General features: G+C 44.5%; 2 protein-coding genes across 2 annotated transcripts in view; both read right to left on the bottom strand.

Moving 5' to 3' along the window:
* Positions 1-2,115, bottom strand: part of LOC142803989 (cathepsin B-like) — a 9,476-nt gene extending 7,361 nt beyond the window's left edge. Inside the window, exons 1-2 of the mRNA XM_075890437.1 lie at positions 1,978-2,115; positions 296-429 (exon numbers count right to left, since the gene is read on the bottom strand). Of these exons, the coding sequence (XP_075746552.1) occupies positions 296-424 (129 nt within the window). The 5' untranslated portion in view covers positions 425-429; positions 1,978-2,115. The remainder of the gene's footprint in view (positions 1-295; positions 430-1,977) is intronic.
* A 38,673-nt stretch (positions 2,116-40,788) lies between these two features.
* On the bottom strand, positions 40,789-50,136 carry LOC119167292 (vasopressin V1a receptor-like). The gene is made up of 2 exons (XM_075872174.1): positions 49,156-50,136; positions 40,789-41,702 (listed from the first exon to the last, which is right to left on the bottom strand). The coding sequence occupies exons 1-2, from the start codon at positions 49,942-49,944 to the stop codon at positions 41,307-41,309; spliced, it is 1,185 nt and encodes a 394-aa protein (XP_075728289.1). The 5' UTR covers positions 49,945-50,136; the 3' UTR covers positions 40,789-41,306.
* Between the last annotated feature and the right edge of the window lie 21,953 nt (positions 50,137-72,089).

Raw genomic sequence — 72,089 nt, 5'->3', positions numbered from 1 at the left:
GTGTGACAGCTACCACGCTACTAATTCCAGTGATATTCATTTACGAAGCATTAGCTTCGCAGGTTACTGCCATGTTGAAGTCTAGCATAGCAGTCAGTGCATGCTAATTTTGGCAATGCCAATGGTAAAGCATTGTTTAAAATTTTTTGAGTATTTACAGCGTTAAGCTTAACATTGCACCGCACTTTGAGGGATTTTGAATGTATCTAAAGGAACACGAAATCACTTCTCGCGGGGTTCGCAGAAACGTACCTAGCGTCCCTTTCTCAAGACGCAGATAAATTATCAGGTTTACCTTCCACGTAGTGTTGAGGTCGTTGATGAAGTTTATCATCTCCTCGGACAACGGTTCCACTGACGGTGGGACCATGGTGCGCCCTTGGGCCGCAACCACTAGTAGTGCACACACGACGAGAACCCTCATGCTGCCTGTATGAAGGTGTAACTGAATCAGAGCGAGAAAAAGTTCACAGCTCATTCACGGAGTGAATGAGGATGAGCAGAGCGAAACGTCCGCCTGCCTGCCTGCCTGCCTGCCTGCCTGCCTGCCTGTCTGTCTGCCTGCCTGCCTGCCTGCCTGCCTGCCTGCCTGCCTGCCTGCCTGCCTGCCTGTCTGTCTGTCTGTCTGTCTGTCTGTCTGTCTGTCTGTCTGTCTGTCTGTCTGTCTGTCTGTCTGTCTCTGCCTGTCTGTCTGTCTCTGTCTTTGTCTGTCTGTCTGTCTGTCTGTCTGTCTGTCTGTCTGTCTGTCTGTCTGTCTGTCTCTGTCTGTCTGTCTGTCTGTCTGTCTGTCTGTCTGTCTGTCTGTATGTATGTATGTCTGTCTGTCTGTCTGTCTGTCTGTCTGTCTGTCTGTCTGTCTGTCTGTCTGTCTGTCTGTCTGTCTTTGTCTGTCTTTGCCCATCGTCTGTCTGTCTGTCTGTCTGTCTGTCTGTCTGTCTGTCTGTATGTCTGTCTGTCTGTCTCTGTCTGTCTGTCTGTCTGTCTGTCTGTCTGTCTGTCTGTCTGTCTGTCTGTCTGTCTGTCTGTCTGTCTGTCTCTGTCTGTCTGTCTGTCTGTCTGTCTGTCTGTCTGTCTGTCTGTCTGTCTGTCTTTGCCCATCGTCTGTCTGTCTGTCTGTCTGTTTGTCTGTCTGGCTGTCTGTCTGTCTGTCTGTCTGTCTGTCTGTCTGTCTGTCTGTCTGTCTGTCTGTCTGTCTGTCTGTCTGTCTGTCTGTCTGTCAAACAGACAGACGGGCGGATCGATGAATAAACGGACGCTTCGCCCCACTCGTCATCATTCACTCAGTGGATAATCTGTGAGTTTCTCATTATACGAAAACCAGTAATGTCACTTAGTGATACTGTTTTCAAGGACATATACGCACAGCACCATCTGGTAAGCAATTTTTAAGACTATAGAAGTGGCTACTACTTCAACACACTTTTACAGAAAACGGGAACGACCCACACTATAAGCAGCTTCGGCGATAAAAAAATTGAAGCACTCATAACGAAGCTATTAACAGTAGTATATCCATGAGTGTGTTCCTGTAGGTGTCGCTGCTGCTGCCGTTATCTCTGCTGCGAACTCAAAACTTTTAGGTCTCGACGTAGGTACACACTTTTCAAGGGGACCCACGTAAGTGTGCGTAAGCAATAAAAAAGAATCATTTCTCTTGCACAGGAAGCGAATACTTGTCAGTGTGATCTTCCCATTTGTGTTATGTGTTAATGTATTATCACGAGAAGGCTTCATCTGTAATTTGTGGTTATAGAAAACACATAACTAAATCCATAAGCTCCAAACGTCAAGCTGCTACTTATAAAAAGTTTATTGGCACTGATAAAGAGCAATCGGAAAATGCAACAATGGCAATATATTGCCACACTATTCATACGTTGTGTTGGAGGTTACTATACGAATTCACTACTTGTGAACGGAAATATTTTATAGGTTTTATAAGCTATGTGTATGCGTAGGAGTAACCATACTCCTTACCTTCGTTTCAGCCAGTGGTGCCTCCACGTCGGTCAGACAGACAGGCAGTCAGACTTCCTTTATAGCCGATAGTAATTAATTGGACTGTCCCTCTCATCGTAGAAGTTGCCACGACATTACATGCACGTGATTGGAAATGATACGGTCATCTTATCGAGAAGCCACCCATTCATACAGACACCGATAAGTACTCGCGTAGAGCCAGGTATCACATGACAACCAGATTATCGCTTCCAGTGCACGGGACTGGAATGTAATCTTCAGAAACAAAAGCTGTTTTCACAACACATAGCAATCCGCCTACGTGCTTCACAGAGCATACAATTTAATCTGGAAAAGGGGAATGTCGCGTGAGTAGTTTTCGTGCAATAGACATTGTCCTTGCCATCAAATGACCCGTTGTAACACGGTACCTAGAGCATGTCCACGCGTGTGTTGGGCGCTCACTGCATGAGTTGTTTGCAGGACACTGTTTTCAAATGCAAACGCGTTTTAGATTGCATCCTTGGCCATTCTCAATGAACAGACTTTCTCAACTTGGTATAAGTGTATACAAAAATCTGGTGGACGACTTGTCGAGTAATACTGAAATTAGCACAAGTTGATTTTGATTAGAATTAATCTCATCAGCGTGACCGATATACGGGCAAAAAAAGACTAGCGGGCAAACGTGTGCATTTTTTAAATCTAGTTTGTCGTGGTTGGTTAAGTAAGTTATTGGGCTGTAAATGCATTGCCAAATGATTTTTAAGAACAGAGTATGACGAGAGGACATGGGCAAGGCATTAATTCAGTCGAAGTGGATATGGCTGGCTCACAAAAAGAATTAGCTTTTAGTTCTGTTGGTTTATTTTCGTGTAACTCACCTCTGGTGTTTGTTTGGTAAGGAGTTTTATTGCCGGCAGTATTTATATGTATAAATAGAAAAAAAAGATGTGAACTAAAATTTCGGTTCATGCTCAGTTGCCTAAATTAATGCCCAACATTATCAAGCATGCTTTATATCACATCTTCGATGAGTAAAACCATCTAATGCAGTTTATCTTCCCGTTCGTGCACACCTTATTGTGCTGGAGACATCGTTTGCTATGTTCTTTAACAATATCACCGATTCCTATATTGAACATTCGTATCAGTAGGCTTACATAATGTGGCTAGCAGATCACTTTGTGGGAGTAAACTCTATACCAAGATTAGAACACAATCCATTCTATATTTCCAGGTTAGGTACTAATGCTATGTTAATACCTTCAAAGAGCCTGGAGTACGAGTCGGAGCCAATTTAATTAAATTTGTATATTTTTATTCGGGTACTTGCGACGCTACAAAACAGAAAGACTGAACAAGCAAATCGATAAGCTTTCTGCTGCTGTCAAAAAATGAAGACAGAGAGCTGTGTGTCCAATTAACTTGTGTTGCAGTGATCCAAGATATGTCTCAGCGTAATTATGCGCAATAAGACATCAACAACAACGTCATGGCGTGAAGAATAATACACGAAGGGGGCGTACGGAAGAGCAACGTCCCAGTATTTGTGTCCTCTCAAAAATGCTTAGCTAGCACAACAGTAAGTGTTCTGTTTAGCCACCGTATAAGACCTTTTGTTTATGAATAATAAGACGTAGTTGTTGGAGACATAGTAGGGGTGCTACGGTCATATATGTCACTGGTGTTCTAGAAAAGATTTATTTGCGAATCACGCCCTTTATGTTCTGTCTTCAGTTTTTATTCCTCAGTGGTACGTGTCTTTGTATTTCAGTATTTCAGTTGTAAGGTGAAAAGCAACGTCCGTGATCCGACGGAAACTGCACACAGCGCTCGGTGGTGTCAGAGGGCGTTCTTTCAGAGGAAATTCGCGATGCTCCTTGTGCGACTGGGAGGCTAGACGCTTGAAAGCGCAACTGGTTTGTTGCCAATAGTTTGTGGTTAATGGAACGAGTCGTACGCGAAATGAAAGTCTGATAGGAATGTCGAAGGGTATCACAGGCTCAGGGGGAGCCATGAGAGTGAGGTTCTGGCGTTGCCTCCAGTCGCAAGCAGTAGCACACAGGCAAACAGGGCAAAGTGATCACGTGTCAGACGAAGCAGCGAATCACTTAGATTTCTCTTCGAGTTGCTACGAGATTGCCAGCGGCGGACGCATCGGGGATTTGTTGAATTACGTTTGCATAAGTACGGTATATAAACGGTGTTAAAGTACGGTGTTGAAGTACGGTATATAAACGCCCTATAGAGCGACCACACGTCGGTGAAGCAAAGAAGTGTGAAAATTTAAGGAATCGATGTTTTTTTGCTTTGACGCAGTATTATTGAAAACTAACAGACGATGATGCCAAGAGTAGTATAGATGGTGTTATTGGAAGTAATTGTGATGTAGGTGCGAATTATGACAAGTGGATTGAAAGACAACTTGCCATCGGCAGGGACCAAATCGGAGACCTTTGAATGACGCGTTCGACGCTCTACCACTGAGTTACTTCGGCGGTCATCTCTCCGTACACTTTAGAGGACGTATATTTGCATTTCAACGTGGAAGCGTCAGTCAGCGCCTCCTAACACGGCAGGACGATACTGACTGTACATTGGTGGTTCGAGCTGGCTGTGCACTTTTTATCGCTCGGCAGACACCACGCCTGCATTGGACGGAGCTTTGTGAGGTGTTTCTGAATATTCTAATCTGCTTGCGCTGACAAGTGGGATGGAGTACCTAGTGGAACTTACGCAAACGCCACTGATAGCGCTGAAATGCACAATGAAGCTTGTATGAATGTCGAGACGTTACATCTGCCCAGCAGATTATCCACAGCCGGCTGATGACCGCATTTGCCGCTATCAATTGTACTACCAGGGTTACTTCCTTTGTTGGCCACGGGTTCGCCCAGAAAAGAGTTCTCTTTTTTAGTTGATGCCAGGGAGGCTGACGTCTTCCCCATTACATCCATGTTACAATCTTTTAAAAAGAACGGAATGCTTTTTGAAAGTGTTGATTGGGCTTACGGGTCTATGCATTATCCTATACTCAAGTATTTACTTTTTTTCTGTGTCATGCGCGCAGTACACGGCAATGTGTGGCACCAAGATATTGTTATCGGGTGTCTCGAAACAAAACAAGAAAATAAGAAATGAATATTACTATTCAAAATGTCGCATAGTTATCAAGCCAAGTGTAGCAGTCATTTGTATGCGTGATATTTGTGACGTATGGGAAATAAACTAATTGGTAGTAATGTACAGTCATGTTTCGAAATGTTAACTGTTAGTGCATGTTTTCTGTATGTGGGTACTATGACTCTTATGGAGGTTGAAGATACCGTCGTAGTCTGGTAAAAGCAAAAGGCACCTGTTAAGGCAATGTATTTGGTAGCAATACTAGTAACGACCTCTAAAAACTGTTAGAGTTTTTTATAACAATGGTATCAGATGACTCGAAGGGGATAGTCACATTTATTTTTCAGGAGCGAAGCTCCTTAGGACGTCGGTCGACGTATGTCCCGTGTCATCATCGTCGTAGTAGCCACCTCTCGTTTTTTTCTCAGAATGTCCACTGGATGGCGGTACTTGTGTATGATGAATATATGAAGTAAAGATGCGAGATGGCGGTACTTGGAATGTTCACCAGATGGACGGACGGATGGATGGATGGATGGACAGACAAACAGACAGATGAACGGACAGAGAGACAGACAGAGAGACGCACGTACGGATGTATGGACAGACAAGACAGATGGACGGACACATGGACAGACGCACGGACGAATGGTCGGACGAATGGACGCACAGACGCATGGACGGATGCACGGATGCACGGACGGACGGACGCTTTGCCCCACTCATCATCATTCACTCTGTGGATATGCTGTTTTTTTTCATTTTCTTTTCAGTCGATTGCATTGGTTCTCCAGCGCTCAACAACTTTTCTGTGTAGCGTCGCTTTGCAGTACTTCTGGAATCGAATGTGTTGGAAGCTCTCGGCACGTCACACGCGCCTCCGGGATCGGTCTATGCTTCACACAGACATTATGTCATGTGATGACGTCATCATGTGTCATTACGTCACGTCACTACGACGTGAAAACATCACACAATTTAGCTATTTGTACTCCAGTAATGTCTTCATTAGGCAATGTCCTCACATAAATCTGATTCTTCACATCAATCTTTTTGACGCCGACTGCCACTTATTGTGTTTTTTGACTTAAATGCAAACAGAGCATACCTAAAACAAGCCGGACGAGTGATTTTCCCGTACAGGTCAAGCCAAACTCGGTCGAACAGGGAGCGAACAAGGGCGCTTCCGAGGAAGTGAAAAAATGAAGACTGCTACGCACGTGACGTTCGACATCGCCGAAGATCACGGAAGGGATGTGCCGCGAATCAAGACGGAGCTGGGAAAACAAGGTATGCCGAAGTTATAGACGTCATCACATATGCCGGTAATAATTAAGATATATACTGCAAAAAGTCATAACGACAATTAAAAATGAACTATTGGGTAGTTGTCACGTTCTCCACGCATGCGGCTGTTCACAATGTTCTCTCAGGACTGTGCCATGAGATTTGAAGCTTTACACGAAGAATTTGAACACTGTGGAATTGAATTTTCTAATAGAGACTTTGAGGTTTATTTTAATTTGTATGATAATGTCATTTTTATTATTTACAGCTCACGTTCATCATGCGGTATGTCTAAGGCTACTTAGGCAGTCCAGTGCCGACGTATCTTTCAATGCCTTTCTCGTTAGTTCCACGGCGAGTCTTGAAGTAACCTACAAGAGAAACTTACGTGTTTTGCCATAAGCTGTGTACAGCACAGCCCACATACTTTGTACGTCTGTTTGAAAGACGTAAAAAAAACGTTATTTTTGTTCAGCACAGCCAGGATGTTGCTTTATGTCAGAATTACACACAAATATTAGTATTTGTGCTCTTCTACCGAGACGCACGTGTACTTTTTCTCATCTCTCGAGAACGTTTTGCTTTCTAATATATAGTACTGATAGGTACACGGTAAGAAAATATTATATTTTGTGTAGATGACCTGAATATCATGAAACGTCTAGTTCATTATTTTTTATTTTCGTTTATTCACAAGAAAATAAAGGGGTTTGTTGCAGCTGCCCGCCGCATGAATAATGAAACAGTGTAGTGCCTCATTGTATGAAAGGCGTTCTAGACAGGTCGTCCCGGAGCTTCATTTGTTGGAAATCACGTACCGCGAATTAATCACAGAACAATGTTGTAAACACGAATATGATGCATCCTCGTATGGCCCGTGAACTATTTCTCACAAGATACAAAACAGAACGCCTTGTCAAAAGTGGATGAGGTGAGTCATTGGTATAATCATAAAGAAGAAACACGACAGAAGCGGTATGAAGTTGAGTGAATGAAATGGAAATGACGTGGAATGACATGGATAGCTGAAGTGGGAGGAGCGGTGGAAGTAGTACTTGGCGTAGCATTTAGTTGTGGGGGTAGTGAGTGGTGGGTGTGATGGGAGGAGTAGTGCGCGTAATATTGAGTATTGGGAGTAGTGTGCAGGGGAAGTAGAGGGAGGAGTAGTGCGACAATGGTGATTTATGGGAGTCGTGAGTAGTGGAAGAGGTGAGTTGCACAAGTGGTTAGCTGTGGGAGTGAAGGGGAGGAGTAGTGGCCGTAGTGGGGAGTTGTGCGAGTAGTAAGTAGCGTGAGTACTAGTGCGCATAGCGGCACTGAGTTTGAGGAGTTGTAAGCATAGTGGGAGGGGTTGGCATTGGGGCAGAACAGAGGCGTAGCCAGAAATTTTTTTTTGAGGGGGGGGGGAGGGGCTCACACCGATCCGACAGGGGGGGAGGGGCACAGGCATCAGCTTTCCTCTGTGACGTCACTATCGGCGGTAGAATAAACAGATGGTGTGCATGTATAACAAGCCATGAGAATCCCCTTCTCCCTACGCGTATAGATGTGAGAAGGGTAAGTAAAATTACTGTAAGAATGATTGATTTATATGTGGGCTTCAACGTCCTAAAACCACCAAATTATGCATTTATCTATAGGTGAGGACTACTTCGCAGGATGGGTGTAGCCTAATCTCCCCGAAATATTCATGACGTGCCACTAAGAAGGTGAAGGGGGAAGAGATCAAATAGTTGAAACAGCAAAAAGATAAAAAAATAGAAAGAACTGGATTCTTATTTTCCTGTACATAGTGTCCTCTAGACATTTCAAAAGAAGCACGCATGTGATTGCGGTTCAGTTTTTCGCCAACTTCACTGACCTCCTTTTGACCCCTGAATGCCAGAAGATGAAAACGGAACAAAACAAAGATAGGGCAGACTTTGCAGAACTTTGATATTTTGACGGGCACATTTCGGAAGACACACATGACAGGCCGTCGGCGCGTCTGTACATATATTGCGGCAGCGAGTTTCGGCGCATCAAGTGCCGCCGTCAGCTCGTTCGAATACGTCGGATGAAGGCGTGTCCCACGCCCGTTGGAGATGGGAACTGCAACGTCGCCGTGAACTCGCGTTCGCGGGTCTCACGTCTCCTTGTATACGAGAGGCACTCGCACAGCGTATGGGTTGCGCATATAGCCACGCCTGTCGCTTCAGAGTTTTCGAATTGCCTGTCGTTTCGATCACCGCACGCGCGCCACAGTTTCCCCGTTATAACCATCGCACTCGCACAGATCTCCAAGGGTTGCTTGAAAAGGTAGAGCCATGACTGACTGCTGATGCGTGTCGTTAAGGGACGGGATGATCAATGGGAAAAATAGGACTCTTGACGGAATCATTGAAGTGTAAGAACCTTAAATGAAAACGAGAAACTACGGAGGGTGGGAAACCACTGTGAAGCATCACGTCGTTGGTAACTGTGCAGTGCGTACTGCAGTAAATAAATAAATAAATAAATAAATAAATAAATAAATAAATAAATAAATAAATAAATAAATAAATAAATAAATAAATAAATGCAGACGCCATTGTACGCGCGCGTTCAGGGCAGATTTGGGACTAGTTAGTCACTACATGCGGTTGGTTTACGCCGGTAGTTCTTAGCCATGGATATTTCGGGACGCGTTGCAGATTGGTTGAAGTGATTGGGGGGCTTCTTCTCGGGAGAGGAAAAGATTTGATTGATTGATATGTGAGGTTTAACGTGCCAAACCCACCGTATGATTATGAAGCACGCCGTAGTGGAGGGCTCCGGAAATTTTGACCACCTGTGTGGGGTTCTTTAACGTGCACCCAAATCTGAGCACACGGGCCTACAGCAATTCCGCCTCCATCGGAAATGCAGCCACCTCAGCCGGGATTCGATCCCGCTACCTGCGGGTTAGTAGCCAAGTACCTTGGCCACTAGCCCGGCTAACAAATGATAGTACGAACATAAGCACGCGCATATGACATCATATAATTACTTTTCTATTTTTTCTCGCCAGACTCAGGGGCGGGTATGTGTCACTGGTGTGCGGGTATACTTATGTGCCACAGGTGATAGACATTCATGTCTACCTGGAAATGGCGAGAACATACACGGGTAATTTTGATGCCTAAGTGTTAAGAGAAACTGGCATCGGCTGCGTTGACCCGACGAATGTAAAGAAAAATTGTCTGGATCCCAGCTGGAACCAAACCCGAGAAGTCCGCGTGGTAACCAAGTATTCTATCACAGAGCAGCCCAGTTCTCGCAACTACTTTTCGAATAGACCATAATGTTCGTAAAGGATCAACTGGCGATGCAGTCACGACTATCTAAACGACGGAGAAACTAAAAGTGCCTCGTCAATAAGATCTCTACAGCTTGTCATTAAGTTGTGCGATCTGGAGCTACATTAAACTTGCTTCTAGCTACGTTTGCTCATTAAAGAGCGCGCAAGCCTGGACAAGGAAAACTTGCGTGCCAGTGTCATAGAAACTTGCAACAGAAGCTTTACAGCCTTCTCGTGGAGAAAGGGAATTATAAGAACTTGTTGGGCTAGTTGGTACAACATGTATAAAAGTTAATTCGAGCGCGAACGCACGACACGATCACTTACACACACACACACACACGCACACGCACGCACACACACACACACACACACACACACACACACACACACACACAGCGCTGTGTGTGTTTGATGCCTGGGTGTGTGCGTGTGTGAGTGATCGTGTTGCGTGTTCGCGCTCGAATTAACTTTTAGGAATTATAAGACACATCCGCCGCAATTTGAATACATTATGCGGTGAAGCATACCCAAAAATTACAGAAGGCTGCTGTGACGGGACAGTGAGCTTCCAATAAACTATTTTTTTATTGAACATGGGTTCAAAAAATGGCTTTGCGAAACCCCTGGGGTCCGTTGACCCACAACTGGGAGCCATTGGTTTAGGCAGAACTCTTTTATATGCAATTAGAATAAGGGACATTACTGGTAATCCATGAGAGACTATTAGACTGTTGCCTAATATGTTTGTAGCCGCATGTAAATTCGATGGGGGAGAGCCTATTGCTACCAGTGAGCCTGCTGGTGGCCAATTCTTGCCGAAAAACTGCAACGTTGGTATACAAGAACATATACAGCTCTTAAATAGTCACAATTGAAAATTGATTACCACAGATGGGCTTCTCAGCATAACAAACTGAGACCCTAAATATCAAAATATAACCGAACCTAACCTATAGATCTCAAAGTGGAGGTATCATATTTTCCGTCTTTATCTTCTCTTTTTAGCTTTCTCTTTTTGTATAGCGAGTTCCTACAAGAACATTGCGACTCTGCCCGAGACCGCGTACGGCTATGCCACGAAATCGAAGCCTCAGCGCGCGGCTTATTCGAAAACTAGAAGATCCGCCTAACAATAACTAAGCGAACGAAGACACCGCAGAACGTCTACGAGCTTATTTTTTTTACATCTAATCTTTAAGTAAGGCTTATTGTTTTGGTGCAAATATAGCTCTTTCGGCCCAGCTGCCTCTGACGTTTGTTACGGCCGCTACAGAGTGTCTCGTGAATGCCATATTTCCCCGCAGTGCATATGGATTATTGGTTACCCTTATAGAAATTACTCCTTCCGGGCCCCATGTGTGCAGTTCCGTGGAATGAGCACATCACTCTGTTCGTCATGAACGAAGACCTCGGCTTCAAATAACCAGTCGCAAGGAAGGCTTCGTTAAACAATGGGATTCATTATCAATACCCGAGAGATCAAGCACAATGTGTTCTATCTCGTTTCCTCGCTTCTTGATTGTTCATCTTCGATTGACCTCTGACTTCTACATTCAAGGGACTTACGACTTGTTTGGTGAACTTTATTAGCCGTCCTGTCAGCACTGCCTATCCATGCTGCCATGTTTCAATGATTGTGAGAAAACTGGTAAGTGAGGTGATCACGTGATGTTATAACATATAATAATTTATTAACCCACTGGGTTCTATCGCATGGGAAAAATGCTTTCTTTGTATTGATTCGTTGTGTTGAACGATCAAAAATAGGTACAAGGGACAATATCTTATACTATCTGAATATTTTTACCGTGTTACAGACTACAGCATTATTGATAATTATGATTTATATTGGGAATTGTGGAAACATAATTTCCTTTCGTTTCAGATTGATGTTGGTAATTATAGCGGGTGGATCAGCCGGTACCTTTGAAGGACATGGACAACGGGAATTTCTTGAATGGTAGTATTCTGGTCTAGCCGAAACCTCGACATATTTCTGAGCTAGGGGCCAATCATAATAACGCACCGCGTAAATACGATTGACAAAGAAACTTTGGCCTCAGTGAGGAGAGGGAGAGGTTTAGGAGAAAAAAATACGCTATTTACGCAGTCATATAGTTGTGACTCACTTGGTCTTAGTAACCGACTTCATCCTGTTTACGAGAAGAGCTTGCCTACTCTTTCTTTTTCTCTTTCTAACCTCCATTATCTTACCTCCAGGGTAGGATAGCAAACCTGGTGATCGTCTGGTCACCCTCCTTGCCGTTCTTCTTCAGCCTTTTTTTTTCTATTAAGACAGCTAGTAAGTAATCTGTATGAAGCACAGACTAGACGTTTCCATAAACATTTCACTAGAGTCACCAAGAGACATGACGCTTTCTTTTTTAGCCTTCCCTAGGCACTCACACGCAAACGCGCGATTCAGCGCACACGAAATTGCGTCTGTATTAACGTAAAATGTAAATGTGGTGCATTCGAACCCAGTCTAATCAGATAAAGGTTGTTCGATATCTGAAAACTGCTTGTGGCGTACAAACGCTAAATATACGGGATAAACTGATAATAAGAAAAAACGTACACATAAAGAAACTAAATTGTTTTGAAAAGGAAAAAAAACAGGGTTAAGATTCTATTATATATGCAATAAGAGAGATTAAGGCGGACGAGTGAGTATCTGAATAGAATTTACTTTGCAAAACCTTATCCTATTGAGCATGACAGCCTTCACGCACGCATGGTAATAGTCTTCTCGTTCGTGCACTTATAATCCTTCGCTGAATTATCTTTCACGTTGAGAAGTTCCACGAAGCCGATATTTAGCTCTTGATTACATAAAAAGCTCGGTACAACGAAATGAGACTTGACGTCGTTTTAAAGCTGCGATTAGAGTAGGGGAAGTAGCTACAATAAAATAGCAACCATTTGGAAAGATAGTCGATATAAGCTCCTCACCAATCTTCATAATGGGGGCACCGTTTAAGGGGTTCTGAAATCACAAGCTTACTGTACTTTTGGGTAGGAAGCTCAGTAACTTATACACGGAACACATGACGCAAGCGCCAAACTTCAACTAAAAGTTTATTGCAAACGTCAGAGTATATAAAAGGTGGTGAAAAAAAAGGTAAATGGCAGAACAACAAAAAGCACACGTGCAGTCCCGTACATTACTCATCCATTATTAGCAATCACACCACCCAAAAAACAGAGTTATTTCAACGTGAGCGAGATAGAAGGTGTGCTAACACACTCAAAGTCATCACGTGTAATTTCTGCTGCTTCTACGTTCAAACAGGTTGATAAATCTCTGTCCTGATATAAAACGCAAGTGTTATCAAAATACGGCGCACAACCGCTCTACTTACAGGGGATCGACAAGTGACCATCGGTACCCTTTTGCGCTTTATTATGGTGCTATTTTAACCTCTCATTTATGCATATCTCAGTATAGTTCCCACATAAGCACGGCCGCATGACAAGGGTTCTCTGTAAACAACTGACAGTGCACGCTCAACATATTTATTACGACGCTTAATTTGGCAACATTTCTTCATAAACAGGAGAAGTTTCGCGACATATTTTTGACAGCTGTCAGGAGCAGACATGACCACTCTGACACCAACCTTATTTCTAATCTTTTTTAAGATTGTGTGTCAAACCATGGATATAGGGGATAACAGTCGTTGCTGCTGCAGGGAAGTGTCATTGCGCTGCCGATTTTGTTTCTTTAGGTCCCTATATAGTGATTCCACGACGGCTATAACTAGTCGCTGTGGGTAACCTGGTGCCTTTAGTTGCAAGACCTGTTCCTCAATGCTCTTCTTCATGAGGTAGAAAACACGACTCCTTTATGGAATTAAAAAAGCACAATCGTGCGACAGACCTCTTGATTATTTTAGTATGTGCAAAAGAGAAAGAGAAAGACAACAGCTGCTTTTTGCTCCTGGGCTCAAGAAGCCAACAAACGTGGTCATCCTGAAATTTGAACGAAAGATCAAGGAACCTGAGCGTGTTCCCACATGGTATTTCATATGTACGTTCTAGAGGCTCACACACCGTCTTAAGTGCTCCAAGTGTCAAAACAGCACAAGGTTGAAACTCTTTAGCATCACATTTCAAAAATATCAAATAATCGTTAACAAACCTGAAGATTTTTAAAACCTTAGTTTCCGACAACTTCTGAGCAATTATTCAATCCAAGTGGGCCATATATATATATATCCCTAATAGCAAGTGCAATCGCCGAACCAATACAAATACCCTGTTTCCGGGAATTAAGTGTTCCCATTCCAATTAACGAATGTGGATGTTAAGTATAAAGCCAATAAATCTAAAAACCCTGCACTGACATACCACAAGCGTTATAAAGGGTCACTGCACCATGTTCAAGTATGACGATATAGGCAATCACTATATATAGAGAGATAATTATTTTAACAGGGAGCTGAAGAAGTTTACCTAGTTTTTCACCTTACAGGCTACTCCAGTTGCCGCGTGATGAAAATGATATATACAATGATAAACACACAACACATACAATTACATACATGCATAACAGTCACATAACGCATTAAGTCACACACACGCAACGTTTAGTTCAAGCCTGTGGCCCGCAAGAATGTCAGTAGTGCTTTTGTAGAGACTAACGCACTGGAGGTGTTCTGCCATGGACCTAGAGTATTTTTCAATTCCAAGTTTGTGTCCTGTTGTGTTTTTAAGGCCATCTTTTAATTAGCCGATGATGCAGCCTGCTCAGCCCATGAAGGAACCCGTGTGGTCCCGATTCCTGTATCAAGGAATGATGCAGCAAGACAACTTTACCTACTGGCTCGAGATCTTACACGCACGTTCTGGTCGTCTACCAGCTTCTAAAGGTGCCAATTTTATGAACTGGGTCCTTCACTCAAGATAAAGCTACCATCACAACTTTCCCGCTCCTATGCGACACTGTTATGCCGCCTTTGATTGGGTGTTGCATTCACAAAGGTGTAGTCCTTTCGCATTGGTATGGCAGACACTTCTACATGCGACTACTGCGGAGCTGAAAAGACCATTGAACACGTCCTGTGCAGCTGCGCTTGCTACGACACACAACGATGCCAGCTCCGGATGGTATTGAATCAACTTGACCCCGGACCATTTTGTGTGCAGAAGATTGTAGGACCTTGGGCATCTGCCTCAGTTGCGCAGAAAGCGACTAAAGCACAGCTACTTTACTTAAAGACAACAAACCTGAGCGACCGCCTGTAGACTGCGTGTGCTCCCCGAGTGTGCTCGTGATTGTGTGTACCTTCTCATTTCTCTGCAACCTCTTTTCTCCCCTTTATCCCTTCCCCAGTGCAGGGTAGCAAACCGGATGTGCGCCTGGTTAACCTCCCTGCCTTTCCTTTCATCTTTATCTCTCTGTCTCTCTCTCTCTTTAGAGACTGTCTCTCTGATGTGTATTTCGTACACTCACAGAGGACATAACTGATGTCTTCAACGACGTTACATTGGGCACAAAATGCTGAGTCGGACAGTCCAATTTCGTTCCTGAAGAAGTTCGTATATGCGACGTTTAATCGGATGTGGTGTAGACACGTTTCATCTTGTCTGTTGAGATTTCGCGGCATCCTGAAGTGACACGATGGATCGCTCTTGTACAGAGGCCCATACTGTTGGCTAGGGTCTGTCCAGAGGGATCGCTGGAGGCGCCAGGCGTGTGCCGACACTAGCGCTGGTGCGTCTTGCCTCGAGAAAGGTATCTCGACAATTTCGGCTGAAGTGTCATGTCCAGCTTTGGCAGCGTCATCAGCCCGGACGTTGCCTTGTATTCCGCTGTGGGCAGGTATCCACTGCAGAACAATGCAATGATGGAGGTCACAGACTTTCTTGCATAGGCGTTTGATGTCCGTGAGGGTTGGTCCTGTGTGCATGGAGATCTCAGTGACTGCAGCGCTACTCTTGAGTCAGTAAAGATGACCCAGGACTCGGCTGTCTGGTCCACGATATAATTAATGGCAGCCCGCAGTGCAACTCTATATAGTGACCTCAGGGCCGCAGGAAAGTGTCATTGCACTGCCTATTTTGTTTCTTTAGGTCACTATATAGGGACCTAAAGAAACAAGGTAGCCAGCGCAATGACACTTGCATGCAGCAACGTGAAACGGCTGTTGTCCCCCATATCCATGGTGTGGCCCACAATCTTAAAAGGATCGGAAATAAGGTTGGTGTCAGAGTGGTCATGTTTGCTCCAGACAACTGGCAAAAATATGTCGCGAAACATGTCCTGTTTTGGAAGAAAAGAAAGGTTTCCCAATGAAGCGTCGTAATAAATATCTTGAGCGTGCACTGTCGGTTGTTTACAGAGAACCCTTGTCATGCGGTCATGCTTATGTGGGAACTATACTGAGATATGCATAAATGAGAGGTTAAAATAGCACCATAATAAAGCGCAAAAGGGTACCGATGGTCACTTGTCGATCCCCTGTAAGTAGAGCGGTTGTGCGCCGTATTTTGGTAACACTTGCGTTTTATATCAGGACAGAGATTTATCAACCTGTTTGAACGTAGAAGCAGCAGAAATGACACGGGATGACTTTGAGTGTGTTAGCACACCTTCTATCTCGCTCCCGTTGAAATAACTCTGTTTTTTGGGTGGTGTGATTGCTAATAACGGATGAGTAATGTACGGCACTGCACGTGTGCTTGTTGTTCTGCCATTTACCTTTTTTTACCACTTTTTATATACTCTGACGTTTTCAATAAACGTTTAGTTGAAGTTTAGGGCTTGTGTCGAGTGTTCCGCGTATAGGTTGCAGCGCTTCCTACCAATATGAATTCATGCCAACTAGACCGATTTAATTGTTCATTAACTTACTGTACTTGTTTAGCTTTTTTAAAAATTTCGTGCTCGTCTACTATCGCAAACTTGTGGCTGTGAACTACGAGCCTTTGAGTATAAAAGTCACCTGGGTACCATACAAAAGCCACCTGGGTATCTCATAGCCTAGGCATGCGCTTGGAACATGGTAGGATTCACGACTACCCAGCGCTTTCCTGAGGGTGGGCAAATTTTTTAATCAAAACGTTCTTCGCACGAATATCAAACTTTGGAGGAAGATTTATCTCCTATTGAGATTTGGTGCGACGTCAAGTGCGATGACGCTTGTGTATGTATAAACGAAATATGAAACAGTGCGCAACTTTAACATGCAAAAAAAAATGGGAGCAACATAGCTGAAACCCTTTCGTACTCGAATAACGCTGAGAGGAGTAGTGGTTTGGGCAAGTTGATTACCCATGTTTTGTAAAGTTGTGGGGAAGTACTGCATGCCAGCGTAACGAACAACTCCGTGAGTGAATATTTCGAGAAAAACTGGAACGTTTAAGAAATCGCTTCAACTAAAATGGTAAACGACGCAGCGAGACACGGAAATGAAAACAACAAATTTAACGTTAAGAGAGAAAAAGAGGGAAAAGTGGGACAGAGGACAAACTCGTTTCGTATGACCTCTAAACAAGAGTGAGTTCAAAGGTGAGACACTACGGGACAGTTGTTTTTCTTTCTCGCCTTCGCTGCCTTTCCTACACACGCTATGCCCTCCTCGCTACGCGTTTGTTCAGAAAACACGTGGAATGTCAGCACTGGGCGTTTAGACGGGCAGGTGTTTGTGCTTTTAAACTACAGGCTGCTGTATATACTTCCACGTACGTAGTCTAAAACGCAGAAAACACAGCGAAATCAGTTTATCGCACCCAATAGCCGTGCAAGACCAGGCATATGACTGCATGCAAGACGAGCTAAGTGACACTTCACAAGGAATATCTCTCGTATATCAAGCAATCGAGAGTTTATTTGATCCTGACGTCACGCCAACGATCAGCTATCGCTTCACAAATTGCGCCGCAAATATGCGAGACGCCGGAAGCGAGTTACGCACTCATTCTTCGTATTTTTTTTTCAGAGGTCGTTTAGAAACACTTCTAAGGACATGTTAGTCAAAGTTCAGAAGATGACGCGTACATAGCTTGTCTTTTTTTCGGATTGCCATTATCGTATGAGTTCTGTGTTTAAGCGCCTAAAGCTTCCTACGGCGTAGCGCATGTGCGAGAGATGCCACACAGGTATTCGGCTGCTTTGCGCTTTGCACGTCGTCTTGCTCACCTGTGTACTCTGTTTTTCTATAAGCGTCATTTTTTGCAAAATATAGCTTCCTGAAACCAGGCGCCCCAGCGTGAAACTTCCGGCTTATCTCGCAAAGCTGCGTCCGCATCACAAACCTTCCTTCGCCTTTGTGGATGTCCTGCGACAGATCTGCCAACAGAACGGCTCGCTTGACACAGGAACGTTTCGATAAATTCCGGCGCAAAATGGAGTTGTGTTCACCGTATATAAGCGTCGTTGCGCTTTACCATTAGTTAATGTTATTTAACGTTGACATCAGTAGCCTACGTCGAGAGAAAGCTGTCCGATCCAATAGACTCGGACAATAACTACGCTTTAGTTGCTATCATCTCCTCATCCCACAGAGCGTACTATATTATGACTTGCACACATCTTCGCAAACCTCAGCCTGTTAACGTCATCCAATTTATTTTTTTCTAGTTTTTGTTTTATTCATGTTGTATTCTCTTCCCGGAAGTATTGCAACCGTCCAGCTGTTATCGGAAAATAGAGCAGCGCAGAGAATAACGAGCTTATCTGAAAAGCACAAAAGTGGATTGACTCTCTCATTTTCCGCATTAAGAAAGCTAGTAGGCAACTTCACCTGCAGACTCCTAAACGCCACGATATATTCTGCTAAATGTCGGAACCTCCGTTCAGGTCAACTCGGTTCCGCTTGCTTCATAGGCGAATACCAAAGAAGGCACACATGAAATCGTACATACGGCAAAATACGAACGGCATCATAAAAAAAAGGCCCCGTATCTGCATGTAATCTGCAAACGTCGTCGGAAGACGATAGTGTTGCGTTTGGAGAGAGTGAACAAAACATTTATTTAATGTTCTGCGCAAGAAAATCGGTGAATGGTATTCCGGAGGCGCTGCGTTAGAGTGCCTCGAGCGTGCAGCTATGGTGGCTAGAAGGAGAGGTGTCAGCATCGGCGCGCCGGAGAGCGCGCGAGAATTCATCCGGATGTGGCGGCGCTGCAGTCGTTTTCGAGATGCCCCTCCTCGCACGAATCAATCGTTTTTCGTTGCAAATACTTCACGCTACCCTGCGGATTGTAACAAACTCTACCTGTCACAAACTCTACCTGCAAAGCGTGTATTGGCACTGAAAACTAGTGTTTTCAATTCACTTCGTAGTATATCAGCTACAAAGCTTGAATATAAAGAATCAAGTGACTTGCCGTGAGCTTGACACTAAAACAAAGTCCGTGCAGTTTTAAAATTTGATGCCGCAGTGTTCTCCGTGAAGTCTTAATGCACGTAAAGTTCTTGGCACCCATTATTTTTATGACTCGCGTAATCAAGGTCTAATTTTACCAGCAAGACATATGTTTTCTCGAAAGCGAAAAACAACATGAAAATAAACACAACATATGCATTATGGTGAAGAAAACTGCAAGTTATATGAAACTCAGCTAAAGCAATTGAATAAGGCGGCTAAAGAGAACAGTAAGTCTACGATAATACAATGGGCATACATACACACATGACATTGAGATTTCATTGGCAAACATAGATACAGTCACAAACCAGTTCTCAAAACAATTGATTTCTGCAAGTGTGAACGCAGCCAGACAATGATACCACAGTTGTTATTGGGAGATTTATAACAGTGTGAAGAAGACAATAGTAAAATCCCAAGAAACAACAGAGTGTGAGTAATGCACAATAACATAAAATAAACCCTTGTTCGCTGAGTTAACACTGTGACAGGTAAGTCAGACGTCTCAACTTCAAGAACTTCATTTTTTCTCTCTTGTTTTTTATTGGACGCATTTTCTTCAGCAAGAGAAAATGCACTTTGGTCAGTGTAAAGAATCTAGTGATCTGATTTGTTACTTCCAGTTTGTGGTGTTCACAGCCGACCATATTTAACCTCTGATTGATTGATGATTGATTGGTGGGGTTTAACGTCCCAAAACCACTACATGATTATGAGAGACGCCGTAGTGGAGGGCTCCGGAAATTTCGACCACCTGGGGTTCTTTAACGTGCACCCAAATCTGAGTACACGGGCCTACAACATTTCCGCCTCCATCGGAAATGCAGCCGCCACAGTCGGGATTTGATCCCGCGACCTGCGGGTCAGCAGCCGAGTACCTTAGCCACTAGACCACCGTGGCGGGGCTTATTTAACCTCTTCACAGACAGGCAAGAGATAAGGTCTGTTATGCTGTCACTTTTCAACTTGTTGAAACTGAAGCAATAGGTGATTGCATCTTCCATAGCTTTCACCAGGTCTGCTAAAGACTCGGACGGGTACAGAAAGCATGATTCTGCCGGAAGCAAGCTAGAATTCTGAGTGAAGCAGCAACCTGCTACATCCGTTGCACTTCGTCTTTTTCACCATCTTCCGGGTCACATAGCCACTGACGTAATAAGTGATCTGGTTGTCACTTTTGCGTCCAATGAGATCAGTAAGGTCAGGAGGGCTTCAAAAGCAACAATCATTTCATGAACCTCATTGAGGCGCACCACATATAGCAGCTCTTCTAGCTTATTCTGCAATTTTATTGAATTATTGTGAACGCTCGGACATAGAAGGCAGCTCAGAACTCCATCAGGCATGTTTCCATTGGTGGGTGACTGTGCCAAATTGTAAAAACTGAGGCGATTCACAGAGATCGAAAATTGTGTCGGCGAAGGGTGGTCATTCGATCCAGACATTTGCTTCAGAATTCCAAAAAAAGATTTTAAGCGCGTTCGGCAGAGGCGAGACGTCATCAAGTATTTATAGACCAAGGTTTTCGTGACATAGTGCCAAATGGTAAGGGTGTTGGTTAGAGTGACACGGAGTCCTTCTGCAGTTGATTCACTCAGGAACCCACCCTCCTTAGGTACAGCTTTTTCCCAATTTGCTAAGAACCCGTTGATAACATGCTTGCAGCTACGAACGATGAGGATTTTGTCGAAATGAGCTTCACACACAACGCAGTTCTTTTCCTGTGGTTTGTCAGCGCGAGAAATCACACGCTCCCAGGCCTTGCGCCGTTCCTCGTCGGCGGAAGCAGAGAAGAAAGACTCTTTCTTCCCTTGTTTGCGGGCCGAAACATATCCCGTATTGCATTCAGGTGCCAAGCAGTGTGTTTGCTGTTTACCCATCACTGTGGTGTGGTCACATTGACACGTATTGATCCCGAAAAAGTCCAGATAGGCAAAGCGCAGATGTTGCGACTTGCGAGCACACGAGCAAGCGACTAAAGGTACCGCGCTAGCGGCTGGCAAGCGCTCTCGACCGATCACGGTGGCGACTTGCGCGCCGCTTCACGGCGAGATGAAATACCAGCACGCCTCCTTTCAAGGCGCGGCCGAGACGATGCTGCCACCTCTCCTTCTAGCAACCCACGGAGGAAGGAACCTTTTTCCTTCCTCCGTGTAGCAACCATAGTGCAGCGGAGGCAAACGAGTGCATCAAGTCGCGTCACACGTGAGACATGAGCGCCATCTGGCAGTTTTTTTTTTTGAAAACAAAGCGCGTGGCCGTGCGCGTCTGTTTCAGAGGTGATAAGTTGTAGAACGCGATGCGACGGGTAGGTGGCACCACCATCTCGTCTTAGTAAAGCGTTGAAAACACTCCCCGTTCCGTGCAAGCATTGCATGGTAAGCGCAGTGTGATAAGCGCTACGGTCCCTAATATTACTTATGTATGCGTTTTCTAGTAAGAGATGCATATGCAGAATATATGCGTGTTGTTATGGTGCCCCAGGCATGGGCAATAATTGCTTTTTAATTGACAATCACACAAGCATGAACGCTCAACCTTGAGCAACATTCGTGGTTGCTGCTGTTGGGGTCGGCCGTTTCAAGTACCCGATACCGGTAAGAGTGGACAAACAGAAAAATGTACAGACAGACAGAGAGACATAAATTTTTGCGTCGAAGGTCCCCAAGAAAGACTATCGTCTTTAAAAGAGAATAATAATCACGCCCCGCTATTATCAGGAGTATGACTGAGGGCAGAAATGGTTGGGGTTGAATCTGAGAGCACCACTCACGAGCTGCGCGTATCTATAAATAACGCTCTTCGTGTACGATGCATTGATCCACCGTTTAGACGCCTTGGGAGGGGAACGAGTTGTTTTGAAATCCTGGATTGTATATCAGTCCTTGCTGATAAGGTATTACGACGTACGATTCAAGAATGTGACGACGTATGAGACAGAATTATCGCATGGTTTATGTCATGACCAGACAGACATTCTATTCAAACCCCCTGACCCCTCATGGTAATTTTGGTCTACACCTGGTTAAGGGCGCTATCGTAAGAGCACCGAGGCGTAGGTGGCTGGGTATATAGACAACTATATTGGCAGATACGTACGTAAAAACGCTCAAAGTTCCCTTGGTTTACTGAGAAATGCTTCTCAATAAATACGTCACAGACGCCATCTTTTCCAAACGAATTTCGGAGGCTAGCCTTTTGTGCGCGGCCGCCGAAAGTGCGTTATACGTTTTGCTTGCACCACTTAGACGGCTAATCTCATGGTCAAGCCAAGTCGATGGGCGTTCAGAGTAAATACGGTCGCCCTTTTCTATTGTGTCTCGGTCGGCTCAGAGCACTGTTCATTACGAATCGTGCGGAAATGGCCACGCAGTTGTGACGCCACCACGGTGTTCACAAAACGTAAGATCCTATGGGAGCTACGCTGGGACCGACTGAAAACGACGTATAGAAGCCGGAAAAACGCAGCAGCGAGGGTCCTAACAGCGTGGTTCTGCTGTACTCGGAAAACTGAAAATGCTCTACAGGAAGTGTTTGGGACAAAAAACAAGAATGTCACTCGTTACTCATGCCACTAAAGAATCGGTTTGCGTGATTTTGCATAAACGGCAGTTCTCGGGTCTCGTTGACGACTGCAGTGAGTTTTATGCGTGTGAGCACGTTCTAATAAAACAGCGTTGCTCCACTTGACGTCACCGTGTCTATAGTCGCAAGTAGTTTCGCACAGTGTTTTTTTTTTCTCAGCAGGAGTCAGGAACATCGCAGCCCCACCATGGTGGTCTAGTAACTAAGGTACTCGGCTGCTGACTCGCAGGTCGCGGGATTGAACCCCGGCTAGGGCGGCTGCATTTCCAATGAAGGCGGAAATGTTGTAGGCCCGTGTACTCAGATTTCGGTGAACGTTAAAGAATCCCAGGTGGTCGAAATTTTTGGAGCCCTTCAATACGGCGTCTCTCATAACCATATGGTAGTTTAGGGACGTTAAACCCCACAAATCAAATCAATCAATCAAATCAATCAGGAACATCACTTTCTACGCCATCGAAACGCTTTGTCATACTTACAGCATTGCGGGCATTCATTACACAGGAAAGTTCTGTGAATGAGTGTTTCCCAATTAATTCTCGACCGTCGCATGCCCCACTGCTCCATGGTGAATGATTAAGTGTGACGTGATGTGCTGCCGTTGCGTATGCTATTTTTTGTGCTTGCTTCTTCTACTTTTTGTTTTTTGTTTCAAACGAGTGGCCGTGGAGTACGTATTACAGGTCACAAATACCAGCTTTTTCTCCCTTGTACTCTTGCCCCTTCGCAACGCGTTTCTTCAATAGCAACATTAATAGTGATTCTTCCCATTATTTTTCGGGCATTTTCTGCGACGATTATAGTGGAACGCGTACAGAGTGTGTATGTAAGCTCGTGCAAGCTTTGCCATTCTGACGTTCACTCGATTAGGACGAAATCCGTTTCCTTCGGGACCTACACAGTGGACTAATGAGGTCAGGCAATACACTGGTACTGGAGGCACGTGTAGCATATATATAGTATTGACCGTAGGCGAGGGCTACTCGGAAAGACTGGGATAGGAATTTTTGCTGCATGGGACTTGATTAGTCCCGGACGGTAGTGATTATAATACTTGCCCGCTCCTTCTCTGGCCGCACCGGCTGTCGCGACCAGGAAGAAAGGACCACAGCAGCAAGAGGTTAGGGCTTCTCCCGGTACGCTATACTTAGTTCTGGCTCTGCCGATTGAGTGCGTATTGTCGTGATACGGACAACGTCGGCTATGGTGATGTCGCCACCAACGGTAACGACGAAAAGACTTAAGATAAGGTGGAAGCCGAGTTCGGTCAATAATCTTTATAACGGCGAAAGTCTTAAGTGTAGCGGCCCCTTTAGAGAAACAAGGCAGATGGCAAACCTGGTATAAAAACAAACATCACTGATGACGTGCTGCTGTGAGATCACAAATATTCACGCTCCGTAATGTGTGATGACGCAATGTGACGCAATGCTATGGCGTAACACCATGTCATCATCCCATTTCGTGGTCGCTTTTAAACTAGGTCCAATATAGGAGACCATTTAACACTCGGTGAGAGGCACAATGCTTCAAGTGGAAGGCGAAGCATTGGCGGCACGGCGTCAAGCCGAGGCGACGCGTGCTGCGTCTGCCACGGACGCGAGCATCTGTACCTTTCATCAGTGAAAGCTGGCACTGTTGATAATTCCAAAAATCACAAATTACTTGTTTCCTTGTTGGTGCCTTCTCTTTTCTTCCACGTTCTACCAATTTATGCGTTTGAAAGAGTTGTTTAAGTTTCCCCATGCTACAAGCTTTGTAACTTGTACCAACTGCACATATATGCAGATTTTCTGAGCTTCGCTTCAAATAGTGACTGTGACATGACTGCAGAAGCTGCATTGCAAGGTGCGGATGAGCTTCAGTTTGTGTTATTTTAAGCCTCTTACTGACACATTGTCGTAATTTCATTTCTTCAGGACCTGCGGTAGAGGCTTCAAAAAGCGGCTCCCACACATTGAGGTGCCCCGATGAACAGGGTGCGTTCAGTGTCGCGATTTCTTTTTTTTTACCCAAATTGACTGTTGACCGAACCTCTGCAGGTGGCAGCTCCCTTGTAGCTGGTGAAAGAATTTCTGCTGACTTCGTCTTGCCGGAGAAAACCTTAACCAGTCGTTCAGCTGTCACAAAAGGAACATGTGTGCCCAGTAAGTTGTATGTTCACTTCAACACCAGAGTGGATTGATATTAGAGAGTTTTAGTACTGCGTACGCTGCGTACGTGGCGGCGTTGCGTGCGTAAGGATGCCACGTTCTGCGTAGTGCGCATGCGCAGACCACAACTCGCACGTATCGCGTTACGTACGCAGCCGCTACGTACGCACGCATGAGATGCGTGGGTGCGTACGTATGAGCTGATCGTGCCGCTCTCGAACAAGTTCGCGAAAGCGCGAGACTTCGTTTTGCAGAATGGCGGCATCGAAGGCAAGCACCGACCGGCTCTGTGGTATTCTAGCCACCATATCTGTGGCTTAAAATATGGCCATAATCTGGCTATAACACTTGGATTGGCTCACATTGGCTGTCAACAACACGTGCTTCTATTTTGATCTACCAGATGGCGCAACACGCTCGTTACGTACGCGGGTACTACGGCGTACTAAAAGCCGATTAGTGGCAAACGACGCCACGTAACGCAAGGCGCTTGCGTTATGCGTACGTAGCACCATTCCGCAGTACTAAAACTCTCTATTGAGACTTCCGCAGGCCGCTCGCAAGGTTGTTCCGACAGCACTGTCCGAGGCACTGAACAAGCTTCACAAGACCCTCCAGAAGATGTCTCCGCCAACAGCTCCACGTCTGAGTGCCCTAGAGAAAATGGTGACGATGCTTTCATTGCAACTGTTTTTAATGTGCTATTTTATGTTTAGGACATTCTGAGGAAACTATCCTCAAAAGGACACTACGTGTGCACTTACAAAATGTAAGGGTGGGCTCTCAGTGATTTTCATTTTTTTTGTGCATTGTCAACATTGTGAATGGTTTGTTTTTAGGTAGTGGAATCGAAAACTTTGCACCACAGAAAGTTGTGCACCTTGGGTCTGAAAGAGCGAGGAAAGTGCTCGTATGGGATTAGTTGTTCTTCGCTTTTACATCCATTTTTTTGTGTATTGCAGTGCGTTCCTGTGTGCCAGCGACAATGTCTCCATCAATGAAGTACAAGCAAACCATTAAACATCTGCAAGCCAAAGTAGCAGCACAGCGGAAAACTATCAAAAAACTACGGAGACAGCCTCACCAAACTAACCACTCATTCGTTGCATACATTGTTTTGGTTACCCGCTATGAGGAGTAGGGACACTGTGTATTCGCTCGAAGTGATTTGCATAACCTTAAAAAGAATGTTGGGTATCCTGTCTGTATTTTTGTAGCAAATAAGGGCGAACTGTACACTTTACTGTGGGTCGCTTGGTCACTGTGTATGCTTTATCTCTCCAGCTCAAGTAATATATCGATAACAAAACCGCTTGTTGAAATGTCTTCGAGCGGGTAAGGAACACAGTATGAAGTGGGCACAGTTCACGTTATCACGCTTTTTGTATTTTAGCTTCTCATCAACCTCCTCATCTCGCCCATCAAAATTTTCAAAAGAATACCCAAACTTGTAGCGTTTGATGGGGCTGCGAACGCTGGCATTTTATTTTTATATAGCTTGTGAGTGATAACATACGATGTAGAGCCTTTGTGAAAAATAATGAGCCAAAGTGGTTTCCTTCTGCTATTTATTAGCCCTGTAATACCGCTCTCGTAACACCAATTAAGGTCCACAATTCTGGATAAGTGATGACTACAATCTATTTTAGCTCGCAAGCGTCACAACAACACCCAGACGCAAATCACTTGGGATCTTAAGTTTTTGATGATAAGAAGAGCCACAAGACCTGCCAGTGTTGTAGCATAAAGTTTGTCTTTCACGTAGTGAGCAAGCTGCAAAGCCCTACCTTTCTGAGGACAAGCAGGCATCAAGTCTGCTTTTTTTTTTCATTTTGGGCTAGCTGTTCTTAAGCACAGCCAGCACGCTGCAGCTTTGCCTTTCTGCTATATTGTGTCGTGTGGTTTCTGTGCACTCTTTTTTTCTATGCATTATTTTGGTTAACACCAGGTGTGATTCGCGACTTTATTGCTGTGTATATGTCACTTCTTCCTTCTTCTTCAGCATTGTGCGCTGTGTTTTTGCCATAGATCCTTACTTACCCACGGGCCTGGTGTGTCATACTTCACCAGCTTCTCGGCTTCTGCCAACTCTAGCGATGTGTGCGTTGTCTGTGTTCTCTCTGTATTTGTTACAATATTTGTTACAATTTATTTGTAAGGCGAGATGCATTTGTTGTCTACCTTTGTCATATTGTGCTTTTTATATTCTCAGACTCTACCTTGCCTTTGAATAAAACATTGCGGATACTCTGTCTCTTTGACTGATATATACATTGATCACTTGTTCCAAAAGAACAAGTGATCAACAAGGGAACAAAAGAACAAGAACAAGCGCGATGAATAAAATCGTAGTGAATTATCACTACCTGCATCTCTCTTTATTATAACTTAATCGAAATTAAAAAAAATAAAAAAATTCAAAATTTGCGCCAGTGAAACTGAAACAGGAAGCGCACGCCACTTGCTCTCACCAACCACCAGGTGTGCTAGGGTCGATTGGGCCGCTGGGGTCTACCGGAGTGTCCACTCTTCACCTTTCTTTATTTCTCTATGTCATCAGTATGAGAAAGCCGTTCTTCGCCCGCACAACGGAACGCATTGGTCGCTGAGTGGGTGGGCGGGAAAAGAGAAGCACACACATAAACACAAATAAGGAAACTTCGGTTGAATACACAGGCATGCACATCACGCTTGCTCGCAGCCACCGAAGGATCTGAGCTTGTTTGCGGAACGGCTGTCATCGCTTGCTATCGGGAGCTGGTGCTAAAACGCGCGGGCGGCTCCTTGTTCTTTGACAGCATCGCCAGCCAGCCGCTCAGTGACAAGCCGCGACACGCTGTCTTCGGCTGTTGGGGCTTTCGGGAAAGTCGAAGCCTGTTTGCGAGAGCCGCGCCATGAAGACTCTGAAGGGCCCCGGTCCAATCTTCCTGCAGGGCACGAGCTCCACACCACCGGACGTCCACATCAAAGCAATCGCGTCGATAGCTATATTCAGATGGCTGTTTCGTATGGTGTGCGTATATGTATACACAAAGGTCGGGAAAGGTGGAACGCGGACGGTCGGTGCCACTCGGTTTTTCGGGTCAATACTTCGGCTTGGGACAATCCGCTCGGCTCGAGTGGGCTTTCGTGCACTGGCGTTGTAGAAGGTTTCGGTTCGAGGCGAAGCCTCTGTTTGTCGTGAAATGAAAGAGAAAAATGGACGACAAACAGATCGGGAAACTGCGTACAACTGCCTTTCTCGTGCGTAAACTTCCGCGGCGCGTACACTAATGAGTGCGTGTGAGGGTGAGGGACATATGCATATGAACCCATCATTACTGTGAAAGTTGCCTGCAGTGGAGGTAGCGAAACTGTTTCACGGCATATGTTGCCCAAGATAGAAAATGAATAATAATAATAATAATAATAATAATAATAATAATAATAATAATAATAATAATAATAATAATAATAATAATAATAATAATAATTGATACATTATTATTATTGTTATTATTATTGTAACAATATCTACTCCTTAGCATACCGCCAGCGCACACGTCATAAAACGGTGCCCCCCCCCTGCCCCCTCCAGAGTCACCCCATCATCTAACTGACGCAGATTCTACTCGAACTTTAGGCCCTTTAGTCAACGATGATCGAAACGCGGGTGAAACCGGATACCAACGCACATTTTTAAGGGATACCGCTTGAGATCGACAGCTTGCCAAAGGGCTTTAGAGAGATGCGTGCTCGTAAGACACAAAAACGGACTACACGATGTTGAAGTTGATCTTACACCACGACATCTGGTGAAGAAGTCGGGAATGGAAAGCACCGCTTGGTAAGGGTGTGCAACGTTTAATCTCCTGTATTATTTACACGATGCGAGAATCACTCTGAGGCTTGTCGTGCGAATGATTTGCCTGAGCGCCTAAATAATGCAAAATAAGAACTTCAGATTCTCTCATACAACTTCTCTCCTACATTTTTAATGGTGTCGCTGTATGCTGCATTGGCAGCATGCAGTGACATTTGCGACAGTTGCCGGGAGCATTCTGCTCCCGGCAACCACTACAAGCTATCGCTGTGTCACGTTATTTACATTTGAAATATTGGCTCCGTGAAACACTCTACAACCGCTCGTCCACCATGTTACATGGTGAATGTCCCCTTTGTTTCTCAGTCATATACGGGAGCATTCGTTTAGTGGGCAGTTACGTTTTAATTCACTTGACAGTTCTCCCCTGCGCCCTCATCAGTCGAAGCGCTTGCTGTGACGGCCCTACACTCAATCTGCACAGAGGGAACGTACCCCTTCTTAGCTGCTCTTCGGGAACTAATCTAGAGCACACTTCGAGCTGGCCTTCGAGCTTTCCCGCAGCTGAGCAAGATCGATCGCGAAACACCTTAGCTTTAAACGCCCAGAGGACCACTAGGAGAAGAAAAAGGAGCACCCCGGTGCCCTTTGTTAAAGCCTTGCCGAGTGGGGCCACTCTCTTGCATGACTACTCGCCGCCTCATTGATTTCCAAATTAAGTCTTGGCCTTCGATCCGGAAGGACCGCATAGTGTTTTGCCAATTCAGCGTGCAGCCACACCGTTAAAAAATGTAGGAGAGAAGTTCCATAGGGCATCTGAAGTTCTTATTTTTATTTATTTAGGTGCTCAGGCAAATCATTTGCACCACAAGCATGCCCTTACTGAGCGGTGATTTCCATTCCCGACTTCTTCGCCAGATGTCATCGTTTAAGATCAACTTCAACATCGTGTAGTTCGTCTCTGTGTCTTACGAACAGGCATCTCTCTAAAGCCCACTGGCAGGCTGTTGATTTCAAGCTGTCTCCCTTAACAATGTGCGTTGGTATCCGTTTTCACCCGTATTTCGACCATTGTTGCCTAAAGGGCCTAGAGTTTGAGTAGAAGCTACGTCAGTTAGAACACAGGATGACTCTGACTCGTATAAGAACACGCTTTTCGCTATGATGTACTCCAAGTAGACGATTACAAAGTGATGTACGAGTCCCATTAAGTTGTGCCAGAAAGCAGATACGAAGGCAGAAGGCGGAAATCTTGACCAGAAAGGCGTCTCATCGCCTACACTACACTACCTTCCTTTGTCTTTCTTACGTCTTTAGAGTTAGATTTCCCGATTCCGTTCAGTTTGTAATGATCAAATAGACTTGAAATATTTGTACGTTTGTTGACCGTGCCCAATTTGTGATATCTAAAACATGCAACCAGATGTGCGGTTGTGTATTCAATTTCAAAAGCTGACTTCACGCATTTTTTATTTGTGTTCAGGTATTCTAGCCTGATGTGCAGCTTTTATTTAGTCTTATTATTGACTGTGGTGCATGAGGTATAATTCGTCTAACACGTTATATTTGTTTGATAACCGAATAGAGGAAAAAATAAACGGTCTAACCAAGCCCGAGTGAATTTTAAATAACTGACTCAATGTGTAGAAACAAAATTTTGTTACAATATGTTGAAGAATCATCATACAAATTTTGACTATCCCGTTGTGCAAACGAAAAAGAAAACCTCCTGAAACGAGAAAGGATAGATGGTTAAGGCATCGCGGTATGAAACTTATATTACTTCGGAATGGCAAAGAATTTTAGGCGGTAGTCTCACCAAGGAAACGTTATTCACTTTGGTAAGAATAGTATGAAAAAGTAAACCACTCGGTTCTTAACCTGCTCAAACTGACGAACAATTATTAAGAGTGCTTGTAAACTTCGCTACACCTGTCGTTCGCATCTCGTTGTTATTGAAAATCTCGTAACAACGTCTTGTAAGTATCGATGTTATCTAACATTGCATTGCACGAAACTTCTACTGCTACTACACCTACAAATTTAATAGAGAGCTCACGGGAAAACCCGAAGGAAATACATGTCTCTTTGCGTACTTTCGCATACAGTTTATAGGTTCTATCTGCACAATTCTCAAAGGGTCTCTTTCATACTATATAAAAAGTGCTACTGCACCATTGCACTAATACAGTGCCATAATATTTAAAATGTTGACGTCTGCTATCGTGTTGTTGAAATAGGTCTGTCGAGTACAGAGGCAGCTTTCACATCAAGATGATGAGGTTTTCTTATCATGCAAATGCAAATTTTTCGAAAATGAGGCGAAACCATTTGTAATGCGTCATGTCTTCTAGGATTTACGAATTTCGCTCGGGACGTTGCTTTTACCTAAAGACAAATCATTTGAACAAGACTACAGGCCTACAACTTTCTCACGACTTCGCTTATAACACGACAGCACACGAAGGATGCCATAGGATTAGCCAAGACGAGGGCGCGGCAAGGATTACGCAAGAAGCCACGAAGAAAAATACATGATCTCGTTCTAGTAACCCCACTGCGTTCTGAAATTATACCAGCGGCAATGCGCTTCGCCTTTTTAGGGGTGAAGCTCCGAAAGGCGTGGGTCTGTCCATCCTTTGTATGTATACGCAACCGCCTATAGCTCCACCTTTGCATCAGCCAAGTACTTAGTCCTTGTAAACATCCCACTACGCCCCATCACTGGTCCACCACTTCACCGACCATAAAGCAAATACTATTGAAAAGTAGCCTGCATGAAATGCAGGATAGTCGTGTACTTGTATTCAGGTGCGTGTTAAATAACCATATATTGTCCTTATGTGTCTATCCCTTGTTTTGTGCGTAACCGCCTATAGTCCCTCCTTTGCAAACTGCCCCACTACTTCGTCCTTGCAAACACCCCACAACGCCCGATCACCGGTCCACTACTTCACCGACCATAAAGCCATTATTATTAAAGCGTAACGGGAGTGGCGTATAGCTACCACTTGCAAAGAATAAAATTTCTTGTATAAATATATAGTGTTCGTCACATCTTTGATGATGTAGTGGGCGATATTAGCGGATGCTTTATGGTTTAGCGATAAAACCCACCAGCGCTTCGCACCACTCATCATAATTCACTCCGTGGATATGCTGCGATTTTTTTTTTCATTTTCCACACCGTGCTGTGCATGGGACCTTGATTGCCTTAGCGTGAATGTATTTTGTTTCGCCAACGCTGGGCAGATTCACCGAGAAAAATGAGAACGTTTGGTAGAGGAATCCGTGTTCCTGTGCGTAAGCGTGACAGAACAGCGGTGGCGTGAGTGGACTGTTGCGTGGGCGTTCATACACGTGCGAGTCTGTTCTTTGTTTCATTTTGCCGTCAATCGTTCAAATCGTTCGAACAGCCTTTTTCGCAGTGGCCTTCATTACGCTCTTTCTTGTTACTTTTTTGCAAGGGTTAAAGAATCGGTGGTTTGAAGGACATTCCTAATGTTTTGGTCATCCGAAGAAAAGCGCAGTTGCTAAGAACATATTTTTTGCACGAGTAGCAATTGCAAGAACGGCTACACCAAGACTGATAAGCTTATTTGTACACTGCATGAACTAATGTAAAAACAGTTTGTTACAACCGTTTTTTTTTGTGAGGTACAGTTTGGCGCTTGTCTTCTCTGACGTGTTGTACTGAATTGCCGTGTCACCACATATCATGGTTGAAAACCCACCATGAAATATTAGCAAATGCGGGCCTCTATACTTGAGTACTGAACTAAACCTGATGGGAAGCACAGCCACAAATGGGATTCAGAAATGAAGTTCTGCATCCCCAAGGAACTGAATGCGCAAAGCCGTTTTTCATTAGGTTTAATTTGCGTTCGCCTATGCGCTGCAAAGCCTGCAAGTGTGTACCACGTTTTAAAGAGTTTAAGATTCTCGGAATATGTAGGTATAATGAAACTGCGTTGAGTTGATGGAAGCCTATTGAATTAAAAAGAAAGGAGAACGGTGTATCAGCGACACGTCAGGCACGTCGTACGTATCAAAAAAGAGATTGTTCGATAGCTGAATAGCGTAAGGCTGTGTGAAGACTGAGCATCTCTGCATATTGTTACTTAAGTCTGGGTTTGCGCTTAGTCTACTTTTGTTGGAAGTGCCACTTGTGCTTTTCGATCTGTGTTCTTTTATTCTGTGTTTTTGATATTGGCGGTCAAAATAGGTCATTAAGCAAGTACCAACTAGGCCAACGATCAGTCTTGAAACGATGTCATGATTGGTTTAACTCTCGAGTTGCCCTGTTAGCCGGAAATACTGAGCACTCTGCGCGGAGTTAGGCAAACCCTCTGACATCTAATAACTTTAGCAGTAACTTTACGATAAATATCATTATTAAAATTATGAATATTTATTATAACTACTACTAATAACATTCTGTGCAATTTCCTTGGCATCTTTGTTAGTTCTCATTATTATTGTATCTAACAAAAAAAAACGAGTCCTAAATCTTTCACTTCTTTCCTTCATCAATTCATTTGAGTGATTAATTGATACGTGGGGTTTAACGTCCCAAAACCACCATGTGATTATGAGAGACGCATTCATTTGAGTAAGGTGACAAAGAAGAAACAAAGGAAGTCTGCATTTTCCCAAATACAACAATCTAACACAATAAACAGCTTTAGCACAGCAATACCTACCATTCCGAATGTCCGCCACTCTTCGTGAACATACAGTCATGTTCTGCCTCCTTTCCGGATGAATGACACAATCTGGGGAAGCTGTGATGCTTTTCGCAAAAAATGAGCTGCCTTGAATGTTGCCCTGATTTTTCAAGTGGGGCAGATCCAGTAGCCATACCATTTGAACCTGTTTTCCTCAACATAATGAAGTCATCATTTCAACAATCTCTTTGTAAAAGGCCTACTCAGTTGGTTTGTGCAGGGTAATCGCAGTGATGTTTGTCATTCAAGATCAAGTGAACACTTCCTAGAGATTACTTGAATTGGTGTATATATATATATATATATATATATATATATATATATATATATGAATAAAAAGAAGACACACGTCGAAAAACGGAAAGGTTTCTTTACGTTTCGGCCGTGGGACCGGCCTTCGTGAGGGTTATTCTGACGAAGGCCGGTCCCACGGCCGAAACGTAAAGAAACCTTTCCGTTTTTCGACGTGTGTCTTCTTTTTATTCATACTATTTACCGGCGTCCAAGAATTTATTTCCTGCAATTATATATATATATATATATATATATATATATATATATCATCACCAGCCTGTCTACGTCCACTGCAGGACAAAGGCCTCTCCCATGTTCCGCCAGTTAACCCGGTCCTGTGCTTGCTGTTGCCAATTTATACCCGCAAACTTCTTAATCTCATCTGCCCACCTAACCTTCTGTCTCCCCCTACCCCGCTTCCCTTCTCTGGGAATCCAGTTGGTGACCCTTAATGACCAGCGGTTATCCTGTCTACGTGCTACATGCCCGGCCCATGTCCTTTTCCTCTTCTTTATTGCAGCTATGATATCCTTAACTCCCGTTTGTCCCCTAATCCACTCTGCTCTCTTCTTGTCTCTTAAGGTTACACCTACCATTTTTCTTTCCATTGCTCACTGCGTCGTCCTCAATTTAAGTTGAACCCTCTTTGTGAGTCTCCAGGTTTCTGCTCCGTAGCTAAGTACCGGCAAGATACAGCTGTTATATACCTTCCTCTTGAGGGACAGTGGCAATCTACTTGTCATAATTTGAGAGTGCCTGCCGAATGTGCTTCACCCCATTCTTATTCTTCTAGTTACTTCAATCTCGTGGTTAGGCTCTGCGGTTATTACCTGCCCTAAGTAGACATAGTCTTTTACAACTTCAAGTGCACTATTACCTATGGCAAAGCGCTGCTGCTTTCCGAGGCTGTTGTACATTACTTTCGTTTTCTGCAGATTAACTTTAAGACCCACCTTTCTGCTCTCCTTGTTTAACTCCGTAATCATGAGTTGCAATTCGTCCCCTGAGTTACTCAGCAATGCAATGTCATCGGCGAAGCGCAGGTTACTGAGGTACTCTCCATTAACTCTTATCCCTAACTGTTCCCATTCTAGGCTTCTGAAAACGTCCTGTAAGCACGCAGTGAATAGCATTGGGGAGATTGTGTCCCCCTGCCTTACACCCTTCTTTATTGGTATTCTGTTGCTTTCTTTATGAAGCACTATGGTAGCAGTTGATCCCCTGTAGATTTCGTCAAGAATGTTTATATATATTTCATCTACGCCCAGATTCCGCAGTGTCTGCATGACGGCTGATATTTCTACTGAATCAAATGCCTTCTCGTAATCTATGAAGGCTATGTATAGTGGTTGGTTATACTCTGAGCATTTCTCTATTACCTGATTGATAGTATGAATGTGGTCAATTGTTGAGTAGCCTGTTCTAAATCCTGCTTGTTCCTTTGGTTGATCGAATTCTAATGTTTTCTTTACTCTGCTAGCAATTACCTTTGTAAATAGCTTGTATACTACAGAGAGCAAGCTGATCGGCCTGTAATTCTTCAAGTCCTTGTCATCTCCTTTCTTATGTATTAAGATGATGTTAGCGTTCTTCCAAGACTCTGGTACTTTTCCCGTCAGGAGACACCTCGTAAATAGAGTGGCTAGTTTTTCTAACACAATCTGTCCTCCATCTTTCAGCAGATCTGATGTTACCCGATCCTCACCAGCACCTTTGCCTCTGTGCATGCTCTCCAAAGCTTTTCTGACTTCTTCTATCATTACCGGTGGGGTGTCGTCTGGGTTACTGCTAGTTCTTATAGTAATAATGTCGTGGTTGTCTCGGCTACTGTACAGATTTCTGTAAAACTCCTCCGCTATTTTAACTATCCTATCCATATTGGTAGTTATTTTGCCTTCTTTGTCCCTTAGTGCATACATCCACCTTTTGCCTATCCCAAGTTTCCTCTTCACTGCTTTGACGCTTCCTCCGTTTTTCAGAGCGTGCTCAATTCTCTCCATGTTATACCTTCTTACATCGCATACTTTACGTCTATTAATCAACTTCGAAAGCTCTGCCAGTTCTATTTTGTCTGTTGTACTTGACACTTTCATGATTTGACGCTTCTTAATTAGGTTCTTCGTTTCCTGGGAAAGCTTGCCGGTGTCCTGTCTAGCTACCCTGCCTCCAACTTCCACTGCACACTCCGTGATGATACTAGTCAGATTATCATTCATTGTATCTACGCTAAGGTTGGTTTCCTCGCTAAGAGCAGAGTACTTGTTCTGCAGTGACACTCTGAATTCCTGTACTTTCCCTCTCAGTGCTAGCTCATTGATTGGCTTCTTGCGTATCAGTTTCTGTCGTTCCTTCTTCAAGTCTAGGCGGATTCGAGCCCGTACCATTCTATGGTCACTGCATCTTACCTTGCCAACCACTTCCACATCCTGCACGACTCCTGGGTGTGCAGTCATTAAAAGTCTATTTCGTTCTTATTTACGCCATTAGGGCTCCTCCATGTCCACTTGCGGTTTTCTCGTTTTCGGTAGAAGGTATTCAAAATACGCAAATTATTGCGTTCTGCGAATTCTACTAGTAGCTCTCCTCTGGCGTTTCTAGTGCCGATGCCATAATCTCCTACTTCCTGGTCTCCAGCCTGCTTCTTCCCTATCTTTGCATTAAAGTCGCCCATTACTATAGTATACTGTGTTTTCACCTTACTCATTGCCGATTCTACGTCTTCATAGAAGCTTTCAACTGAAGCGTCATCATGGCTGGATGTAGGCGCGTAAGCCTGTACTACCGTCATTTTGTATCTTTTATTCAGTTTAATTACAATGCCTACCACCCTTTCATTAATGCTATAGTAATCCTCTACGTTGCCAGCTATGTTTCTGTGAATTAGGAACCCTACTCCCAGTTTTCTTCTGTCTGCCAAGCCCCGATAGCAAATGACGTGCCCATTCTGTAGCACAGTATAGGCCTCATCTGTCCTCCTAACCTCACTGAGCCCTATTATATCCCATATACAAATCAAATACACAAGATATTAATACCAAGGGCTACAAAGTCTTATGTAACAGCAAAGGTGACAACTTGACTCGTTTGCGTGACTTTTACACCCTGAATTCTTAGTGTAAGCGGCAAGAAATTTTAACCAAACAGCCCTATTATATCCCATTTAATGCCTTCTAGCTCCTCGAATAATACAGCTAGGCTTCCCTCACTAGATAACGTTCTAACGTTAAACGTTGCTAAGTTCAAGTTCCAATGGTGGCCTGTCCGTATCCAGAGATTCCTAGCACCCTCTGCTGCTTTGCAGATCTGACCGCCGCCGTGGTCAGTTGCTCCGCAGCTGGTGGGGACTGAGGGCCGTGAGTTAATTGACGAATGCCTACGGGAGGGGGTGGCCAGATACTGCACCAGGGTGGCCAATCCTTCTCTGGTGAGATCATCGGTGCGTACCGCCTTTAAGCCGGTACGATCAGACAGTAGTGGGAATGCTCCCACTACTGTCTATATATATATATATATATATATATATATATATATATATATATATATATATATATATATATATATATATATATATATATATATATATATATATATATATATATATATATATATATATATATATATTACTGTTTGTTTTACGTTCGTGGCCAGAAGCACTGTAGCATTAACACGAGGGCAACGTTCATACAATGTCCCAACAGCAGATGTATCGCAACACAGGTTCCATTCATCTGGGACACCAGTTAAAAAGTTAGATACTTCATACGTGCACCTGCAAGAACTTGTTGCAGCAAGCGTATGTATTTTTTTATTTCCTTGCGTATTGAGCTCAGTGCATTTTGATTTGGTGTGGCAACTGATCTCTTAAACATTGCCACTCCAATTGTTTTGCGCTGAAGCCACTCAGATATTCAATTTGTACACTTAAAAAGTATCATTTTGTGTTGTAAAATTGGGCACTTATACATCCAATAACGTTTCTCATGTCGAGGTTTATATTTTCACACGTGACACTCTATTTCTTTGCCATGACGCGATCGGTGAGACAAGTCTCTTTTAGTCTCGAAATCGCTACATTCTCTCCATTAAACTTAGTACAAGGAGGGCAAAGATAGAAACAATCGAGCATGAATACCATTGACGCCCTTCACGTTGAACCATCTTTGAAACCATCGCTTAAACCCATAGCGTACGATATTCCTAACGCCATCATTTTACCCGCATGAAGAGGTATTAGAAACCTGCCCATACATTCTTCATAACACAATAATATTACACACTGGAGTGGCAGCTCTGGCATTTGGCGAAGTGATCACCCATGGTGTTCCAGTAGCTATGGTGTTTTTGCTGTTCATGTGCTATTTCGTAGCTTTTTTGCTCAGCCGCTACGGCTGGGCTTTGATTTACGTATCGTGACGCATGTTATGTGAGAATTATACAACTTCATCGAGACCAAGAATGGATCAGACGATGGAGGAATGGGGTCAAGGCAGATGATGGACCACCAGGCCATTCTTGGTGGCCGAAAGTCCTTGTGCTTCAGCGATCCCCTCGGCCCAGTATGCGATCCAGAGTAGGCATTCCTGTCGTGGGCTGTGCAGAGTAACCTGCCATAGCTCGTGTCGCTTAGCCCCCACAAAGTGGGCATTTGGCTGGTATATGGCATTTTCAAATATATTGTTACGTTCACAGTCGACGTAAAAATATGATTTACATTGGCTCGTGGGCTCGAGCAGCGACGACAAGGGGGGTCAGGTGTACCCATGGCAGGTGCTATTGTGAACTGATCAAGCGGGATGCCAATGTGCCCATTGTAGTAGGCGCCAAACGAGTTTCTCTGCCTGAGACAAATATTGGTGTGCTGGCGTGTAGTTCTTGAGAAAATCGCTATAATATAAGGTAATTTGATGCCTCTGATAGCCTCTGATAGCAACCCCAACACGTTTCGGCAAAAAGTTCAGACGCATTTCCTTAATATTTCATCTTGACGTTCTTTTACTTCTTTTCCGAGCGTTTTTATGTTACGGAGTGTTCTTATATACTTCATCGCCATGTTTACGTATTGCTGACTTATTGCTTTGTTAATTTTTTTTTATTACTAACCGACATTGTACCGTTTTTATTTTGAAATTTACATGCGATTCTTCACTGTAACCCCCCTTACTCAATGCCTTCTGGCCTGTAAGGTATTTTCAATAAATAAATAAATAATTTCATGGTAGGTAATTAGGCATCCTACGCGTTGTGAAAAAAAGGCAGACCATCTACTTTCTAGTGGACAAGTGCTCGGGTTTGTGCATGGACGGCTGTATTCCTGGGATGTCCAAAATGCGCGGGGCCTACAAAACAGTGATTAATCATTTAGGAGGACAGACAAAGTGTATACGATATGGTTGACTGGTGCATGAATGAAACACTGTAAGAAAATTACGCGTGGCAGTTTTGAGTCTGAGAGTGCATACTTCACTTGAGCATGAGCTTGTTCTTGTTGACCTTCTCTTAGCTACTGCTGAAGCAATATCAGCCTCTTCTTCTGCCTCAATTGGCTGAAACACTTGGTGAAAAGTGGCGAAACAAAGCATCTTGTGGGCATTATCTGATACTGATATTGCCACTGCAAAGGTCTGACGGTGGGAATAGTCCACGGTGTATACATAAGCGACCGGGATAGAAGATGCGTAGCGCTTATAAAGCGATCGAGCTTTGGCTGCTCTAAGGTCGTTAATATGGGTTATATGAATGCCTTTCTGTAATGATGGTGTGTATAGACAGATGTTAATGCATACGGGCGATAAATTTTGTGGGGGTGGTACAATCCTCATGAGGACAATATTGAGGCGCTGAAGGAGCTGCCTTTCTGGTTCGGACTGGTAAAGGCAGGTATAATGGCTTATGAGGTGTGCTTAAACTAATTAATTGATCGTGTTATGCACACGTAACTTCGGTAGTTTGCTCGTAGCTGTACTTTTAGGAAAGCGAATAGCAGTTTCATATACCATGTGGATGAGCGGATCGACCTGATCTCTCTCACGAGATGAAAGGGGGAGATGAGGGAGGGAATAATAAGTCATTCTAAAAAGACAGCATGCTTGGATAAGGCGTCGGCGCGTGTCGGCTTCATTCATGCCCCCGTGTGAAGTAGAAATACCCCTAACGAGGATGGATGTATTTTGCACCAACCTCCATGTTGCACCTGCGCCTGTGTGATTGGGACTGTTATTGGAAGTGTGGAAGCCTACAACTCTGATGTGGTTTACCTGATGAATGAGTTGATCATGCAAGTATATTGATTCAGCCGGAGACGAAGAGTCTTTAGGACGAATGAGAATAAGTTAATATTTTAAATAGCTGGACATCTGATGCGGATGCTCTGGGGGTGTTTTTAGACCGTTTTCATTCTTATTTGGAGGGTGCATTCTATTGTGCCACAGTTGCCCGTAGTCTTGCAAAGTCTGAATTCAGCGGCGTATAGTGAGTGTTGCGGGGCCAGCTTAGTCGATAATTTTCGTGCCTGATGGATTAGAGTTATAATTAAAAATAAAATAGAACGTCCTTTTGAAAAATCTTTAGATATACACACTTCATGAAACTGGCATGCATGATGGTTCCTGACAACTGCTTTTGCCAAAAGATCTTGTAGTTACCTCTTTGATAGCCGCCCATAAATGATCAGGCATGTAGAATGAGTGGCTGCCTCTTCGTGCTTTCCACTTTTGGTCTGTCTTGAAGTCGTTTGTTTCCTTTCGACACAGCTCAGACATGCACTGAGAACCGAAGTCAGGCTAGCAGAGAAGAGTAGCGATGTGCGGGTGTGCGATTACACCAACGCAACCTACCCTTTGAGGTGAAGCCTATGTGTCCTCCAAGTTATTCATAGATAGTACTTGTGTATGAAGAAGGTATTTTACTTCGGCGAGTAAAACCAGACATATAGCCCTGAATATCACCTTTTTTATAGTACGTATATTTATTCGTAGTCCCTGCTTGACATAGCGGTTATTTTCATCATCAATTTCGAGCTATGTTCGATGATGCACGAATGACCACCGGACTCACAAATACACGTCATAAGTTTCTGAGCTAATTTCTTTTTGATTCAGATGTGTAAGAGCTGTTTCGACTGATACATTGTCATGGGATGGGTATGGGAGGCGCTACTGGCTGCCAAAGTTTAGAATAGACGTTAGGACAAATAAACAGTCTTTATTGAGGGTCTTCGGAACGCGTTTGAGCACGAGTGGACCGATCCAACATTGGAACATAGATGTCAAGCCTTTCTACTGAAGGATGGACCCATTGGACTGCCCATAGTTTTTCTTCCAGACCTGGATAATTATTGCCAGCTTCCAGATGGACGGCGAGATGCCTTGACCACAGCGTAACGTGTGGCATCACAAGATAATATGCTTTGAGTTTGATAAATGCGTGGATGCATTATTTGGCTGCATCTCTTGATAAATCATGTGTCATGGTGCGGCGTTAGGGTACACCCCAACCGGAAGTAGTTTGAGTGTCATAGCCTGTGGTCTGGTTGACTTTTCGTGTGACGGAGGTTACTCTCTCCACTCAAGTAAAACATATTCATCCGGACCAACGTTAAGGACATCACAGCAAAATACAACTGCCAGATCTTGATGTTAGCAGTGAGTGTTTAGGAGACTACGTTCCAGCTGCACACTGCTCTTGATCAACCATGGTGTCCTACCTGGACAGAGTTTTCTCGGTACACGAGGCAGAGTCATAATTAACCATCGTTACTGTCCTTGAGTGTCTGCTCGAGTAGTTGAGGGTCAGGTTGACCATCTGTTGGCTGCCACCATGGCGCCTCAACGTGCCCCTGCGACTGAAGCAGGGCAGAGCCTTGAGGATTGAGCCCACGAAACCGCGTGAGTCCCGAAGCTGCCTCTTTTCGAAATAAAGAAATATGTACGGGTTGATGGCACTGTTGGAGGCCGAGATGACGCCGAACAAAGCCACCAGGTTGGCATCTAGGATTCCGGGTTGTCCCAGAGCGAGGATGACCTCCTGGACCATGTATGGCACGTTGGTCACCAGGAAAGCACCGAACACCACCGCCGTCAGCTTGAGCGTCTTGACCTGCATGAAGAATGCAAGGTGAGAATTAGCAAGACGCTGGTCCGCAGAGTGAGAGAGCGAGAGATTATTTGAAAGCGAGGAGGTTAGCAAAAGAATATCTGCTGTTGTCTACCGGGTGCTTCGGAAAAAAAGGAAAATAGTCTCAAACAAGAGGAGTGAAGATGAGTCTATAAACGCCTCACGAGCTCCCTATGAATTTTTCGATGCCAGTATGACACGCTGTTACAAATCAGATCACCACCATTCAGCTTGGGCGTGCCAAATCTTCAAGGTCGAACATTTGCCCTTCCTACTACTCTCTGGTTTCCGTTACAGTGCCATAGGAGGCACGACAGCCGACATCATGAAACAGTAACTTATACACATTAAAAGCTTGCATCACTGATGCAGTTCGCAGACTTTCAAAAGTATAAATTAATTCAGGCTTCTGCCACATTAAACAAGACGACACCGTTCGATACTTCAGCTGTCAGGTCATAATGACATGCCCTTTCAAAGGGACCACTTGTCATGGCCGTTAGGAACAATGAATTGCCCGATTCAGACGTGGCGTTAGCTCCTTGGAGATTCGGTACCAGATGCAGTGGAGACTTTTTTTTTCATGGTGCAATCATTTTATGCGTATGCGTTGCTCTTCGATCTGTTTTTGTTCGTGTCACCCATGGGTCGGTAAAAACTGTGAAGCTCCCTCACACTCACCCATTAATATATTTGAGCTTCCGGGCTCACTCGGATCAAAACTCTCCTGAAGCGGACTCACTCGGACTACGACTCACTAAGATGTTCCTGAATCGGACACACTTGGACTCACGAAAGTATGAATCACTCGGACTCGCTCGGACTCAGACTCACTACTTGAACTGAGTCTGAGTGAGTGGACTCATGAGTGTGTTCGCGTGCTTGTTTCAGTGCCATTTATAACCAGTATCTCACATGAAGGTGCTCTGCATTGCGCCTTTTATTCTTGTACTTTCATGTACAAGTTAGTGATTCTAATTGATGTTTTGATTGATTGATATGTGGGTTTACCGTCTCAAAACTACTATATGATTATGAGGGACGCCGTAGTGGAGGGCTCCGGAATTTTTGACCACCTGGGGTTCTTCAACGTGCACCCAAATCTGTGCACACGGGCCCACAACATTTCCGCCTCCATCGGAAATGCAGCCGCCGCAGCTGGGATTCGATCCTGCGACCTGTGGGTCAGCAGCCGAGTACTTTAGCCACTAGACCACCATGGCGGGGTAATGATTCTCTTTGAGTGAGGATATTTTTATGAAAAACTTTCTTTCAAAGAGATATCGTGCGAAGTTCGAGACACCCTCACCCTCCCCTCGTAACTGATGCTTCACATGTATAAATATTGATCTGATGTATGGACGCTATAGCATTGATGTATGTGTGTGCAGACGTAAATATAAACATGAGCCGACGTAGGACTGGTAGAACGCTGAATTTGAGCAGATAAGAGCGTATAGGTCGGTAAAAATGTGTAGCTCACTTAGCCTCACTCAAAACACTGTTTTCTTCTTAGGTCTCACTCAGACTCAACAAATTTTTTCTCAACTGGACTCACTTGGAGTCTGACTCACTGAAGCATTAGGTACTGATCCGTACTCACTCAAACTGAGATTCGCTTGTTCGATCTGAGTCGATGTGAGTCGGGTCATAAATAAATTTGCTCACCGAATGGCAGCAACTAAAGCTCTTTTTAGAAAATAAAAAAAGAACACTAAAACTACAAAATTTAAAAATATTTTGATAATAAAAACCCACAATGTATAGCTGCGATTCCAGCCCACGGAAGCGGGTATTCTACCAGTGTGCCACTTGGGTGGAGCTGCGAGAAGCTCTTAAGCGACGACACCTTGCAGGCTACCAAATAAAAGCGCCACAAAAGATTTGACTCTATTTGGGTAGAGTGTGGTATGGGTTTAATTTTTCTGAGATCGTTTCGAGCCCTCCGCTGTTCTAGTTTACTATAACGTGCATATAAATGTGTGCAGTGGAATGGTAGATATAAGGCACACATGTGCAATATTTTTTCAATTTGCAAACTGTATTATTTTCATTTAGTACGTGGAAGATCCCATACCTCAATTGAAATGATCACAAGAAGCCCTCAAACCACAATGTGCGTAATTGTAGGCTGTCTGTTGCTTCGTTAGAATCCCTACCCCTTTTTGGTTGGGGAACTCAAGTTTATCTAACCTGCACCTTTAGAAGCTGTTCTCACCATCGGATTAAGATGGCTTATAGAGGCGTACTTTGCATGCACTTGGCTATTTTGCAAACTATATGCGTGGAATAAAGCACACGTTCAAACCGTATCCCTAAAGTAAGAAACGTACATGTTTGTGACTTTTGGTGATATAGTGTAACCATAAGTATATTTACTCTTAACAATTGCCGGCGTTTCGAATTCACAGTACCACTATACGAGTATTAGAGATGACGTAGGGGAGGACTCTGCAAATTTCGACCATGTGCGCCTGGGGTTCTTTATTGCGCACCTAAATCTAAGTACACGGACCTCAAACCCTATGTACAAGGACGTTGTGTATCAGCTCAATGAGCTGCTTCTGTGCAGTTTATATATATGTAACCCTGTACAACTGCAGTAACTAATGGCCTCGGTAGAGTAACTATAGTACCTAATTAAATTGTGGACCGTGCATACACGCGTATACCCTGCTGTCAAAAAGTAAACCATTCAAACTTGCAATGAATCCAGCGGCCCGGGATTGGTGCGATATTTAACGACTTGACTGTACGCCTGCAACTGTCAAAGCATTCACGCGACTTGTCTGCATGCGTGTTATACCAGTGCAATTACGGCGAGTTGACTTTTGTAGGGGATATCACGCAGCACAATCGAACAAATGTTCTGCAGCTTCACCAGACTGGCGAAGGAATTAACGCGAAAGCAGCAGACTGGAATAGTACACGTAGATAGACTAGCAGCTTTAGGGACAATGTGCTTCGGCTTTGCGCTGTAGAACTACGGGATACTGTCAATAAGCCTCGGCCTTTGAGGCGCATCATGCCTAACGCGCCGCAGGACGTCGTTCGTGCGTGCGTACACGCGCTTCTGGACACAATTTTCATTCCACGCGACTGCCATTTCATCGAAGAATTTTGGCTGGCGTTGCGTTAATAGGCTACGCGTTTGATACGAAGCGCGTGATGAGTGCGCCGATAGGCTGGAGAAAGATCGGCGCGAACTCATAAGTACGGAGGGGGTGCGCACATGAATGCTCCCTATCATCAGCGACAACTCTGCGACATCTAGCGGGCTGTGTGTTCGTCTAGCGGTCTGTGGCTCTGAGGCACCACAGAGGCGCTGCCACAATCTTGGCGGACCTCAAGGTCAGATTCGAGAAACCCGGTGTTTTGTGGGTTTCTACCTTCCGCATGGGAGCTATGGCTCTAGAGAAGCGCCGGCCCAGCCTACCCTCCCATCCTGCAGGCAAAGCTGTACTGCAGTACTGTCCATTAAGCACTAATCAATTAAGAACTACTCCACGCTTTTACTAAGAAAATGCGAAACAACAGCTTCAAGGAGCGCACGCAGGTAAAAAGAGTTAGCGCTCCGTGGCCGACTGCATCATGCAATGCATGCCAAGGTGAGTGGAATAAAAAGGAGATCCTGACTTGAAGAAGAAGCAGAAAAAAAAGCACTCAACGCTCAAGTGTCGCTTTCACTCGCCCGCTGCACACTCACTGCAACATCACAGATGGCTCTTGCTCAGAATTGTAGTGCGATTTCAGAATTTTTGCATCACCCTTTTCCAGTGGCGTAAATCCGTAAAGACAACAATGGAGGGCATACATCTTGCAATGGTGGCCATTTTGTTTTTATACGTGTGTTAGTTTTAATCATATAAAATTAAAACATACATTGCAATAATAATAATAATAATAATAATAATAATAATAATAATAATAATAATAATAATAATAATAATAATAATAATAATAATAATAATAATAATAATAATAATAATAATAATAATAATATAGTTCCGAGCTTGAATATCGGCATCTGCTCAGAAGAAATAACACTGAGTATCAAACAGTGTATAAGCGACATCGCAGGGCGAAGTTAGTTTCTGATTGCAACTCGTAAGTAGGCGCTCGCATTTTTGAAGCTGCATCATCCGGGTTAAAGCATGCAATAACAATAGTAGCACTTGTTGTGCTAGCGCATAAAGGCATTGCCATCATGTCCACCAACTCGAAATATACTTCGTCTATGTCCAATTAAAGTGCTGCAGGTTTCAGAGTTGGTTTTACGAAATGTGCGTTGTCATTGTTTCCATTGAAATGGACATTCGAAGATAAATCTCGAAGGGGGACAATTGCATGAGGTGTCCCCCTCCCCCAACTTGAACACAGTGGCACTCTGCCACCCTTATTCCCTCCATCATTTACGCCACTGCTATTTTCAATCTGGGCAAATCGATTTTCGGTAATGCTTTAATCGATTAGGTCGATTGATTGAAAGTCAGACATTCGTAAGAACTAATTGTTTCGCGGGTGGCTTTTCATTGATTATTCTAGTAATCACTCAATGATATAAACATCCCTAGTGGCTGAACCAGAAATAAGATAGCTAGTGTTGGCTATATCGATGAATGTTTTCTGGTAACGTTAGCTAAATGGAGGGTAACGCTAGCTAGTGTTGTTACGTGCGGCAGCCAAGTGATGTAATTACTGATAATTGTTACGAGCTCTGCAATAATTGCTAATATATGCAACATCTCTCATTGTTTTCAATTTCCTCGAGCTGTTTCGTTCATCATTCCCTCAGAGCAAAGCAGAACGTAAGATAAGGCTAATTTTACCACGCGTGTCTCTTGTACTTAGTCATCGCATAATAAATGCATATATTTTTAGAGTAATAAGCCCTTAAACAAAAAATAAAAGACGTGTGCCGCTAAACAAATACACTTTTAAACTGCGTCTGCGCAGCTGTAACTGCGATATTGATGAGCATTTCCAAAAATGCTTCGCTCGAACTCTGCTGAATAAAAGCCACAAACAAAAAGCCTCAAATGCGTGGGAGTTGTGGCGCACTTCATGGGAGCTATCGAGTTGCAGTTGTAAATAGGAAAACGGCACTTCGAATGTACGTATAAAGAAATATCTACAGACAAAAATATTCAAACGGCTCTATTGCACGTGGCGCACCATCAGCGATCAATGGTAAGCCATATTACGATAAAAAAAAAACGCCACTGTGTAAGGCCCAGCTACACACGAACGTCAGCAAATATGGCGCATCGACTCGACGTTCCTCGCTCCAACCAGCGCCCCTCAATCTCCCGCCCAGCAACGTCCTCCATCACTGTTGCACACTTTGCGTAAATAAACAGAAATTTCGCGTGGCATCACAGTTGATGACTCAGGAGATCTAGCTGTTGGATGTGCGTAAAGTCACCAGCGTTCCCGCGGAGGGGTGTACAGATTGGAGCTGTCGAAAGCACCTGATCGGTGGCCTTGGCGGGAATATAAACAAAAACATATATGCGGAGAAAACTCGCAGCTCGTCTCAGCATTTCCTTGTGGCGCATATCATTGACGCAGCGGGACACCCATTTCACTTCTTCGACAGAGCGAGACTTCACCATTTGCGATCGTGACCGAATGTATTCATAACAAAATTAGTTCAGAACTTCTTGCCAATGGAAGTCACCTGCCTACGGTCTTACTTCGTATGTCAAACTTTTTTCGGTCATGTGCGTCACGGCTATCGATCGATCGATATGCACCCGGGCATGCGGATATCGTAGTGTGCGGATAGATGAGCATTCGACGACAAGGGGAGAATATGTACAGAACATATATAGTTGCCGTTTGTGACTATGCTTAGCGCCAAGATGGCTACTTTGTGACCCCGTCTGGCTATATATAGATTGAAGGATGGCTTCATGACTACCATCTGGCTACTTCCGCTCTGTCGCCATAGGTAGTCATTGTTCGTGATACCTGCAGACAAAACAGACTACTTCCAGCCTGTTCTTCCGTATCAGCCCATGCGCGCGCGTCCTTCCCCACCAGCAGGATGTTGCGAATTGAGCCACTCCAGCAAAATGCACGGCGAACCTGCAAATGCGAAGTGGCGTGCTTACAAACATGCTGGAACGCATGCCACTAGATCTCTACTTATGCCGCCCGCCACCTATTCAGATTCTAAGCGTAAGTTTCAAAATTCGATGCATGGCACGTGTTCGCGCATGAATTTGACGAAAACAGAAATCCGCAACGAAATTGAGCTATATACTGTTGATCTGAACCAGATATGACCAGTGGAAGCTCAACCGGTATCACATGAACTCTACTCATCATATTCAATCTCCGGCTTCAAATAACAACTGCGTCAATGTGTAATGTTCGTGATGACTCATTGACGGGAATGTAACAATTTCAGTCTGTAACTGGCAAAATATGTATATATTCTACTAAACTGCATGCATGGCACACTGAATTCACTGCAATTTCTTGTTTTATTTGCAACCTACTTGTTGCTCTAAGTCCAAGAAAGAGGAAAATGTTTTTTTTTTCAATTTTCATTGTCTTCCTTATTTCTAATGGCATTATTTGGTGAAAAATAACAAAAGCTGTACTCATATTATCACTTCTCTTCGACTTGGCTATACCAAAGCCGCTGGATCAAAGCGCACAGGTGTTTTCATTCAGCGGCCGTGGCTATACTTTCGCGATAGAATTCAATGACATGGCTACTTTGGCTACTTTTGGCCTGAGTTCAGGCTACATTTCAATTCAACACAACGGCAACTCTGACATTGAAGGCCGTAGTTCTCAAATACCACCTATGTCTAGTGTGTGGGAAAATGTTGATTTCTTCACGATTGCGGCGCGATGATAACTACGGGATTGCATTATCAATTCTGTCAACTCGATGTACGCTAAAAGTGCTCGGGTGCTTCCGACACAGTGTAATTACTCAGCTTTTGCAGCATCCTTACATTCCACAACCCTCTAGCCTTAAGCCTAAACACGGGATAACTGCGAACGTACCTGCATGCGCAGGGGCCTTGTACATGAAATGAGACTGCGGTGAAGCGAATTGCACCGGCGTCTCCAAAGAAGCCATCTTGGACATATATACGCATTCGACCCGCATGAGATTTGGAACCCAAGTGAAGCTATGACTCCAGGGTCAGCCTGAGTCTCAGTGACTAGATTAATGAGTAAGTATGTCAAGATACACCAAGTGAGTCCATTTGAAGAGTAAGCTACAAACACTTACCGTAGAATGCAGTTGACGTCTGAAATAAGATGCAGTAGTTCTATTCAGGACTTTATTCATATTTCACCCGCCAGTAAATCTATTTCCACATTTTAATGTCTCTCTGCATTATGATGTCCTGGTTTTATTTTAAGCTTCTCATGCATAGAAACGTATTGCTCAAGTTAGGTCACTCACCTTAGCTCGGGGCAACGTAGAAGCAGTCTGCTGCCCCACTTTTCCGCTGGCCGAGCTGTGCTTCCAGATGGCCCACAGTATTCCCGCGTAAAGTGTCAGCAAAAGCACAAGAGGTGCGATAAACACCATGATGAACACGAATGCCATGTATATCTGGCGGTAGTAGAGCGGTGTGCCACGCTCGTAGAAGATGGACGCGCAGAAACACTGTCCAGGCAGCACTTCGACGGTGTGGAACACGTAGACATTCGGCAGCGACGGTATGCACGAAGCTACCCACGTGATAGCCGCCAGCTTCCACGGGTCAGGACTGGGAGCCAGTGGTGTCGTAACGGCGATGTGCCTGTCTACCGCGATCGTAACCAGCATGTAGGTCGAGGAGACTAGTGCGAACGTCTGCAGGAACTTGAAGAAGCGGCAGAATAAATCGCCCGCAATCCACAGTCGGCCCATCACCTCCCACACCACCTGCGAGATCATCGTGACGCAAGCAACGAGAAGGTCCGCTATAGCCAAGTTCAGGAACAGCACTCGCGCTTTTGAGATTCGCCGATGGCGTCGCTGCACGACGAGCTTCCAGCAGACGACGCTGTTGCCGATGACGGATGTGACGATCATGATGATTATGATGGCTATGCGGACGCGCTTGTGGTAACGGGGGCCCATGATGTCACCTTCGAGCCCTTCGTCATCGACGATCCCTGTGATGTTCTCGGCATTGAGCAATATGCAGGTACGATTCTGGAAATTGTGTTGAGTACTAACGCTGTCAGTCGATGATGCTGCCATAATAGCGCAGCCCAGGCCCTCTGGCAGCGTTCCTTCATATTACCAGTCGTCTGTTCATCCTCACATTCGTGTTGTGTGTGTAAGGGCTGCCATTTTCCTTGCCGGGCTTCAAAAAACACCGATTTGACCTTTTTTCTTTATTCGCCGCCTTTAAGTAAAGAGTCTCGAATCATGTCCGTTTCAGATTCCCCGGTGACGACACTGTAACATAAAAAGCAAAACCTCTGAGCATTTCGTGTTACACACAAATTCTGCTTTGATAGAAATTGAATTTCGGCAGCAGAAAGCGACCGTTATTCTGTTTTATGCCTGGCATACTTTTGGATCCATAACTTTCTAACGCGTGAAATGCCTCGGTTGCCCTTTGTGTTTCACAGCAAGCAGTAACCGCAAGGAAAGCTACTTGTTGTTTCGGAAACATGTTAGCATCAGTTGACTCTTATGTTAGACCTAAGAGTTCACACAAATCTTGCGCAACGTAGGCGAAGCTGACAATAATTAGTGATCAAGAACTATCACAAGAATCACTCAAGTATGACATACATACCACGTTTTTAAAGTTTTTATTGCCGTAGCGTGCATGTAGTTTGCTTGAAGATTTGGCGAAAGTTGGCAGAAACTCCAACGCTGAATTGACGAACCACAAGAATGATGTCAACGACGTGCTACTGCTAAACTTTTTTTGTCCCAGTTTCCCAGATGGATAAATAAGCCTTTCTGCCGTGACTTGCCATTGAACTATACTAAGACTTCTGCGTAGCTTTGGTACACTTCACACATGCAGCAATTCTCAGTTTATTTAAAGCAGTCACAGTGAAAACTCGCGCCATCCAAAGGGCACCAGGGAGACAGGTGGGATACGGTAGCCTACTTGAGCTGACTGAAACACTGAATATGTTTTTCTATATATTTTTTGCGTTTTATACAGTTGGATCCGGCCACGAAAATGGCCTTTCGACATGAACCAAATTGCGGTAAACAAATTAATTTCACATAAGAATGCTAGGCGCAGTTTTACGAAAGAAACGACTGTCTACTTTAAACACCGGCGCTTGATCCTCTGAGAAAGATGCGATTGTCACGGGCAAAGCACATGCGATAGTCATCTGTCCCGAACAGTGTCGCAAGCCGGGTGATCAAACACGGTATAATTTATTCGCATGTGCTTGCAATCTTTCGTTTGTCTTTCAGCAGAGAAAGTGTTTTAGCTCACTATAAAACGTGGCAAGTCAAAAAAAAATTATTATCATAGTGAACCAGCACAAGTTCTCTTCGTGCTGTTCTTTTTTATTCTAACTTTGCTCCCAGGATAGCTGCGCCGATTCGTCCGGCGTCTAGCAAGCGGGAAGCACAAAGCGAAGGAGAGATGTGTAGGTAAAGCTGAGGGCCAAAAAAAAAAAGAAAAAAAGAAAACTGGAAGCAGAAAGAAATGCGCAAAGAAAGAGAAAGTTCTGATAATCAATTTAACGTGAGGTGGCGCAATTCGAATCCGCGTATGCCCACGAGCCCGTGTGCTCAGATTTGGGTGCACGTTAAAGAGCCCCAGGTGGTCGAATTTACCGGAGCCCTCCACTACGGCGTCTCTCATAATCATATCGTGGTTTTAGGACGTTGAACCCCATAAATCAATCAAATCAATATGCCCGCAACCGAATGGCCACCGTATATATCACACGTCTATCCAGCTTTGTTTTTATTTTATTTTCTGGACTTGGCTCTCGAGGCACGCTGACATAACCTCGAATAGTGTCGTATAGGGATGGTTATAAAAGGGAAGCGAAGGCGCAAATGAGAAAAGGAAAAAAGAGTGAGAGTAAAGAATAGCTTATAAAGAATCAGAAAGGCAGAAGCACAGAGAAAGAATTGCATAAGAAATGAGAAGTAAAAAAGAAAGTAAAGAAAAAATGAACAAGAACGACCTTAGAAAAAGGAAGCAAGCGAATGATAGAGAGAGAGCGAGGCAGAGATAGGAACGAAAGATAAAAAATTAAAGAGAAGAACAGAGACGAAGAGAAATAGAAACAAACAGAGACAAAAAAGACGTAACGCATAGAGGCGAGAGAAAATAACAAGAGGGAGAAAGAAAGAAAAAAACTAAGAAGAAACAAAGAGGGCTGCCCAGCTCTATCGAGATACACGAAGAAATATATAAATGGATTGTCCAGTGATCTGCAACGCGCACGTTCATCGCTAAGCCAAGCTTTGCGGGACTCAGTGCAAACTTTCCACGTTTTGTACTTAACAGTGCATCTGTTGAAGCCTTACGTAAAAACTTGACTCTGTTCAAATGTGTACAAAACTATGATCATCTTCATGACCAGATACGTGGCCCAGAACACTGACGTATCCAGGGAGTGCCACACTGGTCCCATGCTCCGCCCGCCCCGGAATATTTTTCGCCATGGCATAAAGAGCGAAAAATGCCCATTTCAAAAAGGTGCCTCCTCCACCCCACCCCCAACAAGAAATTCTGCCTGCACCTCTACCACAGAAATTGGACAAATACCGCTTATCACTGCTGGTTCACTATTTTATTTATTATTTTATTTATAGAATACTGCAGACAAAAAGTCCAAGCAGGGTGGGCATACATGAAACACTAAATAACAGAATGAAACAGGGTTGCAAAGCGTTTTTTACATAATTTCTTTGCTATAAGACAGAGGGGTTATGGCTTTTAAAAAAAGTAACAGCTGAACAATAAGGTGATAATACCATTCAAGGAAGTCATGGAGGAAGAGTATTTGCACAAATGGTCAAGGGCGTTGAGGAAATGCTTCGGTTAGTTTATTCCAATCATCTATTGTGTGTGGGAAGAAGGAGTACCGAAAAGTATCAGTCCTTGCGAAGATTGGCGTTAGGGAATGAGGATAGTGGTGTCGAGTGGGTCTGCTTAACAAGGGGGATACGTATACTGCGGTGTCTAAGGGTAGCCTGTGGTTCACTATGTCTGAAAGAAACTGCAGCCGACATTTTGTTCTTCGAATTTGTAATAGTTCTATACCATTTGCTGTTAGTAATGCAGTGGGGGAGTCGGTTGACATAAATTTACTATATATGAATCGTACTGCTTTTCTTTGAATTCTTTCTAGGTTTTGGACGTTGATTTTTGTGTGGGGATCCCAAACTATGGAGGCGTACTCAAGTTTAGGCCTAATTAAGGAAAAGTAGGAGAGGAGTTTAACACTAGGCGGAGCAGTCTTGAGCTTGTGGCGGAGAAGGCATAATTTACGGAAAGCGGCAGAGCAGATGTTATTTATGTGCGAATTCCAGGATAAGGTACTTGTTAACGTTAAGCCTAAGTATTTATAGGAGGCTACTTTAAGTAAAGGTGCTTCAGCTAAATTGTATGTGTAGTTTAATGAGACTTTTTTGCGCGTTATGGGGAGATGCACACATTTGTTTGGATTAAGAAGCATTCCCCATTGTTCACACCATTTTGATACATTGCATAAGTTAGTATTAAGATCACATTGGTCACTAATGCAGGTTACATCTCTAAACAAAACACAATCGTCAGCAAATAACCGAATTTGTACCGGGGTGCTAATTACATTGACAATGTCATTAATGTAGACCAAAAACAGAAGGGGGCCTAGTACGCTAGTACTAAATATGAAAGAAGTAGCCGATGAGCGGCAAGCATGAATTAAGGTTTTCACACTGACGTAACCAGTAATTCAGGAGGAATTTCAATAAACTGTCCAAGTTACCGCAGCGATAAACACAGTGGCCACACGTTCCAGCTTCGCTCAAGGATCTGGACAGAGAGCTTTAGCGGCATAAAACGATACCTTGTATATATAGGTGAACAGAAAAGCCAGCGACAGATTCCAGAAGACCCCGAAGGGATGGAAATCTTGCACAAAGATGGACGTGTGCCTGCACCTATGCAAAACGAGAACGCTCGGTTTCAGCGCTGGTTCCTCTCTATGTAGTTTGGACATCCGTGTAGTTTATGTAGCTCACTCTGGTTGAACCTGAACTTCCCCGCGCTGGGAAGCAACCGACAGAACCGACCTATAGCATTACCTGGCTAAAACCTAGAAGCAAGCTAGGGACGACTTAGTTTCACCTAGCCAAAGCATAGCAGTAGACCTAGAAGCAACAACACTGGGTTTTATAACTGTCCAGCTTCAGAGTTTCAAGCCTCGTGCGACTAAGTGCAAGTTTCGTAATTTTTCATTTACTTCTAATAGAACGTGCCCGTAACTTCTTTATGAACGGCCTCTATTACGGTGAGCAGAGAGTGATATTCAGGAAACTCTCAAATTGTGTGACCTTGGCATGTTGAGTCAATTAAAGAGACTGTGACAGCCCTACAAGCCAATAATAGCGTAATATGTGGTTTATCTCACAATGCAACAAGATTTGGCGAGCTGAAGAAAGTACTTATGTGAATTCAGTCGACCCATAATTAGAAATTCAGATTGATTTGTACGACAATTGATCAAACTGAGTTGTACAACAGGACCATCACGACTATGTCGGCCTCTGTGTGAACGTGTGCGTTGGTCGCGGGCGAGATTGTACCCGCTTGGACACGGCCACCTGTTCGCGCTTGCGTGCGAGTTTATGCAGCTAGGCCTCCATGTGCGAGAGCGAATGTTTTATATATGAGCAGAAAGAATAAACGTATTTTATTTAAATAGCAAACTGAGGTTTCCGTGGGTAGAGCCTTTATTCCAGGGCCCCTCTGGACCCAGCCGATCGCTTGGCCTGGTCTAAAGTCGCTCGCTGGCTTTCCAGGTCCTGCCGGGTGAGTCGCACCTCCCACGACCTTTGAAATTTGTTTCGCGTGATCAGAGGTGAGTTGCTCTGTGCTGGTCTTTTTCGACGACTCCTAGTGATGCGCGGAAGTGTCAGCGTGTCACCGCACCAAGGGCAGTGGTCAGCAAATTAGGATGGCCGGGTTTTGCTGAGTGTGTGTATGTTGGGGTACGTGTTCGATTGTATTCGTCTCCAATGCATAGATTACCAGCGGGTACGCTTAGGATGGGGTGGCGCCATCGTTTGCCGGGCCAGTCTTCGGCTCTCAAGGATATTTCGCGGCAGCGTAGGTGTGAAGAAATCCGCCCGGGTTGCCATGTCCGCGACTCGGAGAGTTATGCTCGAGCTAAGCGGTCTGTCCGTTTGTTTCCTCCTACACCTTCGTGGGCGGGGTACAATGTGATGTCGTGGTGTTCTAGAAGGTTGGACCCTAGCATGCGTACGACGCTATGGAGACGGACGCCTGTGAGAAACAGTCAGCAAACCTCTTGGGAATCTGTGAGAACGTGCGCAGATCGGCTCTTGCACTCTGCTGCACGAATGGCTATAGTGATATGGCGGCCGCCTCTGCTACGGCCACGAATTTCGTACGTATTTTCGCTGACATGATCACTTGGTTTCGGTTGGTAACGACCGCGGCAAAGCGTTTTGTCTCGTTGGGTGTGGACTGGAGTCTGTATAGTAAGTGTAAGGGTCATTTCGCAACCATTCCAGTGTCGCCGCTATTACTCATCTGCGGCCACCGTTAGCCCCGGGGTGCAGATTTTTCGGGATATAGGGGTGACGTATATGTGTTCTCTCTCCTCTTAAAGTATTTAATGCGTCTCCTCACCGTAAAACGGTGGTGACAAGGGGTAGTGAAGCCTCTTTAGCAATATTCTGCCTTGCCTCGTCGAGTTGAGTCTGCGCGATCAATACCGCTGCCGAGTGTATCGTCTGGGTCGACGTAAGTACATTGTATCAATTCAGTATGCAGTTTTTGTGGAAAATTAAAGTTTAGAGTGTCCCGCTTACTACCTGTCGATAATATTAAGTCCCTCTTGGTGCATTGAAATGTAAAGCGCTAAAAATCGACGCTGGTGGCGCCTTCAATGGTGCCTATATATATATATATATATATATATATATATATACATATATATATATATATATATATATATATATATATAATATATATAATATATATATATATATATATATATATATATATATATATATATATATATATATATGTGGTACGCGCACCTGGATCTCGCTTGCACTTGTGCGGACGAGATCAACCTCATTTGCAATGCAACGCGATAGGTCTCGTCGCATCCACGCACGAACCGATACAAATATGCGCAAGAAGCACACGATGACGTAGGGGCCTGTTTGACAGATTTCGACGCATGGCAACAGCCATATGCCTTCTGCCGTACCCGTACGCTGGTTTAGGATGTTATACTTTCTCTCTTTTTTTTATCTGAAGACACTTTCATTTGAAGACGTATGATTCTACTGTTCTTCAAAAAAGAAAAAAAAAAGCTCGGTGAAGCAATGCTTCTTTCTAAGAACAACAACAAAATGTTTTACGAAAATTGCATTTTCACTTGAGTTTATGGTCGCATTTAACGTGCCTTCCCCCACCCCTCCCGCAATTACACTTTCTTTTCACAACAAAATCTGTTGCAAGAACACTGCAGCCGATTTCGGTAGCCACCACCACCTCAGCTGCCCCTAGCCACTCAGTTCTCGTGCGAAAATATTCTGCCAGAGGGCCCCGCTGGTGCTTCGAAACCCTTCGCGAAAAACCTTCAGGCGTCTCGTATCAAAACCCTTCGCAAAAAGCCTTCAGGCGTCTCGTCAGGAAGGGAATTGCGTTATAGCATACGTAATATAGCGTGTTCACACAACAAGCAGGTGTCTCACAATGCGAATTGTGTAACGAGTACGCCGCTTAACGCTTTTAGCCGACTAGAAATGGCTCTGCCACAAGTAAGTTCTTTATTATTATGTGCCACAGCATTAACAAAGTGCACATAATGCATTACAGGTGTGAAGCGTGCACTTTACATCGCCGCAGATTGGCGAATACCATGGAGTGGAGGATGCTTCCGCAATTCACAAAAAATACCATGTATGGCATAGCGGGTACCTTGAAAGTATACTTGTCGTAGTTGCCTGCAGCTTACGGACTCTAGAGAGGCCGCTCTCGTTCACTAATAACGGACAATTATGCGAAAAGAACCCTATTTTGCCGGGGTACACCTTGAGACAAAAAAAAAAACAGCATATCTTTCAGGTGTTTTTTCAATGATGTGTGAATCATAAATTTTTCCTGTTAGAGTTGCTTATGAAGAATCTGGCACTGAGGTTGATTCCTTGGGCGCCATATGAGTACTGAATACGACATGATAGCTTGCACAACTCCGTGTCGTTGGTTTTAACATACGGTTCTATAAATGTTCTCGCTGCTGTTTATTTGTGTGTTATTAGTTTACGATGTAATGTACATATGTAAACATACACTTTTGAGCGAATTTTTTGTGTGTCTGTGCATGTTGTGTTCCGTCATGAGGTTCTTTTGGATTGTGACTGATGTTCACTGCTCGTGAGAATAAATTTCTTTAAATATGAAATGTGCTCGCTTGCCTCCATGGTGACACTTCTTTAAGAGCACCTAAGTGTCTCATGGTATAGTGCAATGTAATTTTAACAGTTCACATTTAAGTAATTTAGAAATTACTAAATTTTCAACTTAACAAGTAGTTATGGTTAGACCAAGGTTTAGACGCAATATTATCATTTGCTGTGAATTCTTTTTTAGCTTTTTTCATGTTTCATCTCTTCTGTTAGTACATTTGCTAATATTATTATTATTATTATTATTGTTATTATTTATACTTTATAGTAGTAACAGTACTAGTTGAATAAAGTAAAGTGGTAGTCGATAAGCGTTACTGCCATTCTGGAACGCACCTCTTCGTAAATGACAACCCTATTCGGCTACTCATAACCACCCTTTATTGCCACATTTCATGCCGGGTTACACTAAACACAGGAGCTTAAGTAGACCAGTCCAGTATTACAGAAATGAATCAAACACGGCTGCTGTACAACCCTTCTTACTGAATCTCTCAGACCATACAGTGTTTTGGCCCGCTTATGAGCAAAAACACTATATAAGTGTATGGCACATAAGTGTATGGCAGTTCCTTGCATGAGAGTGATGTGTGTGGTAAATTTTCTTGAGATCTGCAAAATGGCGTCGAGGCAAGCCCCTGACGTCCCCTCATGGAAGGCCTAGGCCCGGACACCTAAACCTGCTGGTTTCTTACACAAAAGTTTATTGCTCCTCCTCGTGGTTTCCCGTTAGCGAGATCGTGAAAGGGCTAATGATATGGAAACGCCAAGGAACGGTTCTCGCCGCCTCGTCCGTGGGGATTATCTGGTTGCACGATCCTGGCACTGTCGCGACATGAAGAAGGCTCTCAGTATGCCATAATGACGTTTAGGCAAATTATCAATTACGCCGTCAGCATAACATTGTGGTGGCTCGAGCAACACTCGACCACGGCGGTTCCTTCTTCCGCCTTCGCTCTGCTTTCCTGAGCGGGAAAGGCGTACTGGCTAAAAAAGCAGCTGAGGCTTGGTCATTACCTCAAGATATGTAGCACACTTACGTCCCACTTTCCCGCGTTTCCTTTACGAGCGCTTGGCGTGTCGAAGCTCCCCTCTGCACCGCATGTAAGACAAACCCCGCAATTTCGGCGCGAACGTACACACCATACTCTCTTTGTGGCTTTTTAGCGCATATCCATAACATCCCGCAGGAACGCTAAAATTGTATTACGTTCTCCTCTGCACATTAGGACTGCTTCTGTGACGCTCGGACGCGGTTAGAGCAAGCTGCTTTTACTTTTTACTTTTGATTGTGTTGTGTTTCAGTCTTTTTTTTTCTGATGAGAGAATACAGGGCTGACATCTAATGCACATACTGCGTGCTTGGACACTTGTGTCGCGTAGGTGCTGATGTCTGGTGTTCAATGAACGTGTTGTTGTACATGATGCAGGGAATTTTTTTTTTCGAGAGAAGAGACGCAGAGACAAAGAAGTTGGCAGACATGGTGGAATCAAGACGGAGCTTCTCGGCATGATTTGCGCGAATGTCTCTGTGACGCAGTCCGGGGTATGAAAAAAAAAACGAATAGAACAGTTTTTTTTTCTCAGACTACGGCTTTAATCGAGCGGATCTTCATAAGACTCAGTCTCAAAGCGAGTGCCACCAAAGACACTAGAACTAGCGACTTTCTTCATGGTTGGTACAGTGTTCATGTTGTAGAACTAGCGCTGGTTTACATGTCACGAAGACCGGTCCACTGGTCCTCGTGACAAACCCTGACGGAGACCGGTCCACCGGTTGAAACCTTTGCTGCTAAGTTGTGTCTCTTAATTCTCTTCCCAAGTACGTTTTGGCCCACTGGAAAAACTTCTTCAATGTATATATAACTCTCTCTTTTATGCCATTGGCATTTGGGAAGGAGTTGCTGCATTTTATCATTGTCTATGTTTGCCTCAGTCGGCTAACCAGCCAGCCAAACGAAGCATATCAGTTGGCCACGTATGTGTTAGTAAATTGAGTAGATCTACTTCTTTGTTATCTCACTAGTCAGACATTATCTCAATGGGAAGACTCGGACTAGTGTCCTCTTGAGTGATTGAAAAGTATATAAATCAATTTAGAGTGAAACTAACATTTTTGATGACGGCAATAGTGCTGTAGGCCCGTGTGCTGAGATTTTGGTGCACGTTAAAGAACCACAGGTGCTCAAAATTTCCGAAGCCCTTCACTACGGCGTCTCTCATAATCATATGGTGGTTTGGGGACGTTAAGCCCCACATATCGATCAATCAATCAGAGTGGCACTGAAAAAGTGATAATTCAACATCAGCCGGAAAGCATGTAGTAACAGATTGCATGGAGTAACAAGAGTAATTCATATGTTCTTCAATCACTTCCTCCAAACTACAGAATTCAGAAGGGAGAAGGCACACGAGAAAGTATGATCATAAGTGTAAGAGCCCCAAGGAGCGATAAAGCTTTCATTCGCAGATTTATGGGCTCTTCTTACATAAGAGACCCCGGCCTCAACAAGGAGGAAGACGAGGAAGAAACTTTATTGTGAGATTACGGTGGCCTTGGAAAGAAATTTCGCTTAGGCATCCAAGGTGAAATTACCCTTACAAACCTCCTCCAGTCCTCCTTCGAAAACAATGTAACTATAAAAATAGCATGTAAAGGAAGAAAGCTCCAGAAGAAAAAAATGTTCAGCTGCAGCCAACAATGATTTGTCAAAAGAAAACAACGGGGTCATATTATCCCTTGTGTCAACCGGGTGAGTCTAGCTTGTTTTTATGTTTGAACAGAAGAGCCAAGTTTGTTCGTTTAAACGACAGAAAATACGTCAGTGCATCAGCAGGGACGCTTACATACAGCCGTGCGGAGTAATCCATCTCGCTGGCAGCATCGGCGGTCCGTTAGAAGATTGACCCATGGCACGTCACAGTCTTCGGCTTGTCGCGAGGCCTTGTGCGTGTACGTCACGGTCGCACAAAAAAAAAAACAAATGTAAACACGGAGAAATTGCATTAAGGGTGCTATCAAAGAACACTGTCGACTTCGTGCAAACACATCAAAGTAGGGGGCAAGCGTTATCGAGAGTATACGTGACCGGATCCCGTTCTCGTTTATATGATACCGCGTCGGGAATTCGCTGCCTTATACTGCATTGGCCCGACAACGGAGGGCGCTGTACGCGTCGACCTTGCGAAAGGCACCGTCCAGCTCGATCACGTGACTGTAACACATTTGGTCACTCGCGTGTAAACACGGCCCCTTAACGGTATACTAGGAGGACGGAACACGCGTCGTTTATTTCGCGCTGTAGACGCAACAGTAGTGGGAGGTTAGACAATGGCGCTCACGCTATCGGCCTTGTAAAAGATAACGTGCCAAAAAACTTTACCAATCTACTCTCGGCTGTTGTTAATGGCGCCATCGTGAAGTCCCGGCTTCCAGAAGCGTGCACGGCCCACGTGAAGATTACCGAGGCCCTCTCAGAACCCCGCAGAGTGTTTCGTAGCAAAACCGCAAAAGCTCCATAAGTTTGCACAGGTTCTTGCTCTGCTCAGGTTTATCTGCTGTTAAACGAACAGAAGCATATGCGCCAACATTAGGCGCACGCTGGCGTAGTTCGTGGTGCTACGCTCGTGACGCAAGCGTGGAAAGGGGCCTCTTACCAGCATACCATACGCAGCGTAGTGCTGTTAGTCTGTGTGCTATGTCACGCACTTTTCGAACGTTGAGTTTTTCGCATCATAACGGCAACGCGACGCCTCGCTGTCATCTTCAAAACATTGGCCTGTGGGCCGAGGGTGCCCCGTTTTCTACAATCCTGGAATACTGTATACTTGTATAACTCACTCGTATAACTCACTTGTATAACTGTCGTAATCATTCAGATCAGTTTAAACAAAGGAGTTCAAGGCACGTGGACCTTTCGTGCAAAGCTATTTCTATATGCAATGGACAGCTACACTTTTTCGCGTTCTTGTTTTAAGAGGAGACCTATATGAACGATATTTTATGCAGACGTACAATTAAGTACTACATTGTTATGGAGTGCATTTAGCCCCAGTCAGTGTCACTAACTGGGAAAAAAAGGGTGCCTTTTTAACATGATGAATGTGTCCTCATATGAATTATCCAATATACTACATGCTGATAAATGTAGCACACCAGTGCCTGCAGAAAAGATGAACAATAATTCCGGACCAACCTATTTGCACGTGGTGTGCTTTTGGAAGTGCCAATAGGAACGTAGCTTTGGTAGTTTCTATTAGCTGTTTTGAGAAAAACAAACATTTGAGAAAAACAAAAATAAGACTAGTCGTTTCAAAACGGCTATCGAAGTAGCGTCGAGTAATGACCTACTTCTGGAAGCAGGGTACGCACTTTTAAGCAGTGACACCAACTCAACGCAGGCATTCGTCAGCGAAAGTGTTAAACCGCATGTTTCAGTAAACTCAACCCACGAATGGCAACAATGGTGAAGGACTGTCTCTGAACGAAACGTTAATGCTGACTGATTGTCAGTGAAACACTTTGTTAGCGTATACGACAGGCTTGTTCAAACGGGGTTAGATGTAACGAAGTCCTTTGGACTCTTTCGAAAAAGAGAGCCACTATAATTGTAATTGGCTGCTCAGTTCTGCAAATGAGGGTGATGCATGGAATTAGGGAAATTTGAACTTTAACTGACTGTAGCTATAGGTATCATTATGGCTAATAACATGTAGGTGCCTTATGCAAGGTGGTGTCGAATTCAGGTCAAAGGCCACGGAGTAAGATGTATGCCATTTGGCCGAGGCATTTGAATTAAGAAAACTGTCGCATTCAGAGCCGGAACTCAATCAGCTTCAAGTATCACTTCACTAACTTTTTTGAAGCATTGTTATTCGCCTCGTTATGCTAACTCGGGCTAACCTGTGTTTAAAGTCACCTGCAGCACCTGTTCAGTTGGCGACTACTAACCTTAGCTCGTGTACTGCGCAGGTAACGGTATGAAACAAAAGCACCTCATAAAAAAGCTCTACAATTGTACTCACGGATCGACCCCGGGCAATTCAGTATGTCCGCCCCGGGCCATTCATTAATCTGGCGCTTCTACCTGCCCATTTGACCGGGGTCGGTCTCGCGCCTTGAAAAGAGACCAGAGGCTAAATGAGAAGTTATGGCCACAGCTTCCAAGTAAGATAAGCTCCAGTTTATTTTCTTCTGGGCACTGCAGAGACAATTTTCTGCCTATCTGGAGAGCAAGTGGAATGTTATTTCAGCCGGGGATTCAGTTGCGACTTAATTGGTTTCTTTCATCAGTAGAAAGCTTTCAGACGTAATTTCAGGAGTGCCAATGGTAGGAGTTGAAGTAAACAGCAATATATACGATATAACAAAGTATTAATTCTAGGCAAAGAAAAAACTGGCACAGCAATTTTTACATCGAAGACTCGAACTATCTACTTTCCTTAAAAATGATCTGTTTGGGGCCCTTTTTCGGCAAAATCAGTCAACGAATGGTCATATAGTGAGCACAAAAAATTTATTCTTTTTTTTGGTCTCCAACAGAAAGAAGAATGGCTATTTGGTTTAGTTTGTTATAGTGCATACTGGAAAGATTTGCAGCGCAATCATAGAAGTGGTGAAGGAAAGGCGTAACCACGAGAAACTCAAGACAAAGAGGGATGACACGAGCATTGCATCGTTCCCGCAGTTTGTCTTCTATTTCTCGCTGTTACATGTTTCCTTCAGCACTTCAGTGCTTGTGCTCAAACCCTTTCAGTATTCAACAGGAAGCTGTAGTTATCAACGTGGCACAGCCTTCGATCATTAAAAAAACACTCTGACAGTAAAAACTATGACATGCAGAAAAAGTTACTTAAATCTTAATACTGTATGCCGATGACCTAGATGGTGAAGCATAATTCATGGGCACGACAGCAACTGCTTGCGAAAAGGAAAAAAAATAAAAACGGGCAGGTGGCGAAATTGATGGATAAATCAGCACTTTGCACAATTCCTTTTTTGTGTGCGTGTTTTACAGCGAGAGCTGTTATGAGATAACTACACGGCTCATGTGCGGTGCTGTAGTCGACCGCTGCTGCCACCGGTGTCCGTAACCATTTTCGCATAAAATAAGAAAAAAAAAGACGCAGTGGGTTTCTAACTCAAGTCCCCAGCGTGACTGCCCAGTATTCTACCACTGAGCCACACCGTTTTTTTACTTTGGTTTTTTTATTACCTACTTTTCCCCATCATACATTAATATAACAGTGCATAAACAGCACATACAGCAGTAACAAACAGAATGGTTACATAGGGACTAGAATTCCTTTATACGAATAAGTGGCTCAAGATGTTCGAGCCACCGCTGAGCCACGTCGGTGCTTGAAACTTCTTCTCAAATCGGCCTTAGGCATGCTTGATGTCGGAAAAGGAATCACGTTATTATGAGTAATAAAGTGTTTTAGAACAGCAAAGGAACAACCAGGCGTCATAGAATGCGAATTGCGTAACGAGTGGGTTGTCCAATGCTCCAACGCATTACAAAAGCCTGTTCTTTATCACCTCATAACGGTCGCGCATATCCGCTTCAGGCCTAATTCTTCATCGTCGTCAGCCGCTGAATAAAAAATTGCACACAGTTTATTGCAAGGGTGTAGCGGACAGCACGCTTCTCTGAAGAATGACGAAAAAGAGCATATTCAATTACAGTGTACTAGAAGACTGTAATTCAATGCCGGCCTACAACACAGAATTTATGAATATTTATGGCATAGTGGGTACCCAGCATTTTCCCAAAGAGTGTCTAGAAAAAGCTTAGAAAGACCGCTCGTCCAGCTTTCGCTGTAATTGTGCTTATGATCTTTTTATGATGTTTTTTTTTCTTATGAGCGTATGCTGTCCTTGGTATGAAAAATTGAATTTCAACTTGCCCGAAGACTGCCACCACCTTACCCTGCCTGCGTACTCTGCATACGTTTTAGCTATGTGTTCTTGTTCTACAAGATCTGGAACTGACTATAATGCTCAGTTTACACAACTTTTGCTGCATTGCTGATATATTGGTAATATAAAAACAACTCCTTCTCTCACAGTTTCTAAGGCTTGTGTTCCGTTTTTGCCGAAATTCCAGACACGTGAGGGAGAGGAAGAAGTCGTCGAAAACGTTTCCAAGTGATGTGCACTACAGCCCTTGCGTCAAACCTGAGGAAGTCATCACATCTCTACGAGTTGCGCTACTGAAGCGCACTCACAGAAATATAATAAATGATTAGCAAAACCAACCAGGTGTGAAAGAATGTATCTCGTCACTCGTGAATACTACGGACCCCGCGCGGTAAGTCATCTCAGATTGCCTGCAGCTCTGGCCTTGTTTCAATAAAACTCGTTTCGAGCCTCGTCCACAGCAGGCCACTCATGCGGGAGAAATGACATCAGACTACCTAAGTAAAGGATGGGCCGCTAACGCTTCCAGGAAATCAAGGACAACCTCACCTGGTGCGGTTCGCTGATTAAACGCCCACTCGTGTACCTCACAAGGATCGTAAAAGTGTGCAGTACGGAATCGAAAAAGTAAACTCTGGACAGGCATCTACTGAGCTGCCACATTACTGCCGCGTATTCTGCGTATGTCGCTGGTGGAACTACTTATAGCGCACTGCGCCACTTTGTGCACCCACGCTTAACGTTGGCGAGGCTTTACTCTTTCTTCTTGGGCTACCGCATTATTGCACACCTGTGCAGGAACACAGGTCTTGCAATAATTCCCAGCTAGCTTTATTAGAGTGTGTTAGCGCATTTTTTATGTTGTAGGAACTTAAGCGTGAGCTTCAAATAGTGAAATAAGAAAATAAGGAACAGAGAGTAAATGCCACGCCAGTAGTTAATTGATTGTCGTGGCCAAAGACTACAAAGAAAGAAAACGAAAGGAAGAAGGCAGGGAAGTTGGGTAAAGGGCCCGATAGCAGGAGGAATTATCCTACATGAAGTAAATGAATGTTTCTATATCAGTATCTACACTTCTTCGCAAGATAAGTGACAAAAGATTTCTTATAAGTTGAATATTTTAAGAAAAGAGTGGCCGCTACTGTGGCGGGACGAATGCGTCGATGCGTGCCTCAATCTGTGCGCGTTGTCCCTGACGTTGTCATTACAGTTTTCAGTCGTCAACGAAACGATCCAGGCTAGTGTGTCATTGAAATTTACCACTCGAATCGCCGAGACAACCATGATTCTAGCAGCAAAAAATCGGCAGATACTGCGAAAAGTGGGAATCGATTATATGCGAAGCACGAATAAGGAAGCTTGATAAGTCACTTTAAAATCAGCACAACGTTATAACGTTGTGCTGATTGTGCTAATACGAGGTGCAGGTAAGTTATGCCGTACATGACTCCCGTCTCATGATTATCATGTTTGGATGTGTCGTTTACCTTCGTCATCTATTCACGTCTTTTGATACCAAATTTAGTATATGTGGAGCTACTTCGTCATCCATTGACGTCACATACACCGAATTTGGTATATGTGGAGTCAGCGAAACCACCGCTAGCGCATCATGAGGGGCCCAATATACTCCAACATAACGTCGTCGCGTGCGCACGCTGGGAACCGCGACGCTACGTTAGCAAAATGCGAGCCCTCTATAGTCTGATGCCATGCGCGACCGGCGCGACCAGCGTCCGTCAGCGCGGCCTGACGGCAACCGGTGCGAAATGCGATATGCTGAATTTCGGCATTTCGCACCGCTGTATCACCCAGACAGCACTGCGACTGTCAGTTTTCGTGACGAAGTGACGCAGGATGCGCTGAAACGCGCATGCGTCAAGGCAACGCAGCACGGCGCACGCCTGCGAGTATATGGCAGGACCGGTGCCTGGCGTGGCAACGCTGGCGTGACGCGACAAAACGAACGCCGGCGTGCATGCGCGCCAGCCACATCGAAATGTATTGGCGTCTTTACTGTGGCATGCATGACACGTTCTCACATGACAAGCATCTCATGATTATCATGTTCACCGAAAGATCATGTCATTTAATGAGGGTACAATTTGACGCCGAATTCTGTCATGATGTTACTACCTTTTTGAATCTGCGATGCCATACTGCAACTTCATTATGTGTCTAGAACGTGACGTCAAAAGATGACGAAGGGCATCTATTGACGTCACGTAATACCGAATTTGGTACATGTGAAGCTAGCGAAACAGCCGCGAGCGCATCATGAGCGTAGCATGTAGCCATTTTGTTACATGACATGCGTCTTACCTTTATCACGTTTGCACCACTTTCATACCTTCGTCATCCATTCACGTCCCGTAATACCAAATTTCGTATAAGTGAAGCTAGCGATACGGCCGCCAGAGCATCATGAGCGTGGTATGTAGTTATATTGTTACATGACACGCATCTCATATTTATCACGTTTGCACTCGTCACATATCCTCGTCATCCATTTACATACCGTAATACCAAATTTGGTACACGTGAAGCTAGCGAGACAGCTGCGAGTACATCACGAGCGTAGCATGTATTCATGTTGTTACATGACACGCATCTCATGTTTATCATGTTTGCACCAGTCACATACCTTCGTCATCCCTTCACGTCCCGTAATACCAAATTTGGCATAAGTGAAGCTAGCGAAACGGCCCTCGGCGCATCATGAGCGTGGCATGTAGTCATGTTGTTACATGACACGCATCTCATGATTATCATGTTTGCACCAGTCACATACCTTTGTCATCCATTCCCATACCGTAATACCAAATTTGTTATTAGTGACGCTAGCGAAACGGCCATGAGCGCATCATAAGCGTGGCATATAGTCATGTTGTTACATGACACGCATGTCATGATTTTCATGCCAGGGTCTGTCGCTTGTGTCCACTATGCAATCATGCCATACCATACCAGTTTTGCAACATGCCACGTGAACAAAACCACCGTAAGAGCTGCAGGACCATGAAATGTAAATCATGACATGCACGTCATACATATCATGATTTTCATGTTATCACTAGTCAAATATGTTCTTCATACAGTCACGTGATGCCATACCAAGTTTGGTATCGATACTTTTATCGAAACTGCCACGAAAACTAAAGGTCGTAGGCGGATAGATAGATAGATAGATAGATAGATACATAGATAGATAGATAGATAGATAGATAGATAGATAGATAGATAGATAGATAGATAGATAGAAACGCGCAAAGTGTATGTCATTAGATAAGAATTCCTTCACACTTCAAAACCGAAGGCTTGTTTTATGTAAACTCTTTTTTCTCGTCAGCTGCTGGGTGCCACTGGAGTGTTCGATTCATCCCTCGCTATCACCCCATAGGGCTTGTGCCAAGCAGTGCACGCACACTGAGACACCATATATAGACCACCCACGTTCGCGCCAACACGTCAATGAGTGCACGCTCTTGCATTAGGCGTTTCCATCAGCGGCGTAGAATGATTCCGCCGGCTGCGTGAATGCATTTGTGCGAGATATATCTCGTGACCACCGGCCAACTCCATTGATCGTTGAGTACTGGCGCAGCTCCTTACGTTCACGGGACCCATACAGCAATATTCCTTTCATTCGCCGCTTCTTCTGAGAGCATTCAGCTCTTGACGAATAGCTTAAATACAGAGACCTGATGAGCAGCGAGCACTCTATATATTCAGGGGGAAGTCTTAAGTGCCTCATGAAATGCGAGAATGGATCGGTGGCTTCGGCGTCAGCGTGAACGATGCACGAAATTCTCGTCACATAATGATGTTGCAGTATGGCGCCGCAGATTCGAAAAGGTGGCAACATCACGACAGAATTCGTCGTGAAATTGTGCCGTCATTAAATGACGTCAAGGTTCGGTGAACAGTGGGCCAATCCCCGGAGCCACTGCAAGACAAGCAATGTGCAAAAAATCTTGCAATACGTCAGCTCGCGGAAGCAGTGCAAATCTACGTTTCGCAAGACTGGATCCAAACGATAAAGGCGAAAAAGAGGAGGAAGGTTTTCGGGTAGTTTTAGGTGGTGGGATAAGTGTTCGTGCGACTCTGTCTGTCGTCACTTCTATGTCTTCTCTCCTTACTTTAGGGCTTTCCCTCGAATGGTGGCTGGTTCGCCGCAGTGGTGTAACAGTTACGGTGCCGTGGTGTTCACCCTAAGGTCACTGGTTCTGTCCCGGCAGCACCCGGTGAAACGCCAAGGGCCCGTGTATTGTTCAGTGTCAGTGAACGTTAAAGAACACCCGGATGCTCAAAAATTCCACAGCTTTCCACTACGGGATCCCTCATAATCATGTCGTTGTTTTGGCATGTAAAACCCGAGATAATAATATCGTTATTAGCAAATGGTGACTGATATTCAGGTGTAAGGTGCTGGTTAGACGGCTGTGGGTTCTTTCAAAAACTTCCCCAACCGTCCTTGCTAGAGTGATGACGTGCGAAAAAGACAATTTCCTTCTAATGAACATGCGCTTGTTGTTGAAGTAGAATACTGGTGAAAGCTTAAATGGGAGAACTATTGCAACAACGCACGCTAGCATTGATTTCATATCCTCCCCCCTACCCTTAATTAAGTTGCATCATTGGCCATTGTCGCGTGTTAGGTATTCGTTTGGCGAATTATTCCTAACTTCAAATACTAGCTAACAGAAAAACGAGTGAAGTTATTCGATTATGTATTATTCTATATCAATTTGAAGCTCGAATATTCACCCACCACTATGCTTAACGTGCGCCCAAGTAAAATAGGCGCGTGTTCGTAAATTTTCACTTCCATCGAAGTGCAGCCGCTTTGTCCGGGAGTCAAACCCACGCCCTCGAGCTAAGTATCGTGTCGTCTCTCGAGCTAATCTACGTCAGCGAAGCAGTGAAAAGGGGAGAAAGTTTTGTCAGCCTGGGGTTTATAGGTGCACGCTTACAATCCAAAAAGTGGTCGCAATTAATAATCTGCATACAGCACTATACCGTGACTAATATGGTGTAATAGTGAGTAGTAGATTGGTATTATTGACGAGTAAAACGTCAGAAATGATCGTCATTTTTTATTGCTATTTCTTTCATTTCTGACTAATTTTCTACCATTTGCTAAAGTCCATATTCAGCGTCATGAGTCTAAGGACAAGGCACGAGAAAATACTCAATATTCCTGCTTCTTCGGCAGACAGCATTAATTTTTACCTATCCAGCATGATCCGAGATGTGTACACTTCCACCTTACAGAGCCACATATCGCTTATTCAGCTAGCGATTTCAATGTTCTCAGAGCTAATGGTCTCTGCACTTTTGACGCTGTGATTGTATGTATGTATGTATGTATGTATGTATGTATGTATCTATGTATGTATGTATGTATGTATGTATGTATGTATGTATGTATGTATGTATGTATGTATGTATGTATGTATGTATGTATGTACGTATGTATGTATGTATGTATGTATGTATGTATGTATGTATGTATGTATGTATGTATGTATGTATGTATGTATGTATGTATGTATGTATGTATGTATGTATGTATGTATGTATTGTGGCAAAGCCTTCGAACAGTGGGTCGTCCTCGAGTGGACGTGGCCGCATCGGCGACAGTGAGCGACGTCGCGGAGATGGTGAACGGCGGGTAGACGGAGCGGGGCGGGACGACGGTGACATAGGTGGCGGTTGGTCATAAGAGCGGCTTGATTGGCTGGGAAAGTTCGAGGCGACCTGCGGTTGCTGCACACGATTGCAATAGCGTGCTACATGACCGACGCGACCACATGCAAAGCAGATGGGGCGATTGTCAGCAGTGCGCCATCTGTTCGCGGTTCCCATCCATGTCGCAGAACGCGTTGGGCGAGTTCCCCAAGCCGACATCCGTCAAGGAACTGCGCAGTTTCGTAGGGCTGTGTTCCTACTTTCGGCGCTTCATTCGAAACTTCGCGACTATCATATCGCCGCTGACGAAGCTCCTTGGAAGTAACGGGCCTCTCCATTCGTGGTCATCACAGTGTGACGACGCTTTCACATCGCTCCGTCGTTTGTTGACGTCGCCTCCCATACTCCGCCACTACGACCCTACGGCCCCTACAGAGGTACACACGGATGCCAATGGTGTCGGCCTTGGCGCTGTCCTTGCGCAGTGCAAACCAGGGTTCCTGGAATATGTCGTGGCGTGTGCAAGCCGTACGCTTACTAAGGCCGAGACTAATTACACCGTCACCGAGAAGGAATGTTTGGCGATCGTCTGGGCCCTTACGAAGTTCTGACCTTATTTGTATGGTCGCCCATTTAATGTCGTCACCGACCATAAGGCACTATGCTGGTTGTCGTAATTGAAAGATCCCTCAGGCCGTCTCGCCCGGTGGGCACTTCGCCTGCAAGACTATGATATCTGCGTGCTGTACCGCAATGGAAGGCAACATGCTGACGCCGACGCCCTGTCACGCTCTCCCCTGCCTGACGACAACGCCCACAACTCCGCGTCTCACATTGCCATTTCTTCCATTAGCATGCATACCATTGCTACTGAACAGCGCAAGGATCAATGGATCGCCTCACTGATCGACTTGCTGGCTGATCCATCCACTCCATCCACTCGCGCGTTGCGTCGTCAAGCCCACCATTTCGCCATTCGCGACGACCTCCTCCACAGGCGCAATTACAACGGTGACGGCCGCCAGTGGCTAGTCATACCTCGCAGTATGCGCTCTGACATATGCGAGTTTTTTCATTCCGATCCGCAATGTGCGCACTCCGGGGTATCGAAGACTTACCACCGCATTCGCCAACGGTAGGTACTTTTGGCGTGGCATGTACCGCTACGTGCAGAAATTCGTTCGCTCCTGCATAGATTGTCAGCGCCGAAAAGCTTCAACGCACCTATCACCGGCAGGTCTGCAACCTCTACCTTGACCTGCCAGGCCCTTTGGGCGCGTTGGCATCGATTTGTATGGGCCACTTCCACTGACGTCGGCTGGTAACCGCTGGGCCGTTGTCGCTGTGGACTATCTCATGCGATACGCCGAAACGGCCGCTCTCCCCGCGGCTACAGCGAGCGATGTGGCCTCCTTTCTGCTCCAACGATTCATTTTGCGACACGGTCCACCCCAAGAACTGCTCAGTGACCAAGGCCGCGTCTTCTTGTCTGAAGTCGTTGAAGCCATTCTTAAAGAGTGCAACATTGTTCACCGCAAAACTGCTGCTTACCACCCGCAGACGAATGGGCTCACCGAACGCTTCAACCGTACGCTCGGCGACATGCTCTCCAAGTACGTCACCGCCAATCACACAAATTGGGATTCCATTCTACCCTTCGTCACCTACGCATATAATACCGCCCCTCAGAGCACTACTGGCTTTTCACCTTTCTTTTTATTATATGGAAGGCACCCGTCGCACACCATCGACACGATACTTCCGTACAGGCCAGATCCGTCTGAGTGGGCCCCTATTTCTGCTACAGCCAAGCTTGCTGAAGAGTGTCGAGAGCTTGCAAAGACCTTTAATGCGCACGATCAAGAGCGGCAAAAAAGCATTCGCGCTGACGCCAGCACTACTGCGCCCACGTTCCTCCCTGGAGCGCTCGTCTGGCTCTCGATCCCTACCACTGCAACTGGCCTATCTTCAAAACTATTGCCCAAATACGAAGGCCCCTACCGTGTCGTCAAACGCACTTCTCCTGTCAACTATTTGATTGAACCAATCGAACCATCATCGGACATGCACCGTCGAGGACGCGACATTGTTAACGTAGAGCGCCTCAAGGCCTACCATGACCCGCTCATTGTAACCA

This window comes from Rhipicephalus microplus, chromosome 1 (assembly GCF_043290135.1).
Source record: "Rhipicephalus microplus isolate Deutch F79 chromosome 1, USDA_Rmic, whole genome shotgun sequence".
NCBI classification, from domain to species: Eukaryota; Metazoa; Arthropoda; class Arachnida; order Ixodida; family Ixodidae; genus Rhipicephalus; species Rhipicephalus microplus.
Note: the sequence above shows the minus strand (reverse complement) of the source record. Positions and strands in the feature narration are given on the sequence as shown.

What these genes read in the sequence shown, in the direction of transcription:
- LOC119167292 (XM_075872174.1), bottom strand. Translation starts at nt 49,944, where the DNA reads ATGGCAGCATCATCGACTGACAGCGTTAGTACTCAACACAATTTCCAG. An exon ending in CTACGTTGCCCCGAGCTAAG is followed by an intron (nt 41,703 to 49,155) that starts GTGAGTGACCTA and finishes TTCTTCATGCAG; the next exon opens with GTCAAGACGCTCAAGCTGAC.